This window comes from Bufo bufo, chromosome 2 (assembly GCF_905171765.1).
Source record: "Bufo bufo chromosome 2, aBufBuf1.1, whole genome shotgun sequence".
In the NCBI taxonomy this organism is placed as follows: domain Eukaryota; kingdom Metazoa; phylum Chordata; class Amphibia; order Anura; family Bufonidae; genus Bufo; species Bufo bufo.
In genome coordinates, this window is record NC_053390.1 from 550,863,154 (window position 1) to 550,935,242 (window position 72,089).

The 72,089-nt window shown below is 42.4% G+C and overlaps 1 protein-coding gene across 1 annotated transcript; it reads left to right on the plus strand.

Moving 5' to 3' along the window:
* The first annotated feature begins 15,479 nt into the window (after positions 1-15,479).
* LOC120989786 (proepiregulin-like) lies at positions 15,480-32,564 on the plus strand. The gene is made up of 5 exons (XM_040418109.1): positions 15,480-15,810; positions 28,528-28,611; positions 29,028-29,151; positions 29,915-30,061; positions 30,983-32,564. The coding sequence occupies exons 1-5, from the start codon at positions 15,768-15,770 to the stop codon at positions 31,047-31,049; spliced, it is 465 nt and encodes a 154-aa protein (XP_040274043.1). The 5' UTR covers positions 15,480-15,767; the 3' UTR covers positions 31,050-32,564.
* The last annotated feature ends 39,525 nt before the right edge of the window (positions 32,565-72,089 follow it).

A 72,089-nucleotide genomic window follows, 5' to 3' on the forward strand; every position in this document is an offset into this window, starting at 1 on the left:
TATTAAAATGGAAAATCTGCCAAAAATGTGAAATTTTGAAATTGTGTCTCTATTTTCCATTAAATCTTGTGCAACACCTAAAGGGTTAACAAAGTTTGTAAAATCAGTTTTGAATAGCTTGAGGGGTGTAGTTTCTTAGATGGGGTCACTTTTATGGAGTTTCTACTCTAGGGGTGCATCAGGGGGGCTTCAAATGGGACATGGTGTCAAAAAACCAGTCCAGCAAAATCTGGCTTCCAAAAACCAAACCGCGCACCTTTCACTCTACGCCCTACTGTGTGCCCGTACAGTAGTTTACGGCCACATATGGGGTGTTTCTGTAAACGGCAGAGTCAGGGCAATAAAGATACAATCTTGTTTGGCTGTTAACCCTTGCTTTGTTAGTGGAAAAAATGGGTTAAAATTGAAAATTAGGCAAAAAAATGAAATTCTCAAATTTCATCCCCATTTGCCAATAACTCTTGTGCAACACCTAAAGGGTTAACGACGTATGTAAAATCAGTTTTGAATACCTTGAGGGGTGTAGTTTCTTAGATGGGGTCACTTTTAGGGAGTTTCTCCTCTTGGGGTGCATCAGGGGGCTTCAAATGGGACATGGTGTCAAAAAACCAGTCCATAAAAATCAGCCTTCCAAAAACCATATGGTGCACCTTTCACTCTACGCCCCGCTGTGTGGCCGTACAGTAGTTTACGGCCACATATTGGGTGTTTCTGTAAACGGCAGAGTCAGGGCAATAAAGATACAGTCTTGTTTGGCTGTTAACCCTTGCTTTGTTAGTGGAAAAAATGGGTTAAAATGAAAAATTTGACAAAAATATGAAATTCTCAAATTTCCTCCCCATTTGCCAATAACTCTTGTGCAACACCTAAAGGGTTAACAATGTATGCAAAATCAGTTTTGAATACCTTGAGGGGTGTAGTTTCTTAGATGGGGTCATTTTTGGGTGGTTTCTATTATGTAAGCCTCGCAAAGTGACTTCAGACCTGAACTGGTCGCTAAAAATTGAGTTTTTGTAAATTTCTGAAAAATTTCAAGATTTGCTTCTAAACTTCTAAGCCTTATAACATCCCCAAAAAATAAAATATCATTCCCAAAACAATTCAAACATGAAGTAGACATATGGGGAATGTAAAGTCATCACAATTTTTTGGGGTATTACTATGTATTACAGAAGTAGAGAAACTGAAACTTTGAAATTTGCTAATTTTTTTCAAATTTTTGGTAAATTAGGTATTTTTTTGTGCAAAAAAAATAATTTTTTTGACTTCATTTTACCAGTGTCATGAAGTACAATATGTGACGAAAAAACAATCTCAGAATGGCCTGGATAAGTCAAAGCGTTTTAAAGTTATGAGCACTTAAAGTGACACTGGTCAGATTTGCAAAAAATGGCCTGGTCCTTAAGGTGAAAATGAGCCCGGTCCTTAAGGGGTTAAACACGGCTCCTGGGACACTTTGGAGAAATACCCTTTACCACTGGATCCACGACCAATTAAATGTAACCTCAAGCTATTAGTGTACCTGAAATAAAGACTAAAGGGGACTGGCTACAATACATTATGCCACTCACGCCATAATCCATAATCCTGGGAGTAGGACCAATGTGATGTTCCTTTGTAGGCCTTTTCATGGATTGGCTCATGTGGTCTCCAGACCAAAATCTGGCTATCATTGTGTCAAAGATAAAAGCATGACTAATCACTGAAGAGGATAGACCTCCATTCCAGACTCCATTATCATCTTGTTGTGCATCATGACAGTCTTTAAAAATGGTGGTTCGGAGCCTGGTTCGGAGCCCAATGTTGTGCAAACACCTTCTGATGATTTGTGTATACACACTGTTTGCCGCCCTAGGCTTGGGATGTGACGTCCAATTTCATTTGCAGTACAGAATGGATCACTACGCACTATTCTTCTAATCAGACAATCCCTCCGTGCAGAGGTTCGCCTCTCTGCACCTCCTGCTGTCATACTAGTTCATTTTTCTCTCCAAACCAGTGGAACACACAACGTTGAACAGTATGACATCTCTGCCTAGGCATGTAGTGATCTGCTGGAGTGATGAACCAAGGTCCCTCATTTCAAGGATTCTTTCACTCTGGGAAAAGTGGCAATAACTGGCATGTCAACGAACAGGAGGCATTGCACAATCATCCTGCACAACTTGATCCGATTTTTAAGGTTTTATGTGGCTAAAGAATTTTGCTTTCATTATGGCTTTGATGCGCTTCCCACCAGTGCTTTAAGTGGGCCAAAAGAGGTGCCGGTACTCTATTAGGCGCCGGTGCTCCCCCCCCCAATACTGAATTAATGTGTGTGTGTGTATTAGTTCCTCTATGTACCAGTACAGTACCCCCCCCACCACCGCACATTCGTTCCTCTCTGAACCAGTACCCCCCTGCACATCAGACCCCCCCCTCATCACACACACACATTAATTCCTCTCTGTACCAGTACCCCCCTGGCAGGGGGGTACTGGTACAGAGAGGAATTAATGTGTGTGTGTGTGATGAGTGGGGGGGGGGGGGTCTGATGTGCAGGGGGGTACTGGTACAGAGAGGAACGAATGTGCGGTGGTGGGGGGGGGTACTGTACTGGTACATAGAGGAACTAATATATATATGTGTGTGATGGGGGGGTCTGATGTGCAGGGGGCCCCTGCACATCAGACCCCCCCATCACACACATATATATTAGTTCCTCTATGTACCAGTACAGTACCCCCCCCACCACTGCACATTCGTTCCTCTCTGTACCAGTACCCCCCTGCACATCAGACCCCCCCCCCACTCATCACACACACACACATTAATTCCTCTCTGTACCAGTACCCCCCTGCCAGGGGGGGTACTGGTACAGAGAGGAATTAATGTGTGTGTGTGTGTGATGAGGGGGGGGTCTGATGTGCAGGGGGGTACTGGTTCAGAGAGGAACGAATGTGCGGTGGTGGGGGGGGGGGTACTGGTACATAGATGAACTAATATATATGTGTGTGATGGGGGGTCTGATGTGCAGAGGGGTACTGGTACAGAGAGGCACTAATGTGTGGTGGTGGTGGGGGGGGGGGGGTACTGGTAAAGAGAGGAACTAATGTGTGTGATGAGGGGGGGGGGGGTCTGATGTGCAGGGGGGTACTGGTACAGAGAGGAACGAATGTGCGGTGGTGGGGGGGGGGTCCTGGTACATAGAGGAACTAATATATATGTGTGTGATGGGGGGGTCTGATGTGCAGGGGCCCCCTACACATCAGACCCACCCATCAGACACATATATATTAGTTCCTCTATGTACCAGTACCCCCCCCCCCCCCGCACATTCGTCCCTCTCTGTACCAGTACCCCCCTGCACATCAGGCCCCCCCCCCCCCCCTCATCACACACATTAATTCCTCTCTGTACCAGTACCCCCCTGCCAGGGGGGGGGGGGGGGGTACTGGTACAGAGACGAACTAATGTGTGTGGGGGGAGGGGGGGTGCCTGTCACTCACCAGTACTCTTCAGAAGTTGGATTCCAAAGCAAAGTCGATGTTCTTTGCTGCACCGTCCGACTCCTGACTCCAAGGAGGACCAGTCACTGGTCGCCGCACTGATCGCTCCACACAGGCGCGCGGGAAGGAGTTGACGTCACCTAACGTGAGGTCAACTCCCTGCCTGCGCCAGCCTGAGCCGTACTCTGCAACGACCCGCCCCCCTCCACTAGCTGCCCAGCCAACGACATTAGGGAGGAGATACTGCCAGCTCTCCGCTGCGCTCCGGTACCGGAAACCCACGTACTGGGCGCACGGAGAGGTGCTGGTACTCTCCAGGGCAATTTTTGGAAGTGGCGGTACTGAGTACCGCCGCGTTCCGGCCCACTTCAAGCACTGCTTCCCACACACCAGAGATTTGAGCTAGGTGCTTGAAAATGTGATCATTTGCAGATCTTAGCGACACCTGCTACTTCTCGATTTCCATAACCTTACAGCTTGACCTTTTTGGTGTTGAAGTTTCAGAGTTGAGGATTGTATATGAACATAACACAAACAGAAAATTTGGATGCTCCATAAAGCTGAACTTGCATGTTAAAGGGACACTTCCATCAGGAAGGAGTATTTTTAAGCTCAATGGGGGAGAGTTATCAAAAGTGGTGTAAGGTCAAACTGGCTTAGTTGCCTATAGCAACCAATCAGATTCTATCTCATTTTTCAGAGTTCCTTTGGAAAATGAAAGAAGTTGGAATCTGATTGTTTGCTATGGGCAACTAAGCCAGTTTTCCTTTACAACACTTTTGGTAAATCTCTCTTAATATTCATAGAAAACATATTTATTTAGAATTTTGACGGTTTTTCATTTTGTCAGTACCATGCTATTGAAAATTAAATACAAACTATTGTCATTTTTGACAGTCAGCACAAAGAGATAAAACTTCTATATAGTTAGGTAATCCACTGTCAGTTTAATGATGCTGTGAGGGGACGATGTTATCTGAAGAGTAATCCTCATGGTAATAGTAGGTATAGAATTGGCATAACACTATGACAGCTCTATTCTTCAAGAAGAGGTCCAAGAGTTCCACGGCACGGTAACTACAAAGCACTGTCCACATTGAAGTAGACAGGGCTTGTCACTGCAGCGCTGCACCTATTGAAGTCAATGGGGATAAAGTATACTGAGGACAGGCCATCCCATCACTTAAAAAAAAACTTTAACGTCAGGGACTGAGGGATGGGGTGAATTTTGAAAACCCATACTTTAAGAAGTTGGCCACTTTCTGGCTACTTGTGACCAGTGTGTATGTAAGAGGACTATATGGCACTTACTAATACAGCCTTTGTTGATATTCTGTGCCGTTTGCTATATTTCATAAGCCATGTCCCCTTGGTCAAATCTTCTGTGCTGTCTGCATAGATCTCCTATTCATAAGATGGCCGCTGATGGGGGGGGGCAGGTGACCAGATACATCACTCAGCCTGCTTGTAACGGAATGCCTAGCACCCCGACCAGGTACCTCCGTCGATAGGTGCTCCTAGTGCTTCCAGAGGACTCCAAGCACTCCACTTGACACCGTCAGCGCTGCAGACCCCACGAACCGCCGAAGCTTGGTGGAGGTCTCGCCGTCTCCTACCCACCCTGGACCTACGACAAGGCTCCAGGCTCCAGTGGGTGAACCTCTCCTACATCCAGAGAGCAGGAACCATGAACAAGCTCTTACAAGAGCTTATATTCAGGGGAGTATTGTGATATAGCAATCCCCAAGAGTGTAGTTATCCCATCCCCCAAACATGAGCCAAGACTTCATGAAGGTATAAAACAGGAACACTTTATTGAGGGCTACCCGCCCGTATTTATGCAGGTCCCCATCTGGTGGACACGCCCCTAGGGGACCAGAAGGAAGACTGTGACACAGGACAGATACGTAGCACTCAGGATACACAGACACAACACATCCCCACAATGCATCATGGTTTCCTCCTCTCTGCCCTGGAGACACCCGAGGAGCAATTCAATTATCTCTCAGGACAAAGGGAAATCGCCAATACACATGTGGAGACAACAGGACAGAAATCACCACCCAAACACACAATGTCACACCCCCACAGCAAACACAGACATTTAACATAGCCCCAGATAGCTCAAGTCTGAGTGCATATCATTAGGTGAATGGCACTCAGAATACACGAATACAATAAAATGGGCTATCTGGGTACCCTCACATAACAAAATACAATTCCAAAGACAGATTTAAGCTGTGCGGCCGGTCTGTCTTCTCCTTTAAAGTTAGTATGGGCCATAATCCTGAGGCAAGAGGCTGGTAAACAGGCCTCTTCAAAACCCAGTGGCGAGGTTGGTTTCGCCACACTGCTCTATTCACACACACTGCACCTGCACTAAATTTCCAAAGTGAAGTGTAGATTTTAGGTGCAGTGTATTTGAACGACACAGGAACCTCAGAGTTGCTAATAAAGACTGGGGGAAATTCAATATCCCCCCTACGCCTGTTTCTGAAGTAGAAAAGTCACAAATCCACCGGACATTCTACTTTACAATGTTGCACTTGGCATTTTACGCCGCCCTCGCCAATTTTACAAAAAGTGGGCAAGACGAGGGTGAAGCAAGGAAGGGGCCAACGTCCCTGGCTCATTCATCATTATTTATGCCAGAAATTACCATAAATAATCACTACAAAGCTGCTGTAGATTTCATTCCGGAGCATGGACTGCCAGAGGAGGCATAAATTAAGTGGCTCCTCCAGCAGTGCAGGCCCCATCAACACCAGCATAGCGGATGCCAGCCTTGATGAACCAGGGCCCATGTATATATGCTACTGAGTTCTCGTCTCTGAATCATTGCAGCTGCTATGACACTGATTTCCTAATGATTACTATTAAAGGGGTTATCCAGGAATAGATAATGATTACCGATCCTCGGTATAGGTCATTATCACAACGGCGGGGGTCCGAGTCCCAGCACCTCTGCCATTCAGCTGTTTCAGGGAGTCACCACGCTTACCGGAGCTCAGCTGGCTCCCAGCGGCTTTCCAAGCACAGCAACGTACATTGTATAATGGCTGTGCTTGGTATTGTAGCTTAGCCACATTCACTTCAATAGGGCTGAGCTGCAACTAGGCCATGTGAATGATGTACGGTGACGTCACATGGCCTAGGAAGCTGATAGGCAGAGTCCTGGAAGTTGGACCTCCACCGATCTGATATTGATGACCTATCCAGAGGAATATTTATTACTGGATAACCCGTTCAAACTCCCAAACACAAGTTTTGCTCTTAAATATTAAACTGTGGCATTTTGGGGGCACGGTGAAATTATTTTAAACAGTAGTTGCCCTATCCGTCACTTTTTTGGCCTTTTGTACCAGTTACTTCAATGAGGGCTGACAACCAGAATAAATTTGTGTAAAATCACAGAGCCTTTTTCACATAGAGCACTTTTTCTTTATGTTATCCGATGCTACATACTGTCTAAGCAGGACATTTTGCTTACAGTAAATAAATCATAATTTGGATTTTACTTATACAAATGAAAAGATAAATTGTTCAGGGTAACCCTCATTCAAAGGGGCTTTCCAATCTGCCTAGGCATGTAGTGATGATCAATAGTTGTCGCACCAGTTGTAATTTGTGATTGTATCTAGCAACAAGTGTTAATTAATGCTATAGCGCTCCCGTGGGGGAAATGAAGCACTACAAAATTACCATTCAGATAAATGGGCTGTCCATGTAATACATAGCCATCTTAGATCCTCCAGATCTATAGATGCTTTTTGAAACTACTCTCAGCTCCAGTTCTGGCGTTGTCCTTGCCATTTATTCCTTGTCAATTGAGAAACTGAGACATACAGGACATTGTGACATGTTATCACAATTCCTTTTAGTTCTGCTACATCTGTAATTTACTACAGGATGATTAAAAGATTGGAAATGAACTTCCGATGACTAGAGAAACCTCAGCACGGTATCAGAAGTTGTTTTATATGAGAAATCCAGGAAGTCGTAGGTGTTATCTTGTATAAATTGTTGTTTATGCTGAACTTTTGCATCTAAACTCTATTCTAAACATCCACAGCTGCCACGAGGGACTATAGGCCCTAGAGATTGCATAACAGAGAAGAGCATTTCCGATCATGTTCATGTTATCATTCCATTTTCGGTCATGGCTATTCAATAACATCCTGACTTTGTAGTCATTTTTGGGTGAGCATACATGGCAGTAAGATTGTATGACCTGTCTATTAGGCAACATGAACATTTAAATTGAATAATGGTCACACTTGTCTTGTTTGAAATTTTGATTATTGAACCACTTTATGTGAAATATTACAGAAATAGTTAATCTGTAATGAGTGATTTCTTTACAAACTATTCCAGCCACTGTGATAAGATGTCATCAGATATCTTTCTGATCTAAAAACATGGTCGTCACTCTTTCAACCCACTGGATTATTTAGCTGTATATGCTGGTATTATTTGTGACTCAAGAGATGTACGATACAATGCATTCAGAAAGTCTTTAGACCCTTTTACTTTCTTCACATTTTGTTATGTTGCCGTCTTGTGCTAATATTAAAAAAAAAACGGAGTTTCCCCCCATCATTCTGCACTCAATACCCCATAATGAAAACTGAATTTTTGAAATGTCTTCAATAAAAAAAACAAAAAAAAAAAAAAAAAAATCACATGGACATAAGTATTCAGACCCTTTGCTATCACACTTGAAGTTTAGCTTTGGGGGCCTCCCATTTCTCTTGATCATCCCTGAGATGTTTCTACACCTTGATTTGAGTTCACCGGTGGTAAGTTCAGTTGATTGGACACGATTTGGAAAGCCCCATCCCTGTCTATATGATGCATATCAAAATAAAAACAGAGCCAAAAACTGCCTGTAGGGTTAAGAGACAGGATTGTGTGGAGGCACAGGTCTGCAGAAGGATCTAAAAAATTTCTGCTGAACTGAAAGTTCACAGGAGCACAGTGACCTACATAGTTCTTAAATGGAAGAAGTTTTGAGCAACCAGGACTACTGCTAGAGCTGGCTGCCCCACTAAGTTAAGTAATCATGGGTAAGGCCTTGGTAAGAGAGGTGAATAAGTATCCAGTGGTCACTCTGGCTGAGCTGCAAAGATCCTCTGTGCGGATGGGTGAAACTTCCAGATGGCCAACTATCACTGCAGCAGTCTAGTAATCTGGGCTTTATGGCTCAGGGTCTGGTCATTTGTCGGCATATCCAACACGGACACCTGTTCTCCTGGCTTGCACCCCGCTGCTCATTTAACATCAAAGTCACCCCAACCGCTACCAGGCAGGCGTCCCCAAATCCAGGGTGTGCCACAAGAGGAACAAAGGGTATGTCCATCCCAACATCAGCACACCTGACCTGTGGGAGCACTGGAGAAGGATGGGCCTCCGTGAAGACTACAACCACCCTCATTGCTACCACCGCCATTCCCATCCTCTTTGCTCCTCCGCATGCCCTTTCCCTGTCGTATATCTAGCCATCTGTCTCCTATATATCTTTCTTTTCTATCTATCTATCTATCTATCTATCTATCTATCTATCTATCTATCTATCTATCTATCTATCCAGTCATATTTTTTTGCCCACACTCCTCCCTATGAAACTGCCTTTTTCCCTGTTTTCAAGGTTGAATGCAATTTGTGTGATGACCAGCTGGGGGAAGCTTTGTGTCTCACATAGGTAGTTATTTCTAGGGTTTATAGAGGTGGATGATGCTGAAATAGTTTGTAGAAAACCACTTTAAAAATGTAATGCCCATTCACAAACAAATGCTCATTTACACATTTAATAAAGGGAAAAAACAAACACAAACATTGCGGAAAATTAAAAAACTCTGGCCCCACTGTGTGAAAGGGGCTTGGAATTATTTGGATCTTGCTTGAAAGCTGCTCACTGCAACATAAACCATCATAATTGTTCTGTCTAGTGTGAAGTTAGGCAGGGAATATTTCACCTATATAACGAACTAGCAGAAGGACCCATTTTCGCTCGGGTATATTTCATCTATTTCATTTCATGTTTGTGTAGGCCGGTAAAAGATATCAACAGTATCCACTATAACAGTGACATCTACAGTACCCCACCCCTTTAACAGTGACCTTCACAGCGGCCTGCCCCCTTAACAGTAACATCCACAGAGCCCTTCCCTTCAACAGTGACCTCCACAGCGGCCGCCCCTTTATTAGTGACCTCCCGTCTCGTTAACAGTGATTTCCACAGCAACCCGCCCCCTTAACTGTGACCTCTACAGAGCTCTGTTCCCTTAAAATGTGACCTACACAACACCCCGCCCCCTTAACAGTGACTTCTACAGCACCCCGCCTCTTAACACTGACCTCCATAGCGGACCATCCCCTTAACTGTGACCTCCACAGTTCCCTGTCCCCTTAACAGAGACCTCCACTGCGTCCGCTCCTTTAACAGTGACCTCCACAGCATTCCGTCCCCTTATCGGTGACCTCCACAGCAGCACGCCCCTTTAACAGTGACCTCCACCACGGCTGCCTGTTTATTAGTGACCTCCACAGTACACCATCTCCTTAACAGTGATTTCCACAACACTCCGTCCCCTTAACAGTGGCCTCTACAGCAATCCCCTTAAGACTGACCTGCATAGTGGACCGTCCCCTTAACCGAATTTGGGTGTGGCTTAGCGGGGCCTGGGGGGGTTACGTCCATCTACCTGCCCCATGAACTGTGACCTCCACAGCACTCCACTCCCTTAACATTGTCATCTACAGCGCCCTGCCTTTTAAAGCTGACCTGCAGCATTGAAGAAAAATGGCTGAGTTGTTATGGAAACTTGGTGTAAAACTGTGTGTATGTGGAGACTAAGGACCTGCGAGCTTCTATTGGCTGATAAGGGACATGTGACCTTGTGTATAGCAGTTGGGATATGAAGAGAAAGACCTGCAGGCTTCTATTGGCTAATGTAGGTCATGTGATGTGCCATATTTGCATTTTTTTGGGGGGAATATCTCAGGAACGGTACGTCCTAGAGAGCTGAGACCCGGTCTAAAACCTTCCCGGACACCTGATGTACCTGTGTGCCGAATTTCGTGATTGTAAATGCGACGGTGCGGATTCCTTTAGCGGACATACATACACACACATACACTCAGCTTTATATATTAGATAAGGTGCTTTTGTATACTCTAACCTCATTTAAAGCATACTTTTGGTATCGTTATGTGCATTTCTGATCATAAGAAAATGTGGTGTGCACCATATGGACTGAGGCACAAAGTGCCTAAGGGGGCATTTCCAATCTTTCAAAGAGCCCAAACCAGCCTCTTCAAAGAGCCCAGTACCTCCGCCATGCTCTCCTAACTCTGTGCAACATCATCAATGCCCTCCCTGCATGCCTGTGATGTCACCTCTCCACTGTGTCCACATCCTGCGCAGGTTCAGACAGTACATGCGCGGTACATATAGTGAGGCCAATGCCCACAGTATGTACTGTTTTGCACATGTCCAGGCAGACTACCAATCTGTGCCTACAAAGCACTTAACGGGTAGGCGACATCACAGACAGAGGGGGAGGGCATTGGTGATGTCGCACAAAGTTAGAAGGGGGAGGGTTACTGGGAGCGGGAGAAAAGATGGGCTTGGGCTCTTTGAAAGTTTGGTAATGCCCTGCTGGGCACTTTGTGACTTATTTACATATAGTACAAACTTAATTTTTACGCAATCAGAAATGCACATAAAGATATCAAAGGTATGCTTTAGATGATGTTTGAGTGCACAACAGCACCTCAGCATTAGTTATATGGGTGGAATATGGGCAACAGATTCCCTTCAAGCCCTTCCTTTATGCACCTGCCAATGGAATTTGCTGTTTAAATGGTCTGTTTCCATATGATCCAAGGGAAACACTAGAGCAATGATCAACCTCCACACTGGCTCTCAACTTTTCCAGCAGTAAGAACCTCTATGAGTAATGGATTTACATAAATATGGACATTTGCGCCTCCTAAATATGTCACCTATGGAATGGTATCTCTTCCATTTAAGGCAGTGCTTGTTAGATGGCAGTTCATCTCTAGATGTCGACTCCTAACAGTATCACCCCCAAAATGCATAGAGGGACATTTATCCAATCTGCTACGCCAGTATTGTGGCCTAAAAATGTCATAAGTAATGCCCGGGTGAAACATTTAGTGCATATTTTTGTGACATTTGGTCGAATTATGTGGCATTTTTGAGCCTCTCCACTTTCAGAAGTGGAGTGAAAAGTAGGTTAGGATTACAGATTAAAAAACTTTTTTGTCTCATTTATGATGTGCGACTTTTAAAAACATCACATCTCCACGTCAGGCAACCCCCTGGTGTTCTTTTACAGCATAGGCGCACACCACATTGCACTTCCGACAATTACCGTATATTATTACTGTGCACCATTTCAAAAATTTGGCACAGCAAAACAAAACCAACGCAAATGATAAATCCCCTCCTAGTCTTTATCAGAGCCTTTAATACCTTATCCTATTAAAATGAACTGTAAAAAAAAAGGTATACAGTACGTTTCTTAGTGGGGGTTCTAATCAGGGCTGTCATTCAGGGGCATAATTATAATTCATAGGGCCCCAAAGCAAAATAAGATTTGGCCTCCACCACCTAGTGTAGAAAAATAGAACAACAGCATAAGCAGCAACAATTAAAGGTATGTATAATCACACAATATATCAGAATACTCACATTACAGCAAAAAGCTGCCATATTGTTATTCCCCACAAAAAGTGCACATTACTGGGTCCCCTCAACTTCTGTGCCCCATAGAAAGTGCTATGGTTGGTATGGCTATAGCTATGCCCATGCTGCCATCAGTGCTTTCTGTGCCCCATAGAGCCAGGGCCCCCCAATACCACTCCTTCTATTCTGGTCCTCCCCCACAGATAGGAGACCTGACATGTACAGTAAATTTCTAGACACAAAAGGACTTTAAGGCAAAAAGGCTAAATTATATTTACATTTTAGGCTACTTTCACACTAGCAGGACGGACCTCCGGCAGGCTGTTCCGTCGGGTGAACAGCTTGTCAGATCCGTCCTGCCGCTAGTGACCGTGTGCGCCCGGACTGACGCTCCGTCCCCATTGACTATAATTGGACCGGGGGCGGAGTTCCGGTGAGGCACGGCAGCGCACAGCGAGAGGCTGCCGGAATAAATGTCGGACATGTCGTAGTTTTATTCCGGCAGCCTCTCGCCGTGCGCTGCCACTTTCTCATGGCAATACCAGCTTTGATGCCAGCCTTATATCAAACATCAGGAGAATAAAGAAAAGTGTGCTCACCATGTTATAGCAGAGTTGACATTTTTAAGGCCATATGATACATGCCATGGTGGTCAAACCTCATGTTGGCTTTAATGAGAAAGGTCTAGCGCAATCCCAACAAAATCCAGGCTTATTCATTCAGGGTCCATTCACACGTCTGCAAAATGGGTCCGCATCCGTTCATTCATTTTCAATGGGGCCGGAATGTGCTGTCCGCATCCGCATTTGTGGATCCGCACTTCCGGATCCGCACTTCTGTTCCGCAAAAAAATAGAACATGTCCTATTCTTGTCCGCAATTGCGGACAAGAAAAGGCAATTTCTATGAGAGTGCCGGCGATGTGCAGTCCCCAAAAGACAGAACGCACATTGCCGGTGTCCGTGTTTTGCACATCCGCAAAACACATACGGACATGTGAATGGACCCTTATTGAAAGCAAAAAATAAAACGTGCTGTAGATGTAAAGAAATAAAGTCTTCAAACTACTCAGTACGAAATGCGTAAGCATCTTACAGGCTTTTAATTCTTTGCATCTACAGCATGGTTGATTTAGTTTGCAATAAGCCCGGAGTGGTCTGAGATGACAGAGACTAGCACTGCAGAGGAAGTGATATACAAGTTGCTGCTTGCTCATAAGTCACTGCCTGGCAGAGAGCAGCAACACAGGAGCCAAAGGAAGCATTTTTTTTTATATATTTTATGTAAAAATTGGGCATAGTGGATGACACGGTTAAAAGGGCATGTGCGTTTGAGCGCCCTTTTAGGCTACTTTCACACCTGCGTTTGGGTGTCCGCTTGTGAGCTCCGTTTGAAGGGTCTCACAAGCGGCCCCGAACGCATCCGTACTGCCCTAATGCATTCTGAGTGGATGCGGATCCGCTCAGAATGCATCAGTCTGGCTCCGCTTGGCCTCCGCTCCGCTCAGCAGACGGACACCCGAACGCTGCTTGCAGCATGCGGGTGTCCGCCTGGCCGTGCGGAGGCAAGCGGATCCGTCCAGACTTACAATGTAAGTCAATCGGGACGGATCCGTTCGAAGATGACACAATATGGCTCAATCTTCAAACTGATCCGTCCCCCATTGACTTTCAATGTAAAGTCTGGACGGATCCGTCTGAACAAATTTCACACTTAGAATTTTTTTTAAACTATAATGCAGACAGATCCGTTCTGAACGGATCCAAACGTCTGCATTATAGGAGCGGATCCGTCTGTGCAGACATCAGACAGATCCGCTCTGAACGCTAATGTGAAAGTAGCCAAAGGCCAGCCTTAGACAGTATATACTCAGCATAAAAAGATGAGCACGCTTGTATAAACATTACGGGAGACTTATCAAAACTGGTGTAAAGGAAAACTGGCTTAGTTGCCCATAGCAACCAATCAGATTCTATGTTTCATTTTTCAGAGCTTCTTTGGAAAATGAAAGGTGGAATCTCATTGGTTGCTATGGACAACTAAGCCAGTTTTCTTTTGCACCAGAAGGCTACTGTACTACTGCAAGCATCATTGCCTTCTTAAACAGCTGATCGTCAGGGGTCCCTCCACCGATCAGATACTGATGGTCTATCCAGAGGATAGGTCATCAGTTAAACAATCTCAGAAAACCCTTTTAAGGCAGCTATATAACCTATTCCTAATGACCCCCTCCCCCCCATACACATGCACAATTGGCTCAGCCGAGGGCGCATGTTTTCTCCTTGGGAAGAGGGGAAAAAGCTGCTGTCAGACACTTCCAGTGGCATCTTATCCACCATGATAACAAAGGATCAGGCATGTCGAAATCCAGCAGCCCAATCATTTCATTCCTTGACATCTTCCATTGCGGTCCCTCAAAAATCAGTAGGTCCAGTCAACATTTAGAGCTCAATTTTCTCACAAAGTATTACTATACAATGGTTGGTGAAAATATGACAGGTCCTAGAATGCAAGCCGCCAGTGTAAGCTCCATGCAGACTTTGAACCCGCCAGGAGATTTTAGCTCTGAAGTCTGCAGAATTGAGAATGCAGCAGTGGAATATACACTCACCTAAAGAATTATTAGGAACACCTGTTCTATTTCTCATTAATGCAATTATCTAGTCAACCAATCACATGGCAGTTACTTCAATGCATTTAGGGGTGTGGTCCTGGTCAAGACAATCTCCTGAACTCCAAACTGAATGTCAGAATGGGAAAGAAAGGTGATTTAAGCAATTTTGAGCGTGGCATGGTTGTTGGTGCCAGATGGGCCAGTCTGAGTATTTCACAATCTGCTCAGTTACTGGGATTTTCACGCACAACCATTTCTAGGGTTTTTTGGAAAGTTATTCTACTTTCTATGTAGGTTAATTCTTTGTAGACCAGAAAATGAAGTTCAAACTCTTGTCAGTACTGATTATAGAGAGAACGGTGGCTGGTTTAAGCAGAGATGTTAGGGTTGCGTCCATACTATTTTAAGGAAGAGTACTACGTTGTCCCTATTTCTTAAGAACTTTGGGAATTGGAGGAGTTAAGCAGTGGGTGAGCCCTTTACCTGGGTGTGGGAAATGTAGGTAGCAGGGACATGATGAAAGAGAAATACATTTCCTTCACTACTTTATCTGTAACCTATAAGAATTTACTGCTCTCATTAAACATGTGGGATCAGATGGTTTACTTTGGCTTAAGAAAGTAACTTCCGCCTGGTGGGCTGAAGAAAAAAGGAATGAGTGGGATAAAAAAAATCTCCTCCTCCTGTCTTTTGCGTCTACAGTGGAGAATGAGCCAAACCAGTTATCTAGCAGGACTGGTTATATAAATGAGGCTCAGAGGTCACAGTACAGCCGAAGAATTAAGAGTAACATTCCAAGGTGAGAGGGAAACACCTGAACGCTATACCCTGTTAGTCATTCCTCTGAGTACTGCAGCAGTATACTAACGCTCTCCCAAGCCTGCAGTACCAAGAGTTTGACAGTCAGCACTGAAGATCAAGAACTCTCCAAGCTCTCACGACCAGCTGCCAGCATGAATTGTTGGAGAAGGATGTCCAGTTCACTAGTTCTCTTATGTGAGTAGAAATTATTATTGTCTTTCTATGTATGCTGTTTTCAACATAAAATCCTGAACTACATTGCTATAGTCAAAGTGCATTCATTTAGAATTGTACAGCATCACAAGGGGTCACAAATTTTTCTGACCCCATAAACTGTAGCTCGTGATATGGTTATAGCACTGTTCTCTTCCTTTGATATAGTTATAGCTTCCAGATCACCGAGACGCATGGCAAAATGTCTTATTGACGTATTACATGTTTATCAATCACATTTAGCCTTGACACAGTGAAATTATAGATCAATACAAATGCGTGGTGTTACCGTAGTTACCCTCTGTCCATTATTATTCAATTCCGCTAAAAATATTTTTGAGGATCCTCCTTGAAGTAAAACAAATTCAATGGGAATATAAATTGTACAATAGATTGTGTGATAATGTATTTTAATATTAGAAAGATTCCCATTATTAATAATGAGACTCATTATAGTAATTATATTACATGTATCTGTTGGGCCTGTCGCATTTTGTGATACTTTTTTGCATTTCCCAGGTGATTAGTGCCATAGGTGTCTAGCAGCCTCTCGCCCGTCAAATCCCCATAGACATAACATGCATGTTTAGCTGCGTGAGGCATCAGGGCTCTTAGCTGTAGCTTAGAGGTTTCTTGTTTGACAGCTATACAATATGTATGGCCACCTCTAATTTTGCAATACTGCATAATATTTCACCAGTAATTCAATTATCACAATAAAGTTTCATAATGCTGACATCATGATCTGTTAATCCAGTAACAATGCTATGTATAGCACTGTCAGTGAAACTAGGTGATATGGATTGCCGTAAGACTTTTTTGACTATGGGAAAAAGTAGATGACTAGGCTTGGTGACAGCTCTGACATATGAGCATGTAAATAGATTAATTATCCCTTGTAAGATTTCACTCCCTGCTTTATTATGAGGCATCTTTAAGCAACCATTTTCTTTGATTAAAAATATAATTCTACAAAATAAGCTTGTAATAATTAGTCTACACAAAATATGCATCTACAAGTTACATTTCAAGGGCGATGGCGGTTCGTTAGCGCTCTTGTCATGGGTATGAATCTGACCTGATTGACATCTGCATCGAACACTTGAACTGTGAATAATATGACAGAATACAAGAATACTGTAAAATGGCTTGATATGTAATATAATAGTGTCCAATTCAGGCACTTATTACAGACAGTAATATGGCCACATTTCTGGGTCAATATAGTTACCACATCAAGAACCCATACAGTTGTATTGAACCGAACTTAGATCACCATAACACCCTATGGTGAGCTTGAAAAGTATTGGCCCAGGTGTTATGCATATTTCAGTTGCCAACTTTCCCAACTTAGCAGGGACAGTTCCTAATTTTTGGAAACAGTCCCATCAAATTCCGGCATGAAAATGGACAGTGCTGGTGTAAGCCCCACCATAGGCAATTTGTGGGTTGGTTTGGGGGTTTCCCCAAAGCAGAGCTTACATGTCCTAAATCTACCATCAATAATAATGGTAAGTGTGACCATTAGGGTAACATGGACTATAAACTGCAGCTGTATAGCAACTTTTTGAATTAGGCCTTAATTCTCAACTATCCATAATTCTAATGGAAATAAAAGAAAGAAAAACATCAAATGATCTGCAGGTAGTGATAAAACTATATGGTTTGCAGATGTAGTAATTCAACAGGGTTTCAACACCTTGATTGCCCCTAATACCAAGCTACCTAGAAAAGCTGAGTTAGACAAAAAGTGAGGTAAAATAATGTATTCATGCTTCATGGAGCATACAACATACAACTGAATACATTTGGTTAGATTTATCAATGCTGTCTAAAATTTAGGCAGGGCAAAATTAGACTAGACACGGGGTGGTTGATGCTGGCGCACCTATAGATCGTCTAGTCTAGTTTATACCACTTATTCGCTTACTTTGCTCCAGATTTGTGTCCCAAGATGTTGTGTGGCAGAAAAAGCATCTAAAACTCTTACTAAATGTAGTGTAAGACATGGGGATCCATAATCACGGACCGAAATAGGGCATACTTCCATGGTGTCACCACATACCCACAGTCCGTGGAAAACCAATGAGGTGTGGAGGCACACATTAAAGTCAATGGATAGGTGAATGCTCCATGGAGACCATGGACAGCCCACGTCCGCAATTCACTGGTGTGTGAAAGTGACAGAACTCTTCCCACTATATAAATTTTATTGTACATCATATTAATGTTGCATGTTAAGTCATTAGTGATTAGTTGGGAAGACCCAAGAATAGCTTTAGCACTGGGGTTTTGGTGATCCAATAGAAGTTTGTGGTGGCATCTTGTCTTCTACAATGATGTTGCACACCTAGAGCTTACATTTTTCTGCATTTATATTGGACAAGCATGGAATCCTTAGGAGCCTTAAATATCAATGATGCAATAACTTGCAAAGTCATTGATGTGGACAGAAGATTAGAGGAAATTAACAGGTTTTTAGAGATTGATCAGCCAGGAAAGAAATTTGGAGGTTAAGATTAGGTGTTATGTGCCTATGTATTACGCTTTTATAGATATGGAGACAATGCAGAAAATGCTTGTAATCTGATCTACCTTGGCTGCAGGTAGGTGATATTCAGGAGTGCCCTGTTTATCTCACATTCCTCAGTATAATAAACTAGAAGAACTAGAGCCAACTTACCAGCAACTGAATGGGAACCTGAACCCTCCCCATACGACATAGCATTTTCAAGAAGCTGAAGTTATATTAGAACAAACATGGGCAACATCCTGTTGTAGCTGCTGTTGGACTACATTTCTAATGACAGACAGGTATTTGGAAATGTTAGTTGGCTGAAAGCATGTGAAAAGTTTACCTATCCCTCCCATTAAAACAAAGGAAAAGGGTTACACCAAAAATTTCTGAGATCCAGAATGAGCCAGATTACTAAACCTAGCTACATTTTTGGACACTGTTGTTCATAATTATATGTTGCAAATTACATTTCTAACCAAACCCATATTAAATATGAGCTACCATAGTTTCTGTTTTCCTGGTGGCTTTTTTTTTTATTCACAGATGAACAGACATCTCAACAAGTATCCATGTCATGTCCTCTTTCTTTGTATTTCGCAACTGGCATACAAGGAGTACACTCTGTAGTTCAGGTTTTTCAACACTATTTTCTATGTGCTTGTGGAGGAAATTAAAGGGGTTGTCCAAGATTTTGATATTGATGGCCTATACTCAGGTATTGGACCCCCACCATTCAGCTGTTTGAAGAGACCATGCACTATGGCGAGTGCTGCGGCCTCCTCACAGCTTACCAAGCACAGCATCGTACATTGTATAGTGGCTGTGCTTGGTATTGCAGCTCAGACCCATTCACTTGAATTAGAATGAACTGTGCCTAGGTCATGTGACTGATTAATGTTATGTCAGTGGACTAGGAAGCGGCTGCATCACTCACTGGAGTGCAGCAACCTCTTCAAACAGCTGATGCCGAGAGTTGGACCCCCACCAATCAGATATTTCCGAGAGTTATGGCCTATCCTGGGGATAGGCCATCAATATAAAAATCTCGGACAACCCCTTTAACATGTAATAAAGTAGAGTCTACGAGGACATAAGTGTCAATAGGAGTGCTCTCAAAAAAGCTTCTAACAGTCACCATTGACCATCAGGCTGTAGTAAAGAGGCCTTTAAGAAATTACCTGCATGCACATCTGATCATTAGGGGGTTGATGACCTGTGGTATAGAATGTGGTATATTTACAGCACCTTATGTAACAGAGAAAGTATTGGTAACTCTTTTGTTCTCAATTAGATAAGCCACCATCAGAGGTGTCTGGCAGTGGCTTAAGCCCCTTTTTTGTAGCTACCAATCACCCAATGAACAAGAAAATACATGTTGGTTGGATAGTCATAATGCATACCAAAATCATTGTTTGCCGGCAGCATACTGCCCTACATAACCAGGAATCTGTTACCAGCAAGCAATGAATCTGTATGGGGTGAGCAATCTCTACTGTAGCTCTTGCCTCTACATAACAATAAGCAATTATTAATAACTGCATAATTATCAATAATTGCCTTGTCAGTCAGCCTGCATAAGTAAAAGGAATTTAAAAGGGTTTTCTGGGATTTTGATATTGATGGCCTATCCTCAGAATAGGTAATCAATATCAGATTGATGGAGGTCCGATTGCCGGCACCCCCGCCAATCAGCTGTATGAAGAGGCCGTAGCACTCCATGAGCACTTGGGGCTCTTCCTAGGCCATGTGACATTATGTTCATCAGTCACATAACCTACTGTAGGCGCATCTCAGTGCCATTCAAGTAAATGGGGCTGAGCTGCAATACCAAGCGGCCCAGAGAGCACCATCGTTTTCTCAAAACAGCTGGGAAACGGGCACCTGCTGATCTCGTACTGATGACCTATCCTGATAATAGGCCATCAATATGAAATCCTGTAGAATCTATTTAATTTCCCTCTCCACACTCAGAACATATGCACACTTGGCTGATTATGCATGCATATGGTAAGGATGGGGGATAACTGCTGGCTGAACGTTTCAGCCAACAGCTATTTCACGTATGTGGCCACACTTAGGGCCCTATACATGGACCAACAGTCAGGGAAATGATTGGGAATGAACAGTTTATTCGGTTGCATTCACATGCAGCAATCATTCCCTCTGTATGGTGAATGAATGATCGCTACCATTTACGCAGGTCGATGTACTGCCCACAAAGAATGATTTTTGGTGCCGCATGAAAGATGCGATCATCTGATGAAAAAGCATTTGCTTGTTTATCGGGTGATTATCGGTACCTTTACACAGGACAAGTATCGGAAGCATTTGTACGAATGTTCGTCCTCGATGATTGTTCCGATCCTCATTCCCTATAAAACGGCCGTTAGTTCATTTATGATCTGATCTTCACGTTAAGATAGGCAATAAACCATGGTGTACAAAGTGCAGTGTGAGGGTAATTAAAAATTACTAGAAGACCACTCCTGTTAACTGAGCTGCACAAGGTCAATTTGTCTTTTAGTTTATTATTAACCTGACAATTCACCATTTCACTTCTGATGTTAAAATGGTATTATCAAACGAATGCTGCATCCAAAGAGCTATGTACAGTACATAAAAGTAAAATTACCTGTAATTATCATTCAGATGCCACAGTCAATAGTGATTATGGCATCTGAATAGCAAGACCAAAAGAGGGGGCTCCATCTGTCCTCCAGTTGGAGGACAGGTAGTAAAGACCTCCAAGTAATGTTTTTATTTTATTTTTAAAAGTAGTAAAATATACCAAAAACGATACAAATTTGGTATTGTCATACTTGCACTAACCAGCAGAATTGACTATAATAATTTGTGGTGGTCCAACGTAACTCCTGCTGATGGCTTAAACAGAGTGGTAGTTGTACTAGAAATGCGTCATGCCCCTTTACCTCTTTTGATTCTACCTTGGCTATCTCCAGAGGCCAGATGGTTCTCCCATTTAGCAAATAACCAGCAAGACTTAAAATAGTATGGATTTTTGAGTCACTCTCAGCATGTCTAGCTGCTGTCTGAGCTGCACACGGTGGTTACTCTGGGTATTAGCTGGTGGTCATAATAATGTGACTCATGCGTGTATTTTTTCATCTTTGAGCAGAATTATGCTAAATACATACACACATATAGTGTGCTGCTCGATAATGCTGCATTGTGCCATGCTGCGGTCATGAAGTGTCCGTCTTCAACAACTAACAAAGATGGCTTTTCTCATGCTTTTTGCGATGTCATCATCACCATGTCTGAGCACATAGGGTGATTTACAATGGCAGGGATAGTGCGAACCAACTATTTTAAGATTAGTCTTATCAGTGCTTTCTCTATAGCGGTGCTAAGAGCTCTAATACTCTGCTATTATAACCACATTCCACAAAACCACATCAGTGTTTGTTGTACTTTTGTGAATGGCATTCCACTCAGAAAATGGTGTTCAGTAAGAGCCCTATTCTGTAATGCTGGGAAAGATGATGTAACTCGCTGCTGATGCACCGTGTCAGCCATTCACTCACCACAGACAGCTGGAAATGAATGTGCTTTATCCAAGTGGGTATATTTATGGCTCTTTTGCAATAGGTCATTTTTCTTATTTTGAGGCACTTATTATTAAATATATATTGTTATGAAATATAGAATTTTTAACAAATTTGTTTTCAATTATTGACAGGTAGTTGATGTAACTTGTTCTTAACCATCTTATCATCTTTTGAGCTGTAAGCGTTCAAAGTCACTGATGCTCAAATCTATCTTTATAGAAGTATTTAAAAGATAAAGGGACAAAATATCAAGTACAGAGTGCTATCTGCATCACTGACGCTTCTAGATATGATCTGATATGCATGAGGAGGGGGCCAGATTGATTGGCCTGATTGCATTTTGCCAACCCTTTCCTTAGATACACCAGCAATGTTAGATGCTTATTACAATGATCACTAATTATACTGTACTTACAGTGGATAAGAAATTTTAAGTGTCCCTGTACCTTGAAAAAAACTTTTGATATGTCATTGCAACATATCAAAGGTTTTGATTGCTGTTGAGCTGAGACCCCCAACGATCAATAGATCAGTCTCTACGGGAATGCTGGAAATAACAGAGTATAGAAATTGGCTATATCTGGCAGACCTATAGAGAATAAAAGGAGTAGCAACATGCAAGCTCAACCTGGTGATCCATTCATACACGGGCATGGGATCCCTGTTTTCCTCATCAGTAGGGGACTCCACTCATAAGATACTTATTTATAATGCTAGGGGATACATTTCTATCTTGGAACAACCCCTTTAAATTTGCATTATAAAACCATTTTAAATGTAATTTAATTGTGTTGATTGATCTAAATTATTCCAGAGAGTCCAGTTATTCTATAGAGGAAATCCAACACTGTATGAGTGCCATTCAGAGTTGGCCTGCTAGATAATCCTCAGGGGCCCGAGTTCTGACTGTCAGGAGAACTGGGTGCAGAACCACTGGGCAAACCAACCGGTTCGACTTAGGCCTAGTCCTAAGGGGATTATCCTGGGAGTACCCTGGTTTTTACCCTTTAACCCCTATACAGGGATCTGGACTTCACTGCAGGGGATGCCACCAGGCCCCAACTTCTTGAAATAGTCCCAGTGCGGTTGGCTGCTGACTCATGGGGGTCAGAGACATCAGTGCAAAGCACCGAGATGTCAGGCAAAACTCATAGTAAAGTAGAGGCAGAGGTCAGGACAGGCAGAGTATGTGTAAATCCATGAAACTAGTCAGGGAAGGCAGCAGAGGATCAATACATTAAACAGGCAAAGATCAGGTCAGGTAGCGGATGGTCAGAATTGACAAACAAGCAGAGGTCAGTACATGGGCAGACAAACAGAACAGCACACCTTTAACCTGAACTAGCAATGCAGACAACCTAAACCTCAGGCACCCTCCCCTAGTGAAAGGAATATCCTGGGGTGATTAGGCATTGACTGGGTGCACACGCAGTGGCCCTTAAAGAGCAGGATAACATGTGTGTGCCCTAGAGACAGATCAGGGAGACCTGACAGGGTTGACTTTAAAGCAGATCTTTTATCTAATTTTGTCTAATGATGGGGACTTACGGGGTGCAAGTTCCCCAGTCCGAAATATACTAGCTGCCATTGCTGAGGACCTTGGGAAAGACATAGATCTGACAATCATATAATCAAGGTAGCTTGTACGATGCCAGTTTTTATAGTTAAGCAATTAATGGGACAAGCTCTTGAACTTTGAGCAAAAACTGCTATAAAGTTGCATAAAGTTGCAGTCATGGGATTCGACAATCAGTCATATAGTATGCAGGAGTAACAGTGGATGGGTGGGGGTGTGTGTTAAGTCATTTATAACGCCTATCTATTTCTCATTGTGAACCTTCAAAGTGCTGACGACTCCACACAGGTGAAGCAAAACAGGGCTGGGTGCAAACTTTGATCTCACCTATTATGTGTAGGTCTGAGAAAACGCTGACAGTGCTACTATCATGTCAGTAAGGAGCAGCGGCTAATGCTGGCTTTTCTTATATTGTTTTGTAATCATAAATTACATACAGACGTCTTTTCAACCCATTGCCATTTTAGTTGTATAAACTACAATCCTACATTAAAGGGATTTTCTGACTTACATCAACATCCTTTAAAATAATCATTTATGAACATAGCTGCAATTTTATCTATTCCTTTTACTATCTATTACCTATTGCTCTTATCTTCCGTTCTGGGCTGTGGTCACATGACCATTTCCATACATTTCCTGTGATATTTTGTCCATAGGCATGTCAAAGGAGCAACAGGGGCAGTGATAGGGGAGTATCTATGTAACTGGCTGGGTGGGAGGAGCTATAAACTAGCTGGGTGTTGTTAGAGGCGGGGCTGGAGCTGTGGTAGAGAAAAGAGAAGTGCATCATGGGTTTGGTTGGATACAGGAACAGGAAGTGCTACATACAGGATGGAAACAAACCCGAGTGATTTCTTTAAATGGTGAAAACGGGTTCAAGAGAGACCAAATTGTGAAAAGAAAAAAATAAGCAACTCATAATGGCAACAAGAAAACTCACTGCATTGCTCTATATCAGGGATGTCCAGCTTGTGGCCCTCCAGCTTTTGCAAAACTACAACTCCCTGCATGCCCGGACAGCCTACAGCTCTCTGCCTGCAGCAGGGCATGGTGGGAGTTGTAGTTTTGCAACAGCTGGAGGAGGGCCGCAGGTTGAGCATCCCTGCTCTATATAATTCCGTCTTATCAAGTGTTAATATCTTCTTCTCATATAAATTTTTGTTGGTGTCAACTCATCAACCTATATGATGCTGCGTTGTTGGAAAAATCCATAAAAACTGAGTGAAAATGTTAACTTTGGATTTACCCCTTTACCTATGTACTTCACTATAGACTGTGCCATCATGTCACCTTGTTCAATTGCTTTCCCCATTTCCCATGACTTCAATGTTCTTTCTAGTGTGTAAGCCAGTGATGAATTGTGGAAAAACAAAGTGAACATTGCAATGAAGCACGTGCATGAAAAGCCTAGGGTACATTAGGGAGCTATGGGAATAGAGCGAGGTCATGTTCACATCAGAATGCCAGCAAAGGTGTTACATAGTGTATGCATTAGAAGCCTGCTAAGTGCATGATCCGGATGTATGCACCTGTATGTCTGTGACGTAACATACTATGTCTGCCATAGACTCCCATTGAAGGGATTCTCTGGGATTTGTATATTGATGGCATATCTTTAGGACAAAGTCATCAATGTCAGATTGGTGGGGGGTCGGATTCCAGGCACCCGTGGCAGCTATTCTGCAGTATTACTGAATTTAATGGAAGCAAGGCTGCAGTTACAAGCTCTGTCCACTACACACTGGATGGGGCTGTCTAGTTCTCGCACTCATAAAACAGCTGATTGGTGGGGACCCCTACCATGTCAACAATTGAAGTGGGTCATGTGACCGTTGCCGCCAATGACTGCCGCTGCAGTCCCGTGTCACCCAAGCCTCATATCAATTAGTCATGTGAAGTGTGGGCGACGCATCACCTCTGCGGCCAGTCATTGACTGACGTGGTCACGTGATTGTGTCAAACCGAATGTTGACACAGGGAGACCTAGGACCTGCATAATCGGAATCCAGTGGTGGGGATCAAGTAGGTATGATTACTACCAGAGGTTCAGAAACACAGGGAGGTCTGTAAAAAAGGTCCCCAGGGCTGAACAGCCCCTTTAAGTGTGTTTGACAGTGCTGTTCAATACAGTTGAGGCAATGGTATACTAATGTATACCAGCCAAACATATGTCCAATGGGTACTCTTGTATAGTAGTCCTTGTATGTGTAGGATGGAATTTCTGGCATATACACGGACATAATAGTTATGTAGTTTCCCACTAGCGTTAGACATCTCCGGCAGGCTGTTCCGGCAGGGAGAAGCCTGCCGGAGATGTCTAGAACCTGCACTGCCGGATGCTACCCAATGCAGGAAGATTCGTCAGGCTGTTCCTTGAAACTATGAAACTAGCCTTATAGTGCTTGAAAACATCATACATCTTTGAGTGTCAAGCATTATGTAAAGAAGGAAATATACTTATTATAATCCAACAATTACTGATTAAAATTCTATTGCCCACAGGTATTCCATGTTCAAATACAGGACAGGCTATAGAAAGTATGCAAAGGAAATCTTGGCCTTAAAGTTAATACATGAACAAACAAAGTACTGATAAACATCTACCATTGTAACTATGGAGAGTGTGTTATTGGTTACAAAGCATGGAGCCAGTGTTTGCTCTGGACTAAGCAGACTTGGACATTGGTTTGCCAAAACATGAGCACTATTTTGCACTCTGATGGCCATGGGTATCAGGTATTAAATAGGTTGTCTAGAATTTAAAAATGCATTACCAAAAGCAGTGAATGTGGTAAAATAAAACAATAACTAACAGTCTCCTGGTGAATACCCTGCCGCTCCAGATCTGGCACTCTTGTGGGCCCACTGGCCTCGGTTGACTTATCCTGTAGTGATGATGTGCTGAATACGTGCACATGACCACTGCAACCAATCACTGGCCTCAGCAGAATCGTAAGTAAATGCAAGAATTATCACGGAGGCTAGTGGTCACAGCAGGCACGTCATCACTGCAAGACAAGTCAACAAAGACCAGAGGAGAGCAGCACTTACAAAGTGAGAATGTTTTTTAAAAATTTTACATTCCCAGCTTTTAGCATTTTGTTTTCATTTCTGGACACCCTTTAAATAATATAAAGTAAACTTATGCATTAGTGACATTTATCACATCAGGAAAGCAAATTACTGAGAAATGAAAACATATAAGATAATGTGGGTTTTCTCAATATTCTGGCTAAATATAATATGACCATTAAGACATACACTTAGAAATAAATAGGAGGACAAACATGCATCATTAAGCCTGTTATAGAATAGACTAGAATGGATTGTTTCTAGCTGCCAAGCTGCATAGGGGAGAGGAGAGCTGGGTAGTCACTTCATTACACTGCGCCCCATACAATACAGTGGTGAGTGACTGTCAGGCTGCTCAGCCAGAGAGCATATCTCACATAGGACATCTTCATTACTATCAATTACAGAGCAGGGCCTCTGCTCTACAATAGATGGTAATGATGCAATCATGCCTACGATGTGCCGTCATGGCTGAGCAGTCTGAGAGGAAGAGGAAGCATGATCACATCCCTCTTCCTTATTCCTGTCAGGTCACTCAGCCATGACAGCATATTGTAGGCAGGAAAACATCATTATACCATCTAGAGTTCACACTAATGAAGGAAGTCCTGTGTGAGATATGCTGTCATGGCTGGGAAAAGGGATGCGATCATGCTTCCTGTTTCTCTCAGACTGCACAGCCATGATGGCATATTGCAGGAAGGATAGCATTACCATAAAGAAACTGACACACAGACCAAACACAGATCCTTCACAGACATCTTCACAGAGGAACCACTGACCATCTTGTATTCAGAATTGCGGGTTACCATTCAGACACCTTCCTTGGATTTTTGGAAGTAATATTAAAAATGACACGGGAAATTATTCAAGAAAAAAGACTAATGAAATTATGAAGCGTTCCCTTCCAGTCTGTATAATGGGTGATGACTTAGTACAGTGTACAGTCAAAACCACTATTTCCTGGAACATAATTAAACACGTAAAAGCAAAGATTTCTTCAAGACACCCGGGGGCAGCCAGATGTTTCAACAGAGGAAAGTGATCATATGCATGTTAATGAGAAGTATGTTAAGACCTGCTTTCACTCGTGTATTTACTTGCCACATTTCCTCACACTTTTGCCTTTCTTCCTAGAGAAGTCAGAGCAGCATAGTGTAGTTGTGTTTGTTTTTGTAGCTTGTTGGAAACCAGGAGTTTGAGGATGTGATAACTGCAGTGACACTCCCACAGTCTATGACTAGGTATATGACAAGGACAAATATTGAATTTGTCACACATCATGGGCGGACACCAAGCTTCCAATTGCAAAGTCAAATTTTCTTAGCAAATAACGATTGCTTGATGCCATGAGCCTGACGATTCAATATCGGTATGCAGGGTCATTTATGGGCTCGTGTATTTTCCGACCTTTGTGTTCACTGTACATTTTACCAGCGGTCAAAAAGTATAAAAATTTAATTTCACTACATTTTCAAGGGATGGTGCAAAATTTGAAAAAGGGTATTTTTTTTACCCGACCCACCACCACTCTTGTCAATGGGCTGTGTCTGGTATTGTGAGTTTCACACCAGAATTAGGAGACTTTTAGCAGGCTGTTCTCTGGATTCGGCATAGCCGGATAGTGCCGCCTGCCCACCAGACCCCTATGACTTTTATGGTAACTAGTGGAGATCCGGCCACTCCCAGACATATATACTGTATATCCAGGGATTCAGATGGACAAAAACTGTAGCATGCAGCAACTTTTGTCTGGCCGAACCCTGGCATATATGCTAGGGAGCGGCCAGATCTCCACAAGTTCCTATTATAGTCAATGGGGTCTGGCAGGCAGGCGGAACCAGTGAACTCCTGCCGGTTGTTATGGTAAACTAACATCTGTTTTTTTTTTTTTTTTTTTTTTTCGATGAATTGCCACTGACTTAAAATAATGTTTATGTTTTTCTTTATATGTTTTGTAGGTATCCATATTCTACAGATTGTATGGTGTGAGACAACAGTTTCTCCTTCATGCAAACCTGGAGAAAATTGCACAACTACTTTAAGTAAGATATAAATTTTCTTTCATGACATCAGTATACAATAGGAGCCTATATAAAATAATTTATGAAACCACCTGTATACTTCTAATAGTTTAAAGATCAGGAGAGCTGTAAATGGTCCACTGTGGACAACCATGTCTAATATGAAGCATTAGGCAATGCTTGGCAGATTGGCATTCAGCACTGCCCAAAGCTCTAGAAGAAGCTAATCAAGTAGGCCAAACCTATCTGATGTGCCAAAAGGTCTAACGTATTGGGACCATCGACTATGACTTATGTCAGAGGTTAAGAAGGATGGGCCATATTGAATTTGAACTTGCTGGATCCTTGATCCTGTGGCTCGTTATAGCAACTGAAACTGAAATGTATTACAATCATAGAAATTTGCATGTATTTACTATGTTTTTGCTTTCTTTTAGTGCACACAACTGAAAGTCCAGGTGTGGGGGTGATGAGAATAGTCGAGTGTGCAGCAGATATACGCCAATACTGTGTAAATGGTCGATGCTTGTACCTGTTAGATGAGGATGAATACTACTGCAGGTATGCATATCTTGCCAATAGATATTAATTGTCATTAGATTCCTACAGGCTAGTCCTAAAGCTGCCCATTTCAGAAGGACCAGCCAACCGGTATGGAATTGTCCCGACTTTCCTCCAACATGAGATTTCGGAGGAGAGCAAGATTGGGCTGTTGGATTCCAACATGCCTGATCCTTTGTTCATAAGGGAGATAACCCACCACCAGAGGTGTCTGGCAATGGTTTTCTCCCATCTCGGTGTTCAGACACCTGCATGCTTCTCTTGGTATGTAGGGGTAAGGGTGCATTCAAACGACCATATTGCGGAACGGATGCGGACCCATTCATTCATTTCAATAGGGCCAGAAAAGATGCGGACAGCACACCATGTGCAATCGCAGACAAGAATAGGCATTTCTATGATAGGACTGGCCATGTGCGTTCCGCAATTTGCGGACTGCAAAACACATACGGTCATGTGAATGTAGCCTAAGGGAGCAGAGTGTATTGCTAGCCTTAGTCCCAAAATTTTCCTTTCTGTGGAGGCTTTTATTGGAGATAAAAGTTCTCTGCAGTTTTCCAATCAGATTACCAAAGGAAATTAAGAAAAGGTCTGCCCCCATGCTCACTACTGAAAATTTCCAATAAATCCTAGCATGATTTCCTTCTGTTCTGATAACAACAAAGCACTGATGATGGTATAAATGATAGCACATAAAATTATTGTACGTGTATCTAAAATTATTCTTTATTTTAAAGCACCATTATTTGCTTTTGTTTTTCAGGTGTGAATATGGTTATAGGGGTCTTCGATGTACTGATTCAGATTTAGTACAAGTACCAGCCAATGAGGAATACTTGGCCCTCACTATCTTCTTAACAGCTCTGCTGCTTCTAGCAGTTGCACTAGTAGTATTTTTTGCATATAAATGGTAAGTAGTGTCAGTATTATTTTTAATTGCATAACGGATACAATAAAGTTATTGCAGTAAGTTTGTATTTTCAGTTTTAATTCAAAAATCCCATAATTAATTTTTTCTTAAAGGGATTCTTCAGATTAGGAAAATATGGCAGTTTTTTCCCAGATGGGCTCATTCAGAAGACCCTCTATTTGTGTTTGCATCTGATGCGGACCCATTCATTTCAATAGGCCCACAAAAGATGCGGACAGCACACCGTCCATACTTCTGTTCTGCAATGTTGGACAAGGATAGGCATTTCTATCATAATGGTTGGCCGTTCCGATGCACATGGCCGGTATCTGTGTTTTGTGGACTGCAAAACAGATATGGTTGTCTGAATGAGCCCTTAATGTTTTTACCAACGTATTGATAAATACGTTTATCATTATAATAAAATGTTGCGTGAACATACCCTTAAAGGTTTTCCTTTGCAAGCTCAGTATCTTTTAGATACTTGCAATGGGAATCATCTCTGTGATAAATTCAGTTGCTATGCACAATCTCTGAAAGCTTAGGCTACATAGTATGATTGAAAGTGGTACCGCAGTGGAAATAGTGGATAATATTAGGGCTACATGTTTAGCTGTAATGTAGTAGTTCTTAACTGAATAAATATGCCTGGTGAATCTTTAGTCATAGTGACCATCCAAATCTAATTCAACTTGAATCCTAGTTCACCCATAGCATTCCTCAAGTCTTCTATACAATATGATTAGGGCAGAAGACCCAATATACCCATATCTTCACTGCCCTATGTAAAATGGTAAACTAGAGGGTAGAGTCTGCAAGATCTGTGTAGAATCATGTCGAGACTTGCAGTGCAACCTTTCACCTAGACCCTCTGGACTTGTCCAGCTATAAATGCTTAACATGCTTCTTCTTTCTTTGTAGGTACTCACTTAAGAAATCAAGCCAACCCAACCAGAAATACAAAGAAGTTGGTACACAAAACCTATAGGAATCGAATGCAAGAGAAAATATATCGTCCGGATGGGCACGTGGGACTAATCATGACAACTGCAGTGGCAGTTTGGACAAGTGGTGACTGGTGGTGCTTAGCATACACAGTCCTTGACAATTCATGTAAATGTAGATAAAAAGCTATAGCACTCACCACTTAATAACATCTCATGCCTTATAATATGCAAATATAAAAAAGAGCAAGTGAGAGATGCAGTGATCAGAGATGGCCTCTCCTTTATATTTGGATACAATAAGGGGCCGGGTGTTTCTAAGTGGTGAGAGAAGCACGGTTGCTTCTACATTTACGTGAAGACATGTGCGAATCCTTGCAGTGTATCTAGATGCAAGGCAGAGTGCAACCTACCCACCAAACCATATAAATGATGGCTCACCTAATGCTGTTGTGATAAGCCACAACAACTGTAATGGCATGTAGTCAATTCTCCAGATCTGCTTCTTCATGGAGGTGCGGACCCGGAGCAGGTGCCTTAAAGGGTTTGACAACTTTCTGGCCCACTGTTGATCAATGTGTATATAAGATGTTTATACAGAACTTACTAAAATAGCCTTTGTTGATATTCTGTGCCATTTTCTAAATTTCATAAGTCATGTCTCCTTGTTGGCCAAGTGTTTTGGGCTGTCCACATGGAGGTTCTGTCCATAAAATGGCTGCTGATGGAGGGTCATGTGACCAGGTAAATCCCTCAGTCTCCTCCATTCAGATACATTGCACCTGCCATCTGCACTTGCACTGTTGGGAGTTTAGTGAAGGTTCAATGTCCATTTTATGGACAGCACAGAAGATTTGCCCAACAAGGAAGGGGACACAGCTTATGAAGTCTAGCAAATGGCACAGAATATCAACAAAGGCTATAATAGTAAGTGCTATATAGTCATCTTACATACACACTGGTCAACAGTAGCCAGAAAGTGGCCAACCCCCTTAAGATCCAAGTCTATGGATGGAACCAGCCAGGCTTCCAGAGATGCAGACAGTAAAGGAGAAAAAGATCACTGGTACCAATTAAGAATCCATATTTACAGTGTTTCGAGGTCCTGCCCCTTCTTCAGATACAATAGAAAAGAAGGTGAAGGACCCCAAAATGTGTTTTATGTATGGACTTTTAATTATGTGGAGATTGATGATCTTTTTTCCTCTTCACTGTCTGATTTCCACAAGGCCAACAGAAAAACTCAAACTGCTGTGTTTTTGAGGGCCTTAACAGAAACATTCATTTCTATTATTCATTATTTATAAGTCATAGGTATCTATAATACACTGCAGGTCAACCATGAACGGTGTTATTTAAAAGTAGTGTTAATATTGTATATATTATTTCTGGCCAACACCTTATAAAACATATACCGTATGCATTTTGTAGAGAGAATTTTGTATGCCACATTTTATAAGAATATTTATGCACTTTTTATGTGTTCTATTTAAAAAATATTTTTGTAATGCTTGAAAGCTGGTGTAAATAATGTTTATGAATAAATATTAATGTCATTCCGTGATTTCTATGATTGTACAGAAATGTGGAGAATCTGTTCCTTAACTTATTGTTTAGATCTGGTGTAATTGGTCTTATAGTGAATATTTACTTATATCTGTATGTAGGGCGAGAGTTTGAGCCTATAACTATGAAATATGCTGACTGTCAAGAATGCACCACTGTGAAATGAATTCACTATTAACTCTTTTTTTTAAATTAGGATAAACAAATTATTTAAGTAAAGGGGTTATCCCATGAATAATGTAATGAAAATCATACATACGCTTCTAACAAAGCTAGAACCAGCCCTGTACCTCACATGGATCCAGAGATCTCCCCATTCATTGCTCCAATAGTTCTGCTAGATTTATTTCAAGCTGTCAGCCTAGAAGGCGTGTCCTTTCTCGGAGGGTGTGCCCTGTATGCTGCAGCTAGTGGCAGTTGAAGGATGGAACTGAGCATGTGCTTCTGCTTCTCACAGAGAAATTAGAAAAAGACAGCAGGTGGCGCCATACGGCTAGGTTTCATTTAATGACTCAGTAGCTATAATACATTTTTAATCACATGCAATTACAAAAGTATTCACACCCAGGTGCTGGTTTGAAAACTGTAGAATATTTTTCATGGGACAACCCCTTTAAGTGCTATTTGTTTAAAAGAATTCAAAGGGGAATCCAGTTTAGAGGGCCCCATATTAAAATTCTCAGAGACAAGTGATAGTTGATGTCTTAGGTGGAACCACTATTTTATATCCCCCCTGGTGAAAACGCCAGGATGCCCACTAATGTCTATGGTTTGGCAGAGCAGACAGATATGCTGCTTTCTGGTTTAACTAACTTAGGGGGTCCCAAGAAAGGGACCCAACACATTCTGCTTATTATGCCCTAATCAGGCATTTATAAGGATAGGTCTAAACATTACTGTCTAATATCTTGACGTTAATTATAATGCAACCATTACTTGAATTGTCTTTGGACTTTTAAGACTATAATTAGGATGACAAGCTACTGTACATGTCTTGCTCACTTTAATGTCCAGGTTAGCTGTGGTAGCACTATGTATACAGATGTACCAGAGCTAAAGTTATGTGTTTTTGTGGGTCATAAATCGGTTAAGATGATGCAGTTTCAAGGTCAAACTGGACCCCCAGAATTTTATAAGGTCCTCTATTATATAAAACTGTGAAACAATAATGAGACAATCCCAATTGGAGCTGACTTTGCAAGCACTGACTTACCACAAAGTTCTATTTCTTCTGGGCTAAGAAGCGATTAAAAGTAGACATGCACAGTTTCTATGTAGATAGAGGACAAACCCTCAGGATCGATTTCTCTGAAGGGCCCATTGATTCCAGTCCTACACTGAGTAGGCTGACCTGAAATACTGATGAAGACCACAGATCAGTGATGAGTTTCTTGAATCCATTTTGGTCCATGTAGTATCAGATTCTGTTGACTTAAGTTGTACACATTATATAAAAGAATGGGAAATGATGGCCATTGATGTAAAAAAAAAAATATATATATATATATATATAAAAATACTTGATTCATCTGTAGCACTACAGATGCACTACTGTAATAAGGAAAACCACCTAAAGTACATGCAGCCTAAAGTATCCTAAGCAGTCGAGGGCATTACGGTGGGGTTTATTGCCACTTTGTTATTAAAATTCTCAGGGATGCCACTGAGCTCTATGGAGCTGGCTTGAATGTTCGTAATAAAATTATATACTTGCGACAAAACTATAGAGTTCATTGACATCCTGTGAATGGAACAGTATCTGTGATGTTGACTTCTACTGAGAAGCAACTGCAGCTATTTTACTATGATGCAACCAAGAATTTCCACAAAGTTGGAAGAGGTCCTGAAAAGGATTTTCCGAGATATTGTTACTAATGACTTATCCTTTTGATAGGTCATCAGTATCTGATCGGTGGGGGTCTGACACTCGGGACTCCTGCCGATCAGGTGTTTGAGAAAGCACCAGTAGTGCCAGGGCCTTCTCCCTCAAATCCTTTGAAAGAGGCTGTGCTTGGTATCGCAGCTTAGCCCCATTCACTTCAGTTCATCGATAACTGCCATTTGTCTCTTTATTTTGGGATTTATTTTGCAGTGTAATTACAAGACTTGAATTCACTTGAATGGGATGAGCAGTTGCAATTATGCTGTGCCACCGCTACGAAGGAGATGATGCCCAGTTAAACTATGAAGAGGAAGCAGCGTTCGCACGAGCACCGCAACCCCTTCAAACAGCTGATCCAGGTGGCCAGAGTTGGACCCCTGCTGATGTGATACTAATGAAGTATCCTGAGGATAGTTCATCAGTATCATCTCAGTGCACAACTATACAGTAAACACTAACAAATCAAAATTATGGAGCAATAGTGGAAATTTTCTACAGTGGAGATTTCCTGCTTTTTTTTAATGACTGGTATTTTAATTTCTGAACGAGACAATGTTTAATCTAAACATTATGCAATGCAATCTCTAAGTCTATCAGTTACACAATGCAATGTGTTCAAATTCATGTGTGTGATGTTCAGTGAAAACTAAGACTGCTATGTTATAATACAGAACCAAATAAAAAGGTTTGTGGCATCTCGTCTGTAATATGTCTCATGTCTATGTTTTGTAGTAAATTTGTTTTAAATTATAATTAAAATATTGAAAAGGGGAGGTAAAGGGCTAGGTGGGGTTGGCAGCTGCCTAGGGTGCCATTGGGTATAGAGGACTTGCTAGAAGTGGGCAGCTGGCACTGCATCAGTGGCGTAGTTACCATGGAGGCAGATCACACCACTGATATGTAGCCTGGTGGCGGTGGTGGTGGGGAATGACTGTTCTGAACCTCTGATTCCTTTGTAACATTTTCTTTTTATTGAAAGTTTTTCATATATCAGGCATAATCATTTCTTATGACAACCTTTGGTCATCAGAGAACCCAAAGACATACCCTTTGTCACCCAAAAATTAAACCTTCAGGAACTGTCTATCAAGGACTGGATTATAGGTGACACACAAGATACTGAACCTCTGATTCCTGACGTAAAACAAGGTCATTTTCCTTACTGCATAGAGATTTTACAACTTACATTAAGTTTAATGGTAGCTGTATAAATACTAGGGAGGAAAATGAAATGTACCGTATTTTTTGCACTATAAGACGCACCAAACCATAAGATGCACCCCATATTTAGACAACAAGAAATTAGAAAAACAAATGTTTTCTAGCTTCCCTGGTGGTTTAATGAAATGAAGGGGCTAATGTCAGTAAGTTACACCCAAAGCAGTGCTGCACACACATCTGACAACCACAGCTCTTCTACATGCACACAACAAACAAATCTACACTGCTCAAAAAAATAAAGGGAACACAAAAATAACACATCCTAGATCTGAATTATTTAAATATTCTTCTGAAATACTTTGTTCTTTACATAGTTGAATGTGCTGACAACAAAATCACACAAAAATAAAAAAATGGAAATCAAATTTTTTAACCCATGGAGGTCTGGATTTGGAGTCACACTCAAAATTAAAGTGGAAAAACACACTACAGGCTGATCCAACTTTGATGTAATGTCCTTAAAACAAGTCAAAATGAGGCTCAGTAGTGTGTGTGGCCTCCACGTGCCTGTATGACCTCCCTACAACGCCTGTGCATGCTCCTGATGAGGTGGCGGACGGTCTCCTGAGGGATCTCCTCCCAGACCTGGACTAAAGCATCTGCCAACTCCTGGACAGTCTGTGGTGCAACGTGACGTTGGTGGATAGAGCGAGACATGATGTCCCAGATGTGCTCAATTGGATTCAGGTCTGGGGAACGGGCGGGCCAGTCCATAGCATCAATGCCTTCGTCTTGCAGGAACTGCTGACACACTCCAGCCACATGAGGTCTAGCATTGTCTTGCATTAGGAGGAACCCAGGGCCAACCGCACCAGCATATGGTCTCACAAGGGGTCTGAGGATCTCATCTCGGTACCTAATGGCAGTCAGGCTACCTCTGGCGAGCACATTGAGGGCTGTGCGGCCCTCCAAAGAAATGCCACCCCACACCATTACTGACCCAATGCCAAACCGGTCATGCTGGAGGATGTTGCAGGCAGCAGAACGTTCTCCACGGCGTCTCAAGACTCTGTCACGTCTGTCACATGTGCTCAGTGTGAACCTGCTTTCATCTGTGAAGAGCACAGGGCGCCAGTGGTGAATTTGCCAATCTTGGTGTTCTCTGGCAAATGCCAAACGTCCTGCACGGTGTTGGGCTGTAAGCACAGCCCCCACCTGTGGACGTCGGGCCCTCATATCACCCTCATGGAGTCTGTTTCTGACCGTTTGAGCAGACACATGCACATTTGTGGCCTGCTGGAGGTCATTTTGCAGGGCTCTGGCAGTGCTCCTCCTTGCACAAAGGCAGAGGTAGCGGTCCTGCTGCTGGGTTGTTGCCCTCCTACGGCCTCCTCCACGTCTCCTGATGTACTGGCCTGTCTCCTGGTAGCGCCTCCATGCTCTGGACACTACGCTGACAGACACAGCAAACCTTCTTGCCACAGCTCGCATTGATGTGCCATCCTGGATAAGCTGCACTACCTGAGCCACTTGTGTGGGTTGTAGACTCCGTCTCATGCTACCACTAGAGTGAAAGCACCGCCAGCATTCAAAAGTGACCAAAACATCAGCCAGGAAGCATAGGAACTGAGAAGTGGTCTGTGGACACCACCTGCAGAACCACTCCTTTATTGGGGGTGTCTTGCTAATTGCCTATAATTTCCACCTGTTGTCTATCCCATTTGCACAACAGCATGTGAAATTGATTGTCACTCAGTGTTGCTTCCTAAGTGGACAGTTTGATTTCACAGAAGTGTGATTGACTTGGAGTTACATTGTGTTGTTTAAGTGTTCCCTTTATTTTTTTGAGCAGTGTATATACATGCACACAACAAACACAGCACTACTGCATGCAAACAACAAAAACAGCACTGCTATATGCACACAACACAGTCCTGCTACATGCACACAACAAACATATCTGTACTACATGCACACAAAGACAGCTATGCTACAACACACACAGACATAGGGTACATCTTTACTCATTTTCCTGCACTTCCCATCTGGCTCCGCCTACTAGTGACATCATGGAAGGTCCTTGCAGTACAGAGCTTTCATCTGGCAGCTTGGGGCAGACGCACATCTCTCTCATTGATTGGGCAAAGCGCTGTATGAATGCCCTGCTATATCAGTCAGAGAGGTCTGGCACTGCTGGACCTCCCTGTCTGTGGACTATAAGACACAAGCACTTTTTAGGAAGATTTTTTCTTGCCAAAAGTTGCTTCTTATAGTTCATAAAATGGGGTACATAAGAGAAAAACCAATGGGGCAGATTGATGAAACGGTCTAAAAGATGAATTCTCTTTATTTCTTGCCCATAGCAACCAACGAGCAGCTTTTATTTCTTACCTTGCTCTTGTAAACTGAAATCTGAACTGTGATTGGTTGCTATGCACAACAAAGGCAGTTTTTTTTAGACAATTTTGATAAATGAGGCTCAATATTTTTACTGCATGTATATTGCAATTATACTTCATTTGCAATACCCTATTCATTGCATACTAATACTTTTTGTGGGATAAGCCCTTTAACCACCTCAGCCCCCCTAGCTTAAACACCCTGAAAGACCAGGCCACTTTTTACACTTCTGACCTACACTACTTTCACCATTTATTGCTCGGTCATGCAACTTACCACCCAAATGAATTTTACCTCCTTTTCTTCTCACTAATAGAGCTTTCATTTGGTGGTATTTCTTTGCTGCTGACATTTTTACTTTTTTTGTTATTAATCGAAATTTAACGATTTTCTTGCAAAAAAATGAAATTTTTCACTTTCAGTTGTCAAATTTTGCAAAAAAAACTACATCCATATATAAATTTTGCTCTAAATTTATTGTTCTACATGTCTTTGATAAAAAAAAAATGTTTGGGTAAAAAAAAAATGGTTTGGGTAAAAGTTATAGCGTTTACAAACTATGGTACAAAAATGTGAATTTCCGCTTTTTGAAGCAGCTCTGACTTTCTGAGCACCTGTCATGTTTCCTGAGGTTCTACAATGCCCAGACAGTACAAACACCCCACAAATGACCCCATTTCGGAAAGTACACACCCTAAGGTATTCGCTGATGGGCATAGTGAGTTCATAGAACTTTTTATTTTTTGTCACAAGTTAGCGGAAAATGATGATTTTTTTTTTTTTTCTTACAAAGTCTCATATTCCACTAACTTGTGACAAAAAATAAAAAGTTCCATGAACTCACTATGCCCATCAGCGAATACCTTGGGGTCTCTTCTTTCCAAAATGGGGTCACTTGTGGGGTAGTTATATTGCCCTGGCATTCTAGGGGCCCAAATGTGTGGTAAGGAGTTTGAAATCAAATTCTGTAAAAAATGACCTGTGAAATCCGAAAGGTGCTCTTTGGAATATAGGCCCCTTTGCCCACCTAGGCTGCAAAAAAGTGTCACACATCTGGTATCTCCGTACTCAGGAGAAGGTGGGGAATGTGTTTTGGGGTGTCATTTTACATATACCCATGCTGGGTGAGAGAAATATCTTGGCAAAAGACAACTTTTCCCATTTTTTTATACAAAGTTGGCATTTGACCAAGATATTTATCTCACCCAGCATGGGTATATGTAAAAAGACACCCCAAAACACATTCCCCAACTTCTCCTGAGTACGGAGATACCAGATGTGTGACACTTTTTTGCAGCCTAGGTGGGCAAAGGGGCCCATATTTCAAAGAGCACCTTTCGGATTTCACAGGTCATTTTTTGCAGAATTTGATTTCAAACTCCTTACCACACATTTGGGCCCCTAGAATGCCAGGGCAGTATAACTACCCCACAAGTGACGCATTTTGGAAAGAAGACACCCCAAGGTATTCCGTGAGGGGCATGGCGAGTTCCTAGAATTTTTTATTTTTTGTCACAAGTTAGTGGAAAATGATGATTTTTTTTTTTTTTTTTTTTCATACAAAGTCTCATATTCCACTAACTTGTGACAAAAAATAAAAACTTCCATGAACTCACTATGCCCATCAGCGAATACCTTGGGGTCTCTTCTTTCCAAAATGGGGTCACTTGTGGGGTAGTTATACTGCCCTGGCATTCTAGGGGCCCAAATGTGTGGTAAGGAGTTTGAAATCAAATTCAGTAAAAAATGACCTGTGAAATCCGAAAGGTGCTCTTTGGAATGTGGGCCCCTTTGCCCACCTAGGCTGCAAAAAAGTGTCACACATCTGGTATCTCCGTACTCAGGAGAAGTTGAGGAATGTGTTTTGGGGTGTCTTTTTACATATACCCATGCTGGGTGAGATAAATATCTTGGTCAAATGCCAACTTTGTATAAAAAAATGGGAAAAGTTGTCTTTTGCCAAGATATTTCTCTCACCCAGCATGGGTATATGTAAAATGACACCCCAAAACACATTCCCCACCTTCTCCTGAGTACGGAGATACCAGATGTGTGACACTTTTTTGCAGCCTAGGTGGGCAAAGGGGCCCATATTCCAAAGAGCACCTTTCGGATTTCACAGGTCATTTTTTACAGAATTTGATTTCAAACTCCTTACCACACATTTGGGCCCCTAGAATGCCAGGGCAGTATAACTACCCCACAAGTGACCCCATTTTGGAAAGAAGAGACCCCAAGGTATTCGCTGATGGGCATAGTGAGTTCATGGAAGTTTTTATTTTTTTTCACAAGTTAGTGGGATATGAGACTTTGTATGAAAAAAAAAAAAAAAAATCATCATTTTCCACTAACTTGTGACAAAAAATAAAAAATTCTAGGAACTTGCCATTCCCCTCACGGAATACCTTGGGGTATCTTCTTTCCAAAATGGGGTCACTTGTGGGGTAGTTATACTGCCCTGGCATTTTCCAGGGGCCCTAATGTGTGGTAAGTAGGTAAATGACCTGTGAAATCCGAAAGGTGCTCTTTGGAATGTGGGCCCCTTTGCCCACCTAGGCTGCAAAAAAGTGTCACACATCTGGTATCTCCGTACTCAGGAGAAGGTGGGGAATGTGTTTTGTGGTGTCATTTTACATATACCCATGCTGGGTGAGAGAAATATCTTGGCAAAAGACAACTTTTCCCATTTTTTTATACAAAGTTGGCATTTGACCAAGATATTTCTCTCACCCAGCATGGGTATATGTAAAAAGACACCCCAAAACACATTCCTCAACTTCTCCTGAGTACGGAGATACCAGATGTGTGACACTTTTTTGCAGCCTAGGTGGGCAAAGGGGCCCAAATTCCTTTTAGGAGGGCATTTTTAGACATTTGGATACCAGACTTCTTCTCACGCTTTGGGGCCCCTAAAATGCCAGGGCAGTATAAATACCCCACATGTGACCCCATTTTGGAAAGAAGACACCCCAAGGTATTCAATGAGGGGCATGGCGAGTTCATTGAAAAAAAAAAATTTTGGCACAAGTTAGCGGAAATTGATTTTTTTGATTTTGTTCTCACAAAGTCTCCCTTTCCGCTAACTTGGGACAAAAATTTCAATCTTTCATGGACTCAATATGCCCCTCAGCGAATACCTTGGGGTGTCTTCTTTCCAAAATGGTGTTATTTGTGGGGTGTTTGTACTGCCCTGGCATTTGAGGGTCTCCGCAATCATTACATGTATGCCCAGCATTAGGAGTTTCTGCTATTCTCCTTATATTGAGCATACGGGTAATGAGATTTTTTTTTTCCGTTCAGCCTCTGGGCTGAAAGAAAAAAATGAACGGCACAGATTTCTTCATTCGCATCGATCAATGTGGATGAAAAAATCTCTGCCAAAAAAAGAAAAAGGAGGGGGGAAAGGCGTCTGCCAGGACATAGGAGCTCCGCCCAACATCCATACCCACTTCAGCTCGTATGCCCTGGCAAACCAGATTTTTCCATTCACATCAATCGATGTGGATGAATAAATCATTGCCGGGATTTTTTTTTATATATATACAAAGTGTTTGCCAAAGTATATGAACACCGCCACCTCCTCAGCTCATATGCCTCGGCAAACGTATCTTTTACTGCAGAGGAGAAATCTCGTCTTGCAGCGCCGCATACACTGCATGCTTCTGTCCGAATGCACATCAGTGCTGCAGCTAGTCGATCGGTTGGTCCACCTGAAAGGTAAAAAAAACAAAACAAAAAAGAAAAAACCAGGCCGCAAAGCAATAACTTTATTAACTGTTGAACAGAACATAGAAACTTTTTTTTAACTTTTTTTAACTGAACGTTTAACTTTTTTACTTACCGGTATTTTTTTTTTTGTTTAGTTTTTTTTACCTTTATAGAACAAACCTCTCCTTCCCCATGGGACAATGTGCAAAGCGCAAATCGCCCAAAGATGTGGCGAAGTACGTTATGCACTTTATCCCAGGTGAAAGGAGAGGTTTGCAGCAGCTGTGAGTGAATGGGCCCTAATAGCCCTGTGTGCCTGTCCTGGTGAGATGTGATCCCTATGCTAGGTGTACCTGTGTGTGGTACTTCCGGAAACACTCTCCATAGCATAGGGCAGGGTGGTCAGCACAGTCAGGACAGAAATAGCGGGTGTCACGCCTTATTCCACTCCTGCTACAGACACAACATCTTTTTCGGGGTGACGGTTGGGTTGAGGTACCAGGAACGACACTGGGGAAATGTCGCTCGTGTAGACGGCTAACTACACTGGTGGATGGGGCCACGGAACCTCCTGGGTAAAGGAGGTTCTCGATGATCTCTTCCTGGAATTTGAGGAAGGATCCTGTTCTCCCAGCCTTACTGTAGAGAACAAAACTATTGTACAGCGCCAATTGAATCAAATATACAGACACCTTCTTATACCAGCGTCTGGTTCTGCGGGAAACTAAATACGGAGACAACATCTGGTCATTGAAGTCCACCCCTCCCATGAGCGCATTATAGTCGTGGACACAGAGGGGCTTTTCAATGACACGGGTTGCTCGCTCAATTTGGATTGTCGTGTCTGCGTGAATGGAGGAGAGCATGTAAACGTCACGCTTGTCTCTCCATTTCACCGCGAGCAGTTCTTCGTTACACAAGGCAGCCCTCTGCCCCCTTGCAAGACGGGTGGTTACAAGCCGTTGGGGGAAGCCCACGTGACTAGTTCGCGCGGTGCCACAGGCGCAAATCCGTTCTAGAAACAAATGCCTAAAGAGGGCCACACTTGTGTAGAAATTGTCCACATAAAGATGGTACCCCTTGCCGAATAAGGGTGACACCAAGTCCCAGACTGTCTTCCCACTGCTCCCCAGGTAGTCAGGGCAACCGACCGGCTCCAGGGTCTGATCTTTTCCCTCATAGATCCGAAATTTGTGGGTATAGCCTGTGGCCCTTTCACAGAGCTTATACAATTTGACCCCATACCGGGCACGCTTGCTTGGGATGTATTGTTTGAAGCCAAGGCGCCCGGTAAAATGTATTAGGGACTCGTCTACGCAGATGTTTTGCTCAGGGGTATACAAATCTGCAAATTTCAGGTTGAAATGGTCTATGAGGGGCCGAATTTTGTGGAGCCGGTCAAAAGCAGGGTGGCCTCTGGGACGGGAGGTGGTGTTGTCGCTAAAATGCAGAAAACGGAGGATGGTCTCAAATCGTGTCCTGGACATAGCAGCAGAGAACATGGGCATGTGATGAATTGGGTGCGTTGACCAATATGACCGCAATTCATGCTTTTTTGTCAGGCCCATGTTGAGGAGAAGGCCCAAAAAAATTTTAAGTTCGGAAACTTGGACTGGTTTCCACCGGAAAGGCTGGGCATAATAGCTTCCCGGGTTTGCGGTTATAAATTGTGTGGCATACTGGTTGGTCTCTGCCACGACTAAGTCCAAGAGCTCCGCAGTCAAGAACAGCTCAAAAAATCCCAGGGCTGAACCGATTTGAGCCGTCTCAACCCGAACTCCAGACTGGGCGGTGAAAGGGGGAACTACTGGTGCGGCTGAAGTTGGTGACTGCCAATCAGGATTTGCCAGCACCTCAGGGACTCTAGGGGCTCTACGGGCCTGTCTGTGCGGTGGCTGCGACGGGGTAACTAGTGCACGTGCCACCGTACCAGCTTCAACTACCCTTCTGGTGCTCGCTACTTCACCAGGTTGTACGGCAGTGCTGGTACTAGGTCCAGGAAGGGCTGCGCTGCTGGTGTATGCCTCACCACGTGATCCGGCAGCGACAGCCCCACTCTGCTGCTCTTGAAGCGGATCCTGCGTAACCTGTGGTCTAGCGACATGGGGCCGGGTACGCCTGGTGCTGCCAGGGACCTCCACCTCCTCGTCCGAACTTTGGGTCAGAGAGCCACTGCTTTCCACAGGTTCATATTCTGACCCGCTAGATTCGTCAGATGAGGGTTCCCACTCCTCATCCGACTGGGTCAGAATCCTGTAGGCCTCTTCAGAAGAATACCCCCTGTTTGACATTTTGGACTACTAAATTTAGGGGTATTCCCTGAGACTACCCAAAAAAAAAGCAAACCTGTCTTACAAAGGGGAGGCTAGCGAAGTACCGGAGGCTGCTGCGGTTGATAAAAAATATCAAAACTGATTTTTTTATCGCCGCAGTGCGTGTAAAATGAATGTGCAGTGATCAAAAAATATATATTTTTTGTCACTGCGGTGGGGCGGGCGTGGGTGAACGCACGTGTGGGCGACCGATCAGGCCTGATCGGGCAAACACTGCGTTTTGGGTGGAGGGCAAACTAAAGTGACACTAATACTATTATAGATCTGACCGTGATCAGTTTTGATCACTTACAGATACTATAAAAGTACAAATGCTGATTAGCGATACGCTAAACAGCGAATAAAAGTGACTGCGGTGCGGTGGGCGCTAACTGACGCTAACTACCTAACCAAGGGGCCTAAACTATCCCTAAAACCTAACAGCCAATACCAGTGAAAAAAAAAAAGTGACAGTTTACACTGATCACTTTTTTTCCTTTCACTAGTGATTGACAGGGGCGATCAAAGGGGTGATCAAAGGGCTAATTGGGGTGCAGGTGGGTGATCTGGGGCTAAGGTGTAGTGTTGGTGTACTCACAGTTCAGTCTGCTCCTGTGCTGGATCCAACCGACGAAAAGGACCAGCACAGGAGCAGACAAGCCATATAACAGATCATATTTACTAATATGATCTGTTATATGACTTTGGATTGGATTTTTTGAAAATCGCCAGCCTGCCAGCCAATGATCGTTGCTGGCAGGCTGGTGACGAAATACTTCTTTTAATTTTGCCGGCCCGCGATGCGCATGAGCGGGCCGGCTTTGAGCGAAATCTCGCGTCTCGCGAGATGACGCGTATATGCGTGACTCTGCGCAGCGCTGCCACCTCCGGAACGCAATCCTGCGTTAGGCGGTCCGGAGGTGGTTAAAAAGAACCTGTGAAAACGGAAATGCAGTACAAAGTGAAAGGAGGAGCTGAGCAGATTGAGTACAACTTGTAAGGGTACTTTCACACTAGCGGTTTTCTTTTCCAGCACTGAGTTCCGTCAAAAGGGCTCAATACCGGAAAAGAACTGATCAGGCATATCCCTATGCATTCTGAATGGAGAGTAATCTGTTCAGGATGCATAAGGATGTCTTCCGTTCAGTCATTTTGACTGATCAGGCAAAAGAGAAAACTGTAGCATGCTACGGTATTATCTCAGGCGAAAAAAACTGAAGACTTGCCTAAATGCCTAAATTTTTTTTCATAGGAATGTATTAGTGCCGGAATGCCGAATCCGCATGCGCAGACCGAAAAAAAGGTGAAAAAAATAAATGCCGGATCCGGCATCCGGAAAGACGAATCCGGCATTTCAATGCATTTTTCTGACTGATCAGGCATTTTTAAGACTGATCAGGATCCTGATCAGTCTTACAAATGCCATCAGTTGGCATACGTGCTTGCCTGATCACTCTGCCGCAAGTGTGAAAGTAGCCTAAGCCAACTTTCATACAGTCAGTGTTTGGTCCATGATTTCAATCAGTGATTGTGAGCCAAGAACCAAATGTGGGTCAAAAACAGAACAGGTGCAGATCCTTCCCTTATACCTTATCTCTGTGTAGCCCCCACACCTGGTTTTGGCTCACAATCACTGATGGAAATCACTGATCAAACACTGACTGTGTGAAATCTGCCTACAGGGCGTATTAGACACCCCAATGCTGCAGGCGATTGTCCGGAGAGAAGCATTACCTCTCAGCAATCGTCACATAGTAGTGGAGGACACCAATGTTATTACATGCAGCGATGTCCTCTGTGGCATGGGGAGGTGTGACCGCTATGCCATCGCTCGTCCCCATGCAGGGCAGCGGTGTGTCGGCAGCAGATCGCTATTACACAGCATGATCTTCCGCAGCATGCTTAAAAATCACAATTGCCCAATGAACGAGGGCATTTGGAGGCCGTATTAGACTAGGCTGTATATACTGTGTAATATAATGTTATGCAAGTTGTTCTTGACAGGTATTGTATGTGAAGTCTACCACAGAGTGCAATACTGTACCTTTATGACCATAGCAGTAGGCACATTGCAAGGGTCACACATATAGGCGCTGGAAAGCCACATGGATTGTGTTCTACATGCGGCCAGGTCATAAACAGGAGGCGCTAGAACGCTTTGTGGTTAGTTAGCGAGTGTATGAAGTGCTGCTGAGCCAAGGCGTACCTGCCACTAGTTAGCACTAAGAAGATCTGTGAGAAAATTGCTGAGGAAAATGAAGCAATGAGCTTCTAGGAGCAATGGGGGTGTTGCCATTACACCTAGAGGCTCTGCATGTTGATTGACAGGGTCAGGCAGTGTAAACGTCATTATGCCTGGCCCTGACTTCTGATGTTTCGCGTTGTGTCATGCGCTTTAGTGTCTGGCACAGATGCAGTACTGGAAAGAGGCTCGCCGGCAGTTCTCTTCTGTTCTGCGAGCTTCATTGCTCTACTGCCCCTGCACCGGATACTGAAAGGCAAAGACTCCTATAGGCTCATTTAGATATACTACAATTTCATCAGCAATGTGGGCACATATGAACATGGTAGCAACACAGATGCCTTCAGCTGCCAAGTGCACATGTAACAGGTCAGCCAGTTTTATAGGTACAAATCTGCTGACAGATGCCCTTTAAGGGTCCATTCACATGTCCGTAGAATTGGTCCGCATCCGTTCCGCAATTATGCATTCACACGTCCGTAGAATGGGTCCGCATCCGTTCCGCAATTGTGTGGAACGGGTGCGGACCCATTCATTCTCTATGGGGCCGGAAGAGATGTGGACAGCAAACAGTGTGCTGTCCGCATCCGCATTTCCAGAGCGCGCCCCCAATCCGTAGTGTATTGCGGATCCACAATACACCCGGGGGTGCCGGCCGGGTGTATTGTGGATCCGCAATACACTACGGATGTGTGAATGGACCCTAAGCCTGGAGAGTGTAAGACTGTAATCCTGAACCTGATTCTCTGAAGGGAGCAGTGCCTAGAGCTTGTAACCCTACCATCGCACTATGCACTGCAGCTGCCTGCTGAATGTGTACTGTGAGTAGTGGCCCTGACAAGTGTACCGTGAGACGGCAGTGGCCTCAGCAAAGACTGCTCCATTACTGTTGGCAACCGCCAGTGGATTTATTTAGTAAACCACACATAGAGAATATTCTGTTGCTACTAGTAACCACCAAACTCACTGCCTTATGATTCTGTGTCTAACCACCAAGCTCTGTGCCTTATGATTCTGGGTATAACCACCAAACTCTGTATCTTATGGTTCTGTGTGTAACCAGCAAGCTCTGTGCCTTATGATTCTGGGTATAACCACCAACCTCTGTATCTTATGGTTCTGTGTGTAACCAGCAAGCTCTGTGCCTTATGATTCTGGGTATAACCACCAAGCTCTGTGCCTTTTGATTCTGTGTGCAACCACCAAGCTCTGTGCCCTATGATTCTGGGCATAACTGCCAAGCTCTGTGCTGCAATAGAGAGACTGTAACTGCATGTTTAGAGGTTTTCCGAGATTTTTATCCAGATGACCTATCCTCAGATAGATCATTAATGTGTGATCGTTGGGGGTCTGACACCTGGGACCACCGCAGATCAGCTGTTTGAGAAGGCATTGGCGCTCCTGTGAGCGGCATGGCCTTCTCTCTGCTTTTCCTAAGCCAGTGATGTCACGGTGATCGTTCACGTGGCCTAGGAACAGCTCAGCTCCATAGAAGTGAATGGGGCTGAGTGCGATACCAAGCACAGCCGCTATACCAGGGGTAGGCAACCTCCGGCTCCCAGCTGTTGTGAAACTACAATTCCCAGCATGCTCCATTCATTTCTATGAGAGTTCTTAGAAGAGCAGAGCAAGTATGCATACTGGGAGTTGTAGTTTCACAACAGCTGGGAGCCGGAGGTTGCCTACCCCTGCGCTATACAATGTACGGCTCTGTGCTTGGTGAGCAGTGAGAAGGTCATGACACTCACAGGAGCACCGCTGCCTTCTTAAACAGCTGAGTCCATGTAAATTATAGCACCATCTTTGACAGGTTTACTTTAAGGCCAAAACAGGCTTGGTCTTTAAAGGGTTAAAGTGAATTTTGTTTTCTTAAAATCTAAATTGGTGACCATTGCATGTGTCCCTCTTTTGGAGGGACAGTCCCTCTTTTTGACCCAAGTTCCTCTGTCCCTCTTTGATCCTTAAATGTCCCTCTTTTGACCTGGGGAATTAATGCATAAATGTGCATTAATACATTTACTAAATTGCTCCTTACTAAACTATTTGTATGGTTTCCACCTGTATATTAGACCATAACTTCATTATTTGGTGCAATTTAAACCTGAAAATATCTATTATGCTCCACATGGTATAAAAAACTAAAGGAATTTAGACTCACCTAACCGATCCCCAGCTGCTGCAGTTCTGATGGAGTCAGTAATTATACTTTGGGCGGAATTAGAGGCGTGGCCTAGTATGATAAAAATTGCCGTGATAAGTGCTGTCATATATTGTCCCCCTTTGCAATTTTAAAAAATTTGGAGGTATGCCATTGCTATGTCAACATGAAAATGCAGAGTACAAACCTGCAACTTGTGTATGATCACATGTCATGTACTTTATCTCATAGCAGCCACTTTACACTCAGTGTTTAAGACTTTTTCCTGTTAGCCTCAAATACTGTAGATTTTATGGCAAGCACATGACACATACACACCTTAGATTTTTCAGGTAACAGATGGTATGCACAAAATCATATTAGAAACAATATTTCATCTTGCCAGCCATAAACAACTGAGATATGGATGGTTTATAACAGGATGTAGTATATATATATATATATATATATATATATATATATATATTTTACAGCCAATGCACATCCTGTGTCTATCTGATATGACAGTACATAAATACTAGTCCAAATAGATAACTGAATGCAGGGAGAGAGCAGACAGCAGCAGCAGACGGCAGTGCAGGGGAGCGTGGCCAGGACAGTGACGTCTCGTGTACAGACACATACAGTGGATATAAAAAGTCTACACACCCCTGTTAAAATGTCAGGTTTCTGTGCTGTAAAAAAAATGACACAAAGATAAATCATTTTAGAACTTTTTACACCTTTAATGTGACCTATAAACCGTACCACTCGATTGAAAAACAAACTGGAATCTTTTAGGTGGAGGGAAGAAAAAAAACTAAAATAATGTGGTTGCATAAGTGTGCACACCCTCTTATAACTGGGGATGTAGCTCTGTTCGGAATTAAGCAATCACATTCAAAATCATGTTAAATAGGAGTCAGCATACACCTGCCATCATTTAAAGTGCTTCTGATTAACCCCAAATAAAGTTCAGCTGCTCTAGTTGATCTTTCCTGAAATTTTCTTAGTCGCATCCCACAGCAAAAGCCATGGTCCACAGAGAGCTTCCAAAGCATCAGAGGGATCTCATTGTTATAAGGTATCAGTCAGGAGAAGGGTACAAAAGAATTTCCAAGGCATTAGATACACCATGGAACACAGTGAAGACAGTCATCATCAAGTGGAGAAAATATGTCACAACAATGACATTACCAAGAACTGGACGTCCCTCCAAAATTGATGAAAAGACGAGAAGAAAACTGGTCTGGGAGGCTACCAAGAGGCCTACAGCAACATTAAAGGAGCTGCAGGAATATCTGGCAAGTACTGGCTGTGTGGTACATGTGACAACAATCTCCCGTATTCTTCATATGTCTGGGCTATGGGGTAGAGTGGCAAGACGAAAGCCTTTTCTTACAAAGAAAAACATCTAACCCAGGCTACATTTTGCAAAAACACATCTGAAGTCTCCCAAAAGCATGTAGGAAAAGGTGTTATGGTCTGATGAAACCAAGGTTGAACTTTTTGGCCATAATTCCAAAAGATATGATCGGTGCAAAAACAACACTGCACATTACCAAAAGAACACCATACCCACAGTGAAGCATGGTGGTGGCAGCATTATGCTTTGGGGCTGTTTTTCTTCAGCTGGAACTGGGGCCTTAGTTAAGCTAGAGGGAATTATGAACAGTTTCAAATACCAGTCAATATTGGCACAAAACCTTCAGGCTTCTGCTAGAAAGCTGAACATGAAGAGGAACTTCATCTTTCAGCATGACAACAACCCAAAGCATACATTCAAATCAACAAAGGAATGGCTTCACCAGAAGAAGATGAAAGTTTTGGAATGGCCCAGACCTGAATCTGATTGAAAATCTGTGGGGTGATCTGAAGAGGGATGTGCACAGGAGATGCCATTGCAATCTGACAGATTTGGAGTGTTTTTGCCAAGAAGAGTGGGCAAATTTTGCCAAGTCAAAATGTGCCATGCTGATAGACTCATACCCAAAAAGACTAAGTGCTGTAATAAAATCAAAAGGTGCTTCAACAAAGTATTAGTTTAAGGGTGTGCACACTTATGCAACCATATTATTTTATTTTTATATTTTTTCTTCCCTATACCTAAAAGATTTCAGTTTGTTTTTCAATTGAGTTGTACACATTAAAGGTGGAAAAAGTTCTGAAATGATTTATCTTTGTCTCATTTTTTTTACATCACACAAACCTGACAGTTTAACAGGGGTGTGTAGACTTTTTATATCCACTGTATATATTTATACACACAGCGAGGTACAGATATATGATGTAACCGGGTGATTTTGTGCGTTTCACACACACATAAATATATATATGTGTGTGTGTATATACATAAACTGCAATCATCATTATGTATTCCAGTAAAAGGCCCCGTCCATCATTACATTAGATACATCCCACACTTAATTTGCATTTGTTATGAATAGTGATGAGTGGCAGGGGCTATATTCGAATTCGTGATATTTCACAAATATTTTGTCGAATATTCGTCATATATTCGCGAATTCTCAAAGTGGCAATATTCCCAATAAAAATTTGCTATTTGAATATTTGTGCTCAACACTAGTACTACTCTAAATATTGAACATTGTATGATTACATGGGTTCCCGTTCCCTCCATCCGCAGCAGGCCTTTGACAGAGGATCTGGAGGTGCTGGTGTTGTCCGCCGAGGAGGAGGGAGAGCAGGCCGGACCTTCCCAGCAGCAGCATCATGAGGTGCCAGCCCCACCTGATGTGGGCGAAGAGGTGGAGGTGGAAGAAGCTGGACCCTCCCAGCAGCAGATTCTCCTTCCCCGGTCCTGATGACGATGAAGAGGAGGAGGATGTCATCAGCACCCAGAAGGAGGGTAAATATGTGCACATAGCAATATAATTCTGTATCCATGCCACTTAATCAGAATTGCAAGTAATTTTCTTTTTTTTATTTATCCTAACAGTACTGATTAATAAAAAAATAAAAATGATGCAGATGCAGCAGGAGCATGAAGCCGGCATGCACAAGATGCGGAGGCTGATGTGCAAGCAGATGCAGAAGATGGAGGCGCTGCACCTCATACGGATGCAGGAGTTGTTGGAACTTCATGACCAACTAAAAAAGTTGCCATAGAGGCATGGTGTACCTTGTAGTTTACATCTCCAATTTTCTCGATTACCTAATAGGGCCCCTGCCACCTAGCCAGGAACTTTCTGTCCATGCTCGGCACCAGAACCAAAACCCGATCACCCGGGTTAAAGATCCGGACCCGACTCTGGGCTTGCTGAGCTCCCTCCTTATGCTCCCTAACAAGAGGCAACACTTTCTCTATCCAATCTTGCATCTGGGTAACGTACTCAATGACACTTTTATGTGGAGTGGGTTGTTGTTCCCACGCCTCTTTGGCAACGTCCAAGAGACCGTGAGGGTGTCTGCCATATAGCAGTTCGAAGGGCAAGAACCCAGTAGAGGCCTGGGGTACCTCTCGCACTGCAAACATGAGGTATGGCAGAAGGAGCTCCTAGTCCCTCACATCTTTAGACACTACCTTTTTCAACATATTTTTTAATATTTGGTTAAACCGTTCTACCAGACCGTCCGTTTGTGGATGGTAAACGGACGTCCGTAGTTGTTTTATGTGCAGCAACTTAGAGTTTTCTCATGACATTGGACATAAAAGGGGTCCCTTGGTCGGTCAGAACCTCTTTAGGTAGTCCTACTCTGGAAAACATCTTCATTAACTCCTTAGCTATGAGTTTAGCCGAGGTATGTCGCAGTGGCACCGCTTCCGGGTACCAAGTGACAAAGTCTAGAATGACTAAGATGTCTTGATGCCCTCAATAGGCTCACCCCGTAGTTGGTTTACCTGATACAACATATCTTGATGAACCACAAAACGGGGAAACACTGACTCAGCCCCAGGTTGTTGTGGTTCACCATCTACTATTAACACATTTTCCCAGGTTGGTTCCCGACGGGCGTTACCAAAATTATCCCCGGAGACATTGAGGTCTGCCAATTCAGGACCCGGCGGCAAGTCCTCCACGTCTCTCACCATCACACTTAGCGGGGTTGTCTCCCCCTCTTCCACTGAAGTGGCTGTCACCCCTACCGCTGGCCCTTTGGTCTCAGGTTCCCAGGGTTCTGGTCTCCCCCTGAGCCGGGCCACTCTGCTAGGGTTACCCCTGTCTCATGGGTATCAGTCACTCTCATAGCATGCCACAGTGCTGGGAAGTCTCTCCCTATTATAAGTTCATAATGTAGATTTGTGGCGCCTCGTGGGTCCATCTACCGGCCACCGTGTTTAGAGACACCAGCGCGGTCGGGTAGTCTTTTAAGTCTCCGTGGATGCACATCACCCCGACTTACCGGCCAGTATACTCAGTGGACTGCACCAGGGTAGACCTTACTAGGGTCACCAGACTCATCTACACTATTCACTAACTAACCTACATTATCTACCACTAACTATCTGAGCTAACTAACTAACTAATCTACCTAACACCCTACACTGGAACCTATCAGCTACACTATTCACTAACTAACCTACATTATCTACCACTAACTATCTGGATTATATATATGAGGTATCAAATGTAATATGACACAGCAATTCAGCAAAGTACAGAAATCACACTCCTCTCTCTCTCTCTCTCTCTCGCTCAGAACTGCAAAAAAAACAGCAGAAAACGGCTGTGGGGAGATAACATAGTTACATAGTTACATAGTTAATACGGTTGAAAAAAGACAAACTTCCTTCAAGTTAGTTCAACCAAGGTTCTTATATACTAAAGGGGTAGGCAACTTTCCTATCGGTTGCTAGGGATAGTGCTAAGCTCTGACAAAGATATTGCAGCCTTCTCATTGGCCCACAAGCTAGAAGCAGGAGGGATCATGTGTACTGTTTAGAAAAAAACACTAATATTCAAGACTACAAATATATAGCGCTATATTCTAAATATTCGCGAATTCTCGAAGTGCCGATATTCGCAATACGAATATTCGCGCTCAACACTAGTGCAATGCAGTGACATAATTGTGTATGCTGGGCTGAGTAGAAGAGCGCAGAGGCCAGGGATCATCCCTCAATCTGTGCAACCTCCTACTCAGATCAGCAAGCCCAATGATATCACTGCATAGATGTCTGACCCTGTCAATCAAGCGGCAGGGGGAGCGTCCTCGCTTTTTGGACACCCTGTCACAAGTGCAGAACCTTTCTTGATGAGGTGGATTGATTCTTACGAATGGATTCACTCATCTCTACACCATACTAAACCAACATATAAAGCTATCTAACAAGCAAGGTTGTGTGCATGTTTTTGTTATGATGGACAGTTTATCGTTGCCTGCCCTGGTGCTTGAGCACGGAAACCCCATGTGTGATATACACATGGTCCAAATACTTCAAACATGGTGGGAACCTACTTATGTGCTATCATAATAATTTATGGCTTTCATTTATTTTCTTATTATTGAATAAGATTAAGTTTTAGAGCTGGTTTCTCTGTGATAGCAAAATAAAGGAAAGAAGCGCATACTGTGAGTGAGTCACTGATTACGGATCATCCTAGACACAGAAATTCCTGACTTATGGAACAAATATGATATCAAATATGAATATATGTTTGAATGTAAGTTTATGAGTTTCGTAGGGATTTGTTAATACACGTTTTTACAATAGACTTCTAAAAAGTATTGCGCAAATCGCATTCCTTTTGCTTATTATGTTTCCTTGTATTTCCTGCCAGTCAGAGGTTATAAATGCTTATATCACTCTTACAGGTTGATTGTAGCAAGGGTACCCTTGGGTTCTAAATATTCTTGGCACTGGTTTATAAGCCAAGATTGGAGATAATGCCAATTACAGCTCTTGCTGCTACTGACTGATTCATCTAAGTGATTTGACGGAGAAGTTATCAACACTATTGGCACCGCTGGAACATGACTACAGGTTGCCTATGGATTTTCATGGCAGCTGGTGGCCTACTGAAGATGAAGATGTCATCTTTATATATCTATTAAGGCACTGTAAGAAGCCTCGCAGGATGCCTGCCAGCGTTACACTGAAAGGCATAACATAGTATGTTGCAATACAGAAGTGTATTATGTTAGCGATTAAGCTTTTCGAAATTCAAATCCCCAATTGAATATAGAAAGTAGAAAAGCACAAAAATGTTTAAAACTAATTAAAAAAGGAAAGAAAATAAATAATTTCCCAGAAACATGTAAAAGTTGCAACAATGGTGGGCAGCTCTCTGCATGATAATGCCAATGGTAGTATACTGTATATGGTTGCTCAGGTATACTTCTGTACCCCAGGAAGGAAAAATATATAAAACTAGTATGCACAACAACATACCTGCTCACCACATATAGATGGCACAAAGTGGTAAAATCAAAATGATACTGCAGTGTAGTATAACAGTCGGTTAACAGGCAGAAGGTCAGTACACAGGCAGACAATCAGAATAGCACACCTTCACTGGTAACTAGTAAACTAGGAAGCTAAGCTCAGGTAAGGAGTAAGAGGGCAACACAGCATTTATAGCAGAAGCTAACAATTAGAAGAAGCTATGCAATTGCACACATAGCAAAGAGAGGAAGCAGCTATGCAACTGCACACATAGCAAAGAGAGGAGGGGAGTGGTGGTGGTGGCAAAAATGGGAGTTGTAGTAGTTGTATGAATAATGTTCCTAATAAAATTGGCAGGGCAGCGATGGACACAGGCCAAAAAACAGTATACAATGTACGGCACTGTGCTTGGTGAGTAGAGTAAAGGCCGTGGCGCTCACAGGAGAACCAGTGGCTTCTCTAACAGTTGATCGGTAGGGGTCCAGGTATCGGATCTTGGAAAACCCTTAAAATCTTAGAAAATCTTTTAACAGAAGAACATTTGACAAAAGAAGGATAAGTTCAAAGAAAGAAAGAAACAGAGAAACAACATAATACATTTATCAATGCAGAACCATCAGATTCAATTTAGGGTTCATGCCTGGTGTCTGGTATCTAGAATAAGGATCCAAAGGCTTCCCAACTGAGAAGCCTCCTAGTCCAGTCACCTCCCCTATGGGGTTTATTTACTTTTCCCTAAAAAGACAATAACTTGTATCTCTGGAGTTGGTTATAAAATTGGCTATGTGTAGTAAGGGGGGTAGAATACTTTTGTTGTTATAAGCAGTGTCAGTAGAACAAGCTGTTTGTGCCTTGGCAAACCCACCTACTGGTACATTTTTAATAGTATGAGTTGGGTGACAACTCGTAGCAATTAAAATTGTGTTGCTGAAGTGGGTCTTCTATAGAGACTGGTTTATATTTTACCACTAGTAAGGTCATCTATCCAAGTTATGTCCAAAAAAGAGTTAATAGAATCGTGATAATAGTAATAATAATTGGGATAATAAAAATAATAATTGTGATAGTTAGAATTTATGTAATCTGCAAAGCCTTTAAGATTGTTCCTACTAAACTTCCACGCCAGGAGGAGATCATTCACAGTATATAGTGGCCATAACAGTCAATGCATTGTTTGGATTATTAGCCATATATAAAATTTTGCACCCTTGGGACAACTGCTGATTTGTTAAACAAAAAAAACTCTTACATGGCAAATAATGAGTGACAGACATGATGATTTCCCCCATTTCCGGGTGATACTTGATGAACATCAGTTTGAAAAGGTTTACCGAGATCAGCATATATCAGATTGGTGGGGGTCCAACTGTAGGCAACCCACCGATCAGCTGTCTGAAGAGCCCTGGGGTACTTGTGCGATAGCTGCAGCCTCTTCAATGATCACCTTGGTCCGTTGGCGAGTGCGGTGTCTACTTAGTAGCAGCTGTACAGGGTATTGCAACTTGACTCTGTTTACTTGAATGGAGCAAACCTGCGTAACCTTCACCACCACTTTAACATCAGACCAAGGTAAACACTAAAAAGAGGTGCAGCCCCTTCGAACAGCTTATCAATATGCTGATCCCAGAAAACCCTTTGAAGTGGAATATTTATCAAAATCTATGGCTCTGCACAGTATTTGGAAAAATAATCAAAATGTCCGTGGAATCGTACTGACCCAGCGAATGAAGATACCAGGTCAGTTATACTGCATAGGGAACACTGTAAAAACAAAACTGTGCCAAAATTGCATTGATGTCTAAATGGAAATTTTTTCCAATTGGATTTTTTTTCCAGCTTTCCACTACATTGTATGCAATATAAAATGGTGCCATTAGAAAGTACAACTTGTACTGCAAAAGACAAATGGTTATGTGAATGGAAAAATAAAAAAGTTATGGCTCTAGGAAGGCAAGGATTAATAAATGAAAACGGAAAATCGCAGGCTGCTGAAGGGGTTAGAGGTTTAACTTTAGAGCAGGATTATAATAACATATTTAAAGGAACACTAAACTCGATGTTTATTTTAAATAAAATCGATTTTCCCTTTCTACACTGAGGAAACACTTCTCAATGGGATGAGTGACAGGAGGTCCACAGAAATGTCAGCGCCCATCATCATGGCTATCTTTTCTTATAATATTGCAGTTCTAACAATCTCAGGAAACATTTAAAAAAACTATGTGTGAATTCAGGTGTGCAGTATAGATTTCGTGTCCCTTTAACTGGTACATAGTAAGATAATCTTATTTAGGGCACAAAATATTCAACTTTGTACCGCTGACTTTCAGTCATAATTCTTATTCAGTGCCCAGGAATGTCTCAGGGAGGCATCATTATGCCCTTTGGGTTTTCCTGTGACACAGCGCTCTTTCATTTGGATATTTGCCCAGGAACAATTTCGCATTCCAAGGCTAATGACTGGCAAGTTTCTGACATAACGTATTATAATATATAAGGCTATTCCATCAGGAATAGTAAGATAATAATAAATGTTAGAGCATGAACATAAAAATAACACAAAGTCTTCAATTCCTCTTCGTTCCATGTGATTTTCTCCTAAACACAAGCTGCAATGTAAGCTCAAATCATGTAAGAAATGTATTTGGATAATTCATATTCATATGTATGTGATATAATGGACACAAGGGGGCGATCTTGTTTGTCTTTCGACGTTGGCAAAATGCTAACTAAGGAATTTAAGCATTGTCGAGAAACCTATGAACCTGTTAGCAGAGGATTATTCTGCCCAGGTGTCTACCAGGTGAACATATGTTTATCCAGGAGCAGTGCCTATAAGGTATATATCACTGTATAACACCTCAGTAATAACCACATTGGTATTTTCCTGCTGGCAGGTTTAATATAATACATCTTTGGTTGTCTTCATAAATCACAGTTGGCCGAGTTGTGGTTCACTTAATCCTCTAAGAGCTGGTTCAACCAAATCACTTCTTGGCTGGTATTAGCTATAGAGACATGTTAAGCCTCTGTGGATGATTCTGCAATAAACATATCTTGTCTGCTGGACAAAGAAATTGGGTTTTCTTCTAAATTGAATGATAACCAGTTGCTGACTTAGGGTCTCCAGCAGATATCTTTCTATTCATGTTTTGATGTGCCTAAGATATTAAAGGACTCTTTAAACTGAGTTCCAGTCTCTTTGGTTTAGCTTACTTACACGTTGGCAGAGAATTTCGATTGTAGCCGTGCTATCAAGGCCAGTAGTGGTTGCTATATATAAAAGTGCCCCCACTGCTTGTCTTAACTATTGTTAAGTAACAGATCATCTTCACTCTCCAATTTAAAATAGGATAGATCCCTTCAGCTTCTGACATCCCAAGCTGGTTCAGGACCATTGAGATTTTCACACTCTGGTTGAGAATAACTTCTTTGTTTCAAAATGTTAATTCTGAACTTTACCTAAATTCAATTGGTTGAAAAAAAAAAAAGACGTAAAAGGCATTTCTGATATTTTTATAGCATAAAAATCTCAAAAAAAAAAACCTTTAAGTCTATCAAGTTCAACCATTTAATACTTACAAACCCAAGTTGATCCAGAGGAAGGCAAAAACCATTCCAAATGGCAGAGACCTTGACATGAAGTGGGAAATAATTCCTTCCTGACTTCTGTTCATGATTGAATAGATCCTTGGATCTACATCTGTGAGCAATAATCAAATCATCTACATATAGAAGAAGGTACATTTACTTCTCAGCTGCACATTTTATCTACAAAAACAAATCAATTTGACTTAAAATTCCCTCACAGCCTAAGGCCTCATGAACACGACCGTTGTTTGGGTCCGCATCCGAGCCGCCGTTTTGGCGGCTCGGATGCGGACCCATTCATTTCAATAGGGCCGCAAAAGATGGGGACAGCACTCCGTGTGCTGTCCGCATCTGTGGCTCCGTTCCGCGGCCCTGCTAAAAAAATATAATATGTCCTATTCTTGTCCGCGATTTGTGGACAAGAATAGGCATTTATATTGCCTTCCGTTTTTTGCGGATCCACAGTTTGCGGACCGCAAAAAACGGCACGGTCGTGTGCATGAGGCCTAAGTGTATGAGTCAGGGTTTTGTCTGGTCTGGGGGCTGAATTTAGAGGTAGAGTCTTGCATCTGATTTATTTAAATTAGGGATCTGGCCTGAGGCCTGAATTTGTGTTGCTCTAGAGGTTCTTGTAGAAGTATAGAGCCAAAGATGCCTGAGAAGCAAACATCTCCATTGATTTAACGATCGCATGTTCAAGTCCCCTAAGGGGACTTATTATAATCCTCAGATAAAGTAAAAGAAGTTTTTAAAAATATATAACAATTCATATCAGCCCCTTTTCCCCATAATGAGCATAAACAATAAAAAATAAAGATCACCGCCACATCCCAAAATGCCCGAACTATTAAAATATAAATGTATTTATTTATCTGGTATAGTGAAAAAAAACTAAATGGCAGTTTTGCGGGGTTTTTTGCAGCAAAAAAGATCTTCCCAAAAAGATTGAATAAAAAGTATCAAAAAGTCATATACACTCTATGGCAGGATGCCCAACTTGCGGCCCTCCAGCTGTTGCAAAACTACAACTCACAGTATGCCTGGACAGCCTACAGCTATTAGGGTTTGCTGGGAATAGTAGTTTTTCAACAGTATCCCTGCTCTATGGTATTAATATAAACTACAGATTGCAATCCTGCAAAAAACTAGCCATTGCAAAGCTTCGTAGACGTAACTATAAAAAGTTATGGGGGGGGGGGGGGGGCAGAATAAGGCAGAATCATTTTTTTTTCAGTTTTTTTGTATTAAAACACACCAAAAAATACTATATGAATGTGGTATTGCTGTAATCTTACTGACCTGGAGAAAGAAGTGAACATTGTAAAAACAAAACAGATAACTATGGCGGTATTGCATTTTTTTGGTACAATTCCACCCCATTTGGAAATTTTTTCCCGCTTCCCACTACAGGCTTTGGGACAAAGGTATATATGTCCTGCTTCTGTCCCTGTAAGAGTAATCAGTAAGTGAGGTACAGCTACAGTTGCTTGTGCCATTAGGAGTGTACTATTGGTACTACATCTGGTACTATGTGCGTGCAACTCCTGGTACTGTTGATACTACAGCTGGGACTGTTATGGTATCTATTTTGTACTACTGGTAATTGCAAGATTCCTGTCAACAAAATGGCCAAGCTCACTGTGTAGACAGTATCCAGCCTTAAATCAGCTCCCCCATCCTAAACCTAGACTTCCCGGCTCAAGTGCACTAGCATTAGACAGGAGGTGGAGGGGGGGAGATGGCTGTCTCTTAAGAGAAGTATATTCTGCTTTTCTGTTTGGTTTTTACTATTTTGCAATTGTGACATATAGATAATACAGTGGATTGAATTTAGTTTTTCAGCGAAGTGTTTGGGGGACCTATTACAATAAGTAGTATTGATACTAATTGTGGAAATCATTTTTTGATGGAAATAATAATCTGCACCTCTATTTTTAAGGGGTTTTCTGAGATTTTTGAACCGATCAGCTATTTGAGAAGGCACAGGCACTCAGGCTCAGTTCACACCTGAGCGTTCTGAAAGGAGCGCTCTGTATGCGCGATTGTACGGGCGTTTACAAGCGCGCATACAGAGACAAGTGTGCACACAGTGTCGCGCGTTCCCGAAAGTCTATGTACGGGAACGCGCGACAAGCGCCCAAAAAAACGCTCCTGTACTTGTGTGAGCGTCGGGCGTTTTACAGCGCGATCGTACGCGCTGTAAAACGCCCAGGTGAGAACCATTCCCATAGGGAAGCATTGGTTTCTCCTTGTTGAGCGTTTTACAGCGCGTAGGAACGCGCTGTAAAACGCTCAGGTGTGAACTAAGCCTCACAGTAGCGGCGCAGCCTTCTCACAGCTCACCAGGTATAGCACCGTACATTGTATAGTGGTTGTGCTTGGTATTGCAGCTCAGCTCCATTCACTTCAATAGAGCTGAGCTGCGTCTAGGCCATGTGACCGATGAACGGGACGTCACTGGCCTAGGGAAAGCTGCGAGATGGCCGCAGTGCTACTGCCAGAACATGTGCCCTCTCAAACAGCTGATAGGCAAAGGTCCCAGGTGTCAGACCTCCACTGATCAGATATCCAGAGGACAGGTCAGCAGTTCAAAAATCTCCAAAAACCCTTTTACACGCAAGTTGACTTTTCACTATACAGTAAAATACCTTTAATCAATGTGACTGAAATTCCACATGATATTATATTAGTTCTCTGCTTTAAAAGTGTCAGAATATCAGAGTTTCTTTAATACCAGATGTTGGTCATTTTCTGTACTGCTACATTCTCTATTATTCACTTGGCACTATCTGGTACTTTGTAGTTGTGAATTGCTAATATGATGTGTCTGTTTTAGGTCCTAGGTTCTCTACTGTACATATGACAACTGAAGTGGAAGGTGTGTGGCATAATGCAATTCTGCAACATCAGGGAGTGTCCTCCAAGGTTGAATATCAACTAAGGAATGTGGAACTTTGGACTGTAGTTAGGATTTAGTGATGAAATCAGGAGATGAGTCGCAACCCAAACGGTAGAATAAAGGGGTTGTCCACTGTATTTTTTTTAAAGTGTGGGAACTGTTAAGGAACCTATCCTTACCTGCTCCCCGCTGCTTTGTTCTGGCTTCTTGGGTCCTGGGCTGTCTTCACTACACTTCCAGCCCCCACATGTAAACTTACTGCATGGATGTGGTCACGTGTGCCATTGCAGTCAATGACTGCCTTCAGAGGTGACATGTCCCCAAGCGGCACATCACTGCTGGGTCACGCACTGCTTCAGGACATGGCACTGCTGAGGCCACTCATTGGCTGCAGCAGCACACGTGACTCCATCCACACAGGAAATTTACAAGCGGGGACTGGAAGAGCAGTGAAGACAGTTTAGGACCCACAAAGTGAACCACGCAGCGGGAAACAGGGACATACAGATCCCGTCACAGGTCCCTTTGGATGAAGGGTAATTAAAAAAAATAAAACGGACATCCCCTATAAGGATTTATGCAAATGAAATGCTATAGAAAAAACATATGTTGGTAGGTTGAAGAATTTTGGTGTAAAAGGCATTTTAAAGGATTTGCCCTACCATTAAATATCATATTCATTGCATGGATTAAAACAGATTAGATATATTTGCTCTTTACATTCTATTCAAAAACTAATTCCATGAAGAGTTATACAAGCGCTATACAACGACTTTCTATGGGGCTGTGCACACGAGCGGTGATTTTCACGCATCACTTGTGCGTTGTGTGAAAATCGCAGCATGCTCCTCTTTGTGCGTTTTTCACGTAACGCAGGCCCCATAGAAATGAATGGGGCTGCGTGAAAGTCCCAAGCATCCGCAAGAAAGTGCGGTGCGATTTTCACGCACGGTTGCTAGGAGACGATCGGGATGGAGACCCGATCATTATTATTTTCCCTTATAACATGGTTATAAGGGAAAATAAGAATGCTTAGTAAAATAGGGCTGGAGGGGTTAAAAAAAAAATAATAAATTCAACTCACCTTAATCCACTTGCTCGCGCAGCCCGGCTTCTCCTTTGTCTTCTTTTTTGCTGTGTGCAGGAAAAGGACCTGTGGTGATGTCACTCCAGTCATCACATGGTCCGACACATGATCTTTTACCATGGTGATGGATCATGTGACGGACCATGTGATGACCGGAGTGACATCACCACAGGTCTTTTAACCCCTCCAGCCCTATTTTACTATGCATTCTGTATTCAGAATGCTATTATTTTCTCTTATAACCATGTTATAAGGGAAAATAATACAATCTACAGAACACTGATCCCAAGCCCGAACTTCTGTGATTTTTCTCACGCGAGTGCAAAACGCATTACAATGTTTTGCATTCGCGCAGAAAAATCGCGCATGTTCCCACAACGCACCCGCACCTTTTCCCGCAACGCCCGTGTGAAAGAGGCCTAAGACCTCTTGCACACAAACTTTTTTTTCCCGTTAACGTTCCGTTTTTTGCGTTCCGTATACGGAACCATTCATTTCAATGGATCCATGCAAGAGGCCTTATACCGTAGATAACCAATACCATGTACTTTTACACAACATTGGAGTCTTCATGTAGCTCAGCCAAAGTCGGTGTATAGCGCTAGCCTAAATGCGTTAACTCTTCATGGAATTGTTTTTGAATAGAATGTAAAGAGCAAATATATCTCATCTGTATTAATCCAGGTACTCCGTATGCTTTCCGTTTCCGTATTTCCGTTCAAAGATAGAACATGTCCTAATATTGTCCGCATAACGGTCATGGATAATACTGTTCTATTAGGGTCCAGATGTTCAGTTTCGTAAAAAACGGAATGCACACGGGTGTCATCCGTATTTTTTGCGGACCGCAAAATACTGAAAAAGCCATACGGTCGTGTGCAGGAGGCCTAACCCACAATATAAATGCTTCAACAAAATTCTGTCCTTTTTTACCTAAACAGGATAAGGGCTCATTCACACGGATCCGCAATACACGGGCACCGTTCCGTGTGCATTCCGCATCACGGATGTGGACCGACCCATTCACTTCTATGGATCCGCAAATGTGGAACGGTGTGGAAAGGAAGCACGGGACGGAACACTACAGAAGCACTATGTAGTGCTTTCTGGGGTTCCGTTCCGTGCCTCCGCACTGCAAACAGATGCTCTATCTTTTTGCGGAACGGACGGATCGCGGACATATTCAAGTGAATTGGTCCGCGATCGCCATGCGGCTGGGCCACGGTCGGTGCCCGTGCATTGCGGACCGCAATTTGCGGTCCACAGCACGGGCACGGGCTTCACATTCGTGTGAACAAGCCCTAAAGCTGCAGTACCCAGAATAGCCACTACTAAGTGTATGGATTGATGTAACCAAGGAAGAGGCTGCAGCACTTCTCCTGAACATCGTGACCCAGGAGTGGGCAGTGGTGCAAACAGTCAGACCCCAAAGATCTGATACTGATGGCCTATTCCAAAGATAGGCCATCAATATTGCAATCTTTGGAAAACCCCTTTAATATCATCATTTTCCAACATGCCACAGTTATACACAGTGTAAGAAATAGTGACGTTAGGATGTAACAGAAATGTGCAATAATTACTATTTCCAGCAGATGCTTCATCTAAACAGGATCTTGGTGCATCACTTAAACATAAATACAGAAAATATATTTGTGCTATTTCAAAAGTTGGTGGGTGATGAGGAAAAAATAAAGTTGTGATTCAAGCCAAAGGAAGGAAGTGGACGTAAAAACTAATAAAAAAAATTATATATACTGACAACAAAAAGTACAGAAGTAGGAAATGCACTATGGATAATGTTTTCACATTGTGAAATCCAACTTCGTTAAAAGCCACAATTAATAATAAGCACCTTCAGAAGAAAAGTGACACATATTTCTTGCATCATGTCAAAATTTCTGTCACTTCAACATTATATTGTTATATTGCGCATAGCAATAAATACATGAAGTCCTATTAAAGGGGTTTCCCCATCTGGATATTTATTGCGTATCCACAGGATATGCCATACATGTCTGATAGGTGTGGTCTCAGTTCTGGGATACATGTCTATATAATGAATCAGGCCCCACCTATAGCAATGAATGGAGGGTGCGGCCTTCTTCCCAATCCCGGTAGTCCATGATGGGGCTTGAGATAGGAGTGGGACCCAGAGGCTACTGAGATCACTTATCTCCATAGAGGATCACAGTTTACACAGGATAATCTGCTGCCCAGAAGCAATGATTTTGGGTGCCACATGAACTATGTTTTCACCCAAGGAATGTTTGCTCGTCCATCGGGTAATCGGTGGCCCTTTTACATGAGGTAGTTATTGGGAATCAGTGGACAAACATTCAGCAGTGATAATCAGCCCGTGTAAAGGAGCCTTACATTTACATGATCTACAGGACTAGTAAATCAGTCCCTCTCTGTATGGGAAAATGGAATAGAAAAGCGGTGACCAACTATTGTGAATTGTGCAAGCCTGTGTAATATCAATATACTGTATATATATAGCTACTAGAGAGGGGTCGTTGATCCAGGGAGTTATTCTGATTGCCTGATTGGAGTCGGGAAGGAATTTTTTATTCCCCTAAAATGGGGAAAATTGTCTTCTACCTCTGTTTATTTTTTTTGCCTTCCTCTGGATAACAGGCCGAACTGGATGGACAAATGTCTTTTTTCGGCCTTATGTACTATGTAATGGTAATGAGATGACGGGTGAAAAGTGATCACTACAGAACAGGAATGAATTGTGGCAGTAGGGACGATACAGTACATTGTTTGGGAACGAACATGAAGAGGAATGTTCATTCCCGATCACTGCCCGGCTTGTTAGTTGTATTTAGATGCACCAATGATCGGGGATATTTGGGGATGAATCATCGTTACCACGACTGTTCATCCGCTGCAGTCTCCTTGTTTGTTGGCAGCACATGCCTGTTTACATGGGAAATGTGCTGCCAATGAATTAGGATTTTAGGTGCTGCATGAAAGATACAATCACCAACAAACAAGCATTTGTTTGTTTGTCAGGTGATCGGCTGCACCTTTATGTGGGCCAATTATCGTGAACGAATGTTTATTCATAGGTCCTATAACACAGGGCCATGATAAGGGCAGTAATAACGAATTGCCATTTTTACAAACGCTCATTTCAGATAATTATCCTGTGTAAATTGCTGCCGATCACCCTACTAATGAGCAAACGCTTATCGGGTGATTGCACCTTTCACACGGCACCTAAAATCCTTGTTTGTCGGCAGCACATAGCCTGTGTAAATAGAAATGTGCTACAGGCAAACTATCAATCTGTATGGGGATTAACTATCATAGTAGCAGTAGTTAATTTCCATACAGAGGAGAGCATTGCTGCATGTGAATTCAGCTGAATAAGGCTACTTTCACACTAGCGTTCGGGGCTCCGCTTGTGAGTTCCGTTTGAAGGCTCTCACAAGCGGCCCCGAACGGATCCGTACTGCCCTAATGCATTCTGAATGGATGCGGATCCGCTCAGAATGCATCAGTCTGGCTCCGTTTGTCCTCCGCTCCGCTCAGCAGGCGGACACCTGAACGCAGCAATGGGGACGGAAGTTGACACAGTATGGCTCAATTTTCAAACGGATCCGTCTCCCATTGACTTTCAATGTAAAGTCAAAACGGATCCGTTTGCATTATCGTGAACAAAAAAAATAAAAATAAAAATAATATATATATATTTTTTTTTTGTTCATGGTAATGCAAACGGATCCGTTCTGAACGGATCTAAGCGTTTGCATTATAGGTGCGGATCCGTCTGGGCACATACCAGACGGATCCGACCTAAACGCAGGTGTGAAAGTAGCCTAAGCAGGCAATTATCAGGAATAAACAGTTAAGTTTCAGCCCCTGTAAAATGGTCCTAAGGCTTAGGCTAAATTTTAGATATATTGATCTATTTACAATGCCTTGAAAAAGTACCCCTTGAATCTTTCCAATTTTTTTCACATTAGACTCACAAACTTAAAGGGAATCTGTCACCAGTTTTATGGTGTCCTAACTAAGGGCAACATAAATAAGTGACTGATTCTCTTAGCACAATGTTGGGTCACTTTCTTTAATTGACCCAGTCAATCTGCCAACATCTTGTATTGAAAAGCACCAGCTGATAATGATGAGTCATGAATATTCATGAGCTCCTGACTTTCCCCGCCCACCGGCTGCTGAATGACAGTTTGTTTCCATATGAACCAGCAGCAGGGGGGCAGGGGAGTGGCTATAGCTCTGAATTAAATATACGCTGGACTCAATGACATCACGCCGGACTCAAATCAGCTCATTAGCATGCGGCATCTTTGTGTGTATATTATGAGGTAACCATCTGTCACACCAGTAAGTGAATACATCTAAGGTACTTTTTAGTAGTTAATGATTGTATATAATTAGTTAGATTATAATCAAATATCCACATGACAGGTTCCCTTTAAATGTATTTTATTGGGATTTTATGCAATAAATCAACACAAAGTAGCAAGTACAGTCAGGTCCATAAATATTGGGACATCAACACAATTCTAACATTTTTGGCTCTATACACCACCACAATGGATTTGAAATGAAATAAACAAGATGTGCTTTAACTGCAGACTGTCAGCTTTACTTTGAGGGTATTTACATCCAAATCAGGTGAACGGTGCAGGAATTACAACTGTTTTCATATTTGCCTCCCACTTGTTAAGGGACCAAAAGTAATGGGACAATTGGCTTCTCAGCTGTTCCAGGGCCAGGTGTGTGTTATTCCCTCGTTATTCCAATTACAATGAGTAGATAAAAGGTCCAGAGTTCATTTCAAGTGTGCTATTTGCATTTGGAATCTGTTGCTGTCAACTCTCAAGATAAGATCCAAAGAGCTGTCACTGTCAGTGAAGCAAGCCATCATTAGGCTGAAAAAAAAACAATAAAAACATCAGAGAGACAGAAAAAACATTAGGCGTGGCCAAAACAACTGTTTGGAACATTCTTAAAAACAAGGAATGCACCGGCGAGCTCAGCAACACCAAAAGACCCGGAAGACCACGGAAAACAACTGTGGTGGATGACCAAAGAATTCTTTCCCTTGTGAAGAAAACACCCTTCACAACAGTTGGCCAGATCAGGAACACTCTCCAGGAGGTAGGTGTATGTGTGTCAAAGTCAACAATCAAGAGAAGACTTCACCAGAGTGAATACAGAGGGTTCATCACAAGATATAAACCATTGGTGAGCCTCAAAAACAGGAAGGCCAGATTAGAGTTTGCCAAACGACATCTAAAAAAGCCTTCACAGTTCTGGAACAACATCCTATGGATAGATGAGACCAAGAGTGATGGGAAGAGAAGAGTATGGAAAAGGAAAGGAACAGCTCATGATCCTAAGCATACCACCTCATCAGTGAAGCATGGTGGTGGTAGTGTCATGGATGGCATGGGCATGTATGGCTGCCAATGGAACTGGTTCTCTTGTATTTATTGATGTTGTGACTGCTGACAAAAGCAGCAGGATGAATTCTAAAGTGTTTTGGGCAATATTATCTGCTCATATTCAGTCAAATGCTTCATAACTCATTGGACGGCGCTTCACAGTGCAGATGGACAATGACCCAAAGCATACTACAAAAGCAACCAAAGGGATTTTTAAGTGAAAGAAGTGGAATGTTATGCAATGGCCAAGTCAATCACCTGACCTGAATCCGATTGAGCATGCATTTCACTTGCTGAAGACAAAACTGAAGGGAAAATGCCCCAAGAACAAGCAGGAACTGAAGACAGTTGCAGTAGATGCCTGGCAGAGCATCACCAGGGATGAAACACAGGCTGTAATTGACTGCAAAGGATTTGCAACCAAGTATTAAAAAGTGAAAGTTTGATTTAGGATTATTATTATGTCCCATTACTTTTGGTCCCTTAACAAGTGGAAGGCACATACGCAAACTGTTGTAATTCCTACACCGTTCACCTGATTTAGATGTAAATACCCTCAAATTAAAGCTGACAGTCTGCAGTCAAAGCACATCTTGTTCGTTTCATTTCAAATCCATTGTGATGGTGTATAGAGCCAAAAAATGTTGAATTGTGTTGATGTCCCAATATTTATGGACCTGACTGTATGTGTATGATGCGAAAAGAAAATGATATATGGGTTCTTAAGATTTTTTATAATTAAAAATCTCTGAAAGTGTGGCGTGCATTTGTATTCAGCCCCCTGTACTCTGATACTCCTAAATAAAATCCAGGGTGACCAATTGCCTTTAGACATCACCTAATTTGTGAATAGAGTTCACCTGTATGTAATGTATTTATTACATCTGTCCTGTGAGGTTTGTTAGTTAACATTAGTGATCAAACAGCATTGTGAAAACCAAGGAACACACCAGACAGATCAGGAATAAAGTTGTGGAGAAGTCTAAAGGAGGGTTACGTTATAAAAAAAATATCCCAAGCTCTGAACATCTCACGGAGCACTGTTCCGAAAATGGAAGTAGTATGGCACAACTGCAAACCTACCAAGACATGGCTGTCCACATAAACTGACAGTTCAGGCAAGGGGAGCACTAATTAGAGAAGTAGCTAAGAGGCCCATGGTCACTCTGGAAGAGATGCAGAGATCCACAGCTCAGGTAGGAGAATCTGTCCACAGGACAACTACTAGTCGTCTATTCTACAAATCTGGCCTTTATGGAAGAGTAACAAGAAGAAAGCCATTATTTTAAAGCAAGCCATAAGAAGTCCAGTTTACAGCTTATTCAAATCTTCAACAGCTTATTGTAGGTTCCAACATTGAAACCTCTAGATCAGATATGGGGAGTTTGGATTGAGAGACTCCAAACTATTGATATCTTAGAAGTGGGAGAGGTCCCTTTAGAGGACAGAGCCGCTCTAGGGGCCGAGGTAGAAACTATTACAAAGAAGGCAGGAGAAGGAATAACAGTGGTTATCCTCAGGATCACAACACTCATGTGAAGGTCCCAGCCCAGTCCAGACCACCCTGCCATCTACAGCAGGGGAGCCATCAATGGACTGCTCCAATTCATCACTATGTTCTACTACTTCCTTTTCATCTCATAGCACCTGAAACTTAATGTCACCGTCTTTTTTAGGACAGAGCACCCAACCAAATTCATACACTCTGAGAGAACACACACAGGTCCATCGAAAATGAATACTGGCCGTGCTGTGGATACTTCACTTATCCTCAATCTGTCAGGAATTACCCTGACAGACTCAGAGTTAGAAATAATATCTAAAGGATTATCCTTTGTCCCGGCGACAAGATTTAATGTATTTTATTGGATTAAGGACCTACATCTTTTTATCAGAAAGATTTGGTGGCATAAAACAAACTAATAGAAAAAAATGCCAGGAATTGGGGATAGAATTAGAAGATTTACAAGGAGTGGAAGATCTAGTTCAACTAATTGAGGACAATGAAAGAGAAAGGGGTAAGGGACCTTTTACCTCTCTTAGGAATAAGAGACCCACCAAAAGGTTCAGATCAGCACAATGATTTTGTTCTATGCTTCTTAGAATTTACGCATTTATAGTAAGTGGACCCCGCAGATCCTACTATGGGAAAGAATTATAGATGACATCTTAGTTCTGTAGTCAGGTGAAAAAAGATAATTCTATCATTTTGTGGTACTTAATCAGAATTATATTGGTTTATTTTTTACTCATGACATACAGAAGGAATCAATTGCTTTTTTGGATATTTGGCTATGGAAAAAAGATAATGCTATTCACACATCCCTATATCGTAAGACCTCTACAAATAGTTTCTTTCAATGGGGGAGTTTTCATTCCTTCCCTCTAAAGAAAGGGATCCCCAAAGGACAGTTTCTCAGGATACGGAGAAACTGTACAAAAGAGGAGGCGTTTGAAAAAGAGGGTATCAATCTTTATCAGAGATTTTGGGAGAGGTTATCCAGATAAAGTATTGAAGCAAGCATGGGAGTATGCATGTACTTGTGATAAAACAACATTGTTGACCTCCAAAGTTAGAAAACAGAAGGAAAGGACCATTCGTATTATAGGTACCTATGATTCAATGGTACATGAAGTAAGAGGTATATTAGAGAAATACTGGTCTAGCTTAAAATCATACCCGATATTTCTGGGATGGTTCCAGACTTTCCAGCTATCACCTATAGACGAGGTCACAATATTAGGGAAACATTAGTCCATAGTCATTTTGAATTTCCCAAAAAAGAAACCTGGCTTAGTAACAAAAGATTGGGTACATTTCGGTGTGGACATTGTAGGGCCTCTCAGTTTATTCGGACTGGCTTAATCTTCTCTGATTCTGGCAAACACAAAATATACCATACCTGCTCCTTTGCTAATAGCAACACAGAAGGAGTAGTATATTTATGTAGATGCACCTGTAATTTGATGTATGTGGGCAAAGCCTGTTGCAAATAAATAAAAAAAAACGGATCTTGGAGCATGTAGGGGATGTGAGGAATGAACGTGATAAACCCATCCTCAGACATGTAGTCTCCAAACATGGGGGTGATGTGAGGGTTCTGTCATTCCCTATGATTGAGGTCATCAACATAGGTATTAAAGGCGGAGAATCAGACACAATTCTTAAACAAAAAGAAGCCAGATTGACATATAGACGTAATACAATAACTCCATTTGAACTTAATGAATTTATTGACTTTACATGTTTTATTTAAAAATGTATTTATTTGGCTAGCCCTGAATTAATACCTCATATCGTGGGGAGGTGAGACAACTGTGCAGGTGGTAGGTATCTGTATACTGCATTAATAACAATAAACACTTTTTATAGGGGGGCAGTAACCCCCCTCTCTTTTCTTTTTTGACCATTTCCCTCTTTATATATCTAGAATTGTTGATAAAATCATCAAGGAATAAATTTCTCTTATTTGTTCAAGTTGATTGTATATGGACCCATTACTGGTATCAAGAGATTGTGGTCAAGTGTTCTGTATAGTTATATCTCTGCCCAACTAGTCTATTTTCCTGTTCTAAATAGTCTAGCACAGATACTGGATATACTTCCTGGCTTTGCGCTCCACCATGCTTTCCACATGGCTCCGTCCCTTCCGGCCACGTGACTTCCGGGATTTTAGAGCACAAGTATTTGGAGCGACATCTCTTCCTTTCTGCAATATTGGCCCATTAACCCAGCCTAAATGAAGTTCTATTTGCACATACTGGGGTATTTTAATGAAGATTATTAAAGGTTAAGTTTTACACTGGTGAAAGTGCTCTGTGACTTTTTATTAAGTAAATGACACTAGTGATTGACCGGGATTTCTGATGTCCTTATTGATCAGACCTGTGAATAATTTTATGGAAGAGTGGCAAGAAGAAAGCCATTTTTGAAAGCAAGCCATAAGAAGTCCACAGCAAACATGTGTAAGAGATGTTTAATTATTAGAAATTTTGAGAACTATGTATTGTATCATTTTCTTTTTACTTCAAACATACTTGCTACTTTGTGTTGGTCTATCATATAAAATCCCAATAAAATACATCTAACTTTCTGGCTGTAACGTAAAAAAATGTGGAAACGTTCAAGGGGTATGAATACTTTTTCAAGGCACTGTATCTATCCATTTAGATTTTATAGCGAAGGAGAAAAAATAAATAAATAAAGAAAAACTTGATTCAAGCAATAGGTAATTTTTGATCATACACTACCAATTATTACCATTACCATTATTTACACTACAAAATAAAATTTAAAGCCCCTTTACACAGGTCGACACAGCAGGCA

Coding starts and splice junctions, on each gene's coding strand:
- LOC120989786 (XM_040418109.1), top strand. CDS start 15,768: ATGAATTGTTGGAGAAGGATGTCCAGTTCACTAGTTCTCTTAT. Junction 29,152..29,914: donor GAGGATGAATACTACTGCAG/GTATGCATATCT, acceptor TTTGTTTTTCAG/GTGTGAATATGGTTATAGGG. Junction 30,062..30,982: donor GTATTTTTTGCATATAAATG/GTAAGTAGTGTC, acceptor CTTTCTTTGTAG/GTACTCACTTAAGAAATCAA.